At 44.3% G+C, this 72089-nt stretch overlaps 1 protein-coding gene across 1 annotated transcript in view; it reads right to left on the bottom strand.

The window, feature by feature from the left end:
• Window positions 1-71376: 71376 nt before the first annotated feature.
• The window catches only part of LOC123123482 (uncharacterized), a 1504-nt gene continuing 791 nt past the window's right edge, over window positions 71377-72089 (bottom strand). Inside the window, exons 2-3 of the mRNA XM_044544030.1 lie at window positions 71831-72070; window positions 71377-71703 (exon numbers count right to left, since the gene is read on the bottom strand). Of these exons, the coding sequence (XP_044399965.1) occupies window positions 71404-71703; window positions 71831-72064 (534 nt within the window). The 5' untranslated portion in view covers window positions 72065-72070 and the 3' untranslated portion in view covers window positions 71377-71403. The remainder of the gene's footprint in view (window positions 71704-71830; window positions 72071-72089) is intronic.

Consider the following 72089-nt stretch of genomic DNA (forward strand, 5'->3'; position numbering starts at 1 on the left):
ACAGCCGGACTATCTCCATTGGCCGGACTGTTAGACTATGAACATACAAGATTGAAGACTTCGTCTCGTGTCCGGATGGGACTCTACTTGGCGTGGAAGGCAAGCTAGGCAATATGGATATGGATATCTCCTCCTTTGTAACCGACCTTGTGTAACCCTAACCCTCTCCAGTGTCTATATAAACCGAAGGGTTTTAGTCCGTAGGACAACAACCATAACATACAATCATACCATAGGCTAGCTTCTAGGGTTTAGCCTCTCTGATCTCGTGGTAGATCTACTCTTGTACTACCCATATCATCAATATCAATCAAGCAGGACGTAGGGTTTTACCTCCATCAAGAGGGCCCGAACCTGGGTAAAACATCGTGTCCCCTGCCTCCTATTACCATCCGGCCTAGACGCACAGTTCGGGACCCCCTACCCGAGATCCGCCGGTTTCAACACCGACAGACACCTCGCCCTTGTCTTCTGGAGTTACAATAAGTGAAGAAGGTTGGCAGAGTCTCTTGATGGTGAAAGGAGGGAGGCCGGTCGACTAACCAGGAGTCAGGATGTCTTTGCAGTAGAACTAGGTTGACTGCCATCCTCTGACTGACTCGGGAAGGGTCATGGAAGGAAAAGTGCTTCTACCCCTAGTTTGAATCCCTAAACCCCCGCACATCTAGATCATGTGCATCTTTTCGTCAGTCGGATTTGCTTTCTTCATCGTTTGAGAACGGCAAGTGAAGATGTGTTTGAAAAGACCCCAGTGTGGTTGATAGCCCAGGAAGTTTTCGCACAATGAGATGTACGTAGCAAGATACATAATTGTGTTTGGGGGAAATGGTGAATCTGAGCACCGAAAAAGTTCAAGAAACCCCGAAAGAATGGATTCGGGGGAAGGGAAAAACCTCAGTCTACATGGGTGGTGAGGAGGACATGCTCACCCTCGCACGGCTGGGGCTCAGATTCCCCCTCCGGCAGCCTCCAAGATCCGTCAACAATCATGCCATCCGCGGCGAGCCTCTCGTCCTCCTGCTCGACGGTGGAGCGGATCTAGTCCCCCTGGATCCAACCAGGCGGCAGACCGGACCACGACAACGACCCCCGAGCTGTCTTCTTGCCTTTGGCCGCCGCTGTCACCTTCTTCATGTGCTCCAGGCCCGCCGTCTTGTCCTTCGCCATGGCGGCGGAGTGCATGTTGACTGGGGGGAAGCGTTGAGAGTAGAGGGGAGCACGAGGGAGAATGGAATGCACAGTGTCACGCATTGTCCTCGATGCCTTTTGTGGGACCCCTTTCGAGTGGCTGACCCATGGCCCCGAGAAATCCTACCACATCCCGCAACAGATGCTCGCTCAATACGTGGAGAAAAAGGCCGCATGGAAATTGAGGCGCCTCTGTCTATCTGTTCCGCTTACTACGCCACGCTCTGTCCCGCGCGCTTCTCCAAAATTACGAATCCCGTGAGATCCGGGAACCGCAAAGCAATCAATCGCGCCAAAGATTTCACACTCTAATTTGCTCAAAGATTTACGACGTAATTCACTCGACGACCTCAGAATCGATCAAGGCGATGGATGCAAGGTTGAAGTTCCAGTAGGATTTCCAGACTCCGATGAAATGCCTCCGAAGCATGGAATCAGGTTGGAACCAACTTCAACCCTTCTTTACTCGGATCTCAGTCCATTCGGGGGCTAATGATGATGACATGTGCCTAGGGTAGGATCATAGGCCTGACCTAGACGCCTTACCCAAGGACACTGCCCTAGAGTCAAAGATATTCAAAGTACAACAGAAGATACCGAGTGAAATCACCTTGGAGTGCAATCCACTCGACCAACTATTCCACTCGGATACCCTAATTCCACTCGACCAAGATAGAGTCACTCGACCATATGAAGAATCACTCGGAGTATAGAAGATCTAAAGCCACCCCAGGATGGCAACGGTCAAGCGTTCACTCCGTAGTCTTAAAGGTCATTAATAGTCATTTATAGCACGCGTTACCAGTAACGCCCCTGTCTTAACTTACATTGAACCCAGTGTAACTGAGGGCTGGAGGGGTCTGCCGCACTCTATATAAGCCACCCTCCTTCTCTGGCACAAGGGTTCACACCCACTGGTGCACGTCGGTCCTAAATAAACGGGTTTTTACCCCTTTCCGTGACAGCATTTGGAACCGTCGCCAAGTGAGTGTGTGCGATAGGGTATCCTTCCCACACGACCCAGAAATAGTCGGGGATAGGCCCTCCTGGGACCCAGGCTAGGGCCTTGTGCGATCGGGTGAGGCATCGAAACCCAATCATTTCCGTAGGTATGCACATCCCACATGGTGAATCCCAAAAATCATTTCCATAGGTATGTACATCCCACATGGTGAATCCCAGATATCATTTCCGTAGGTATGTACATCCCACACGGTGAATCCCATAAATCATTTCCGTATGTATGTACATCCCACACGGTAATCCGAGAAAATCATTTCCGTAGGTATGTACAACCCACACGGTGAATCTCAGAAAAACATTTCCGTTCGTATGTATATCACACACGATCAATCCAAGGAATATGTTTCCATTCTTATGTACATCCCACACAGTCAATCCAGGGAAAACGTTTCTGTTCGGACGTAAATCCCACATAGTTTTATGTGTAGGCTCGTGTGTGAAAGTTGTAACTAACATGGTCTTCCTTGGTTGATTGTTTGCTTTTATCAACTATATCACACACGATTTGATGAAGAAAAATGTGTGGCTTGGGCTATCCATCGCAACCGCTTTTACTGCTAGAACCATTTGCAAAGGTCCATGACACATTTTGCAGGTTTATTAGTTTACAATTAATAATTCCAGTATTACGCAAATTCACATTTCATATGGAATAGCTGTTTGCTAATTTCATATCAGGCACAGAAATATATTATAACATCACAGTATGGTAGCTAGATGAAAACAACACGGTACAACATATAGCTAGTTCAACTTCATAAGAACAATATATTCATTTCCCTAACCGAGATCATCCAAGCTCGTCTTATCCACCTCTGCTTTCAGTTCAGTAAGAACCCGTTTTGCACGGGCCAACTGGGAAAGTCCCTCTTCCTTTGCCAACACCATCTTAGCAAAGTCTTTTTAAAAAAAATCCGAGCTCATTCTCCACCTTCAACTTTTTATCCCGCATCTTGAAATATGCTTCAGCGTTGACAAGACTTTCTCTAAGCCTAGCTGTGTTCACTTCCTCATACATGCTCCAGAGCTTTGTTAGGCACATCTTCAAAGATTGTGGCCACTCTTGATCAACCCACTCCAAGTAAGAACACTTCCGTTCATCCTATAATATTTAAAACTAGACCAGTAACAATTGTAGGGGAAATGGGTTTATAGCAACATATAAAATCACCAATGCTTATTTTGAAAAACAGAAGAAACATGTTAATTATGACATATCTTCTCAAAAAGATCAATGTGCAAATGAAATAATTGGTACTGAGACAACAACCAAATTCTGGAACATCAGAAGCTATAATTAACTACAACGACGCTACAAGTTCTTACTCATGTACAATAAATAACAAATTGAACATTTTATGAGGAAGGTAAATATAACTGCAACAGCATAGTGGATGACAGCAAATTGATACTAACAGGTGTGTACATGCACAAATTTAGTAACATAGAACTAATACACTAAGGACGTCCACTATGTATGCCAAAACTGGTGTAAAGACAACTGTTGCTACATCTCGCACCGGTGCCCTGAACTGGCGAGCTGATGCAGCGGAAAAAATCAGGGACCCGGACTCCGGAGCACGTAGTTGCTCCGATGCCCAATTCCTTTGTGCCATAAAGATTTAGTATTTTACTACTTGGCTTCTCGGATGTGTGGACCAAAGTTGGCTGCACAAACTGCTGAAGCGGTGCCAAATAATTTTCTAATGGCACCGCTGATGAGAGGCAACAATTTAAGATACCAGGTACAAACTGTGACACTGTCTTAGGATGCGTTTGGTTGAAGGTGTGGTATGAATGGGTTGGGATCGTGACAGTGTCTGAATCACATCTAACAAATGATTTGTAAAAATGGAAGAGGTTCTAACCTTCTCTACACATGCCAGAAACTTCATCCCAGTGTCCACAGAATCAAACGCAAGTAGCTTCACGCATGGAGATTGATGGTGACAATGAGCAGATAGATCTTCAGCCACCCCGCTCCATTCGTTGCTACTGATGGTCTTAGGGAGCTACAAGAGAAATAAATGACTCAAATCGACCTCCGGGTAAAAATCCTTCATTCCAAGTCATAGCCCGAGAGAAAGAAGAGAGGCATACCCGGGTGGTGAAGGAGTAGTCGCCGGAGGAGGCACCGCTGGAGATGTCTTTGAAGAAGACCATGGCGACCCCGGCGGTAGGATGCGAGACAGCAAGAGCGAGGAAGCGGCTATAGCTTAGCAAGGAAGGTAGGAAGGAGGAAACGGGGGTAATGTGACTTGTGGTCGGGGAGAAAAGGGTGTGGGGAAGGGGGCAGGGGCGGGGGTAGATATTTTGGTGGTAGGCCAAAATTTTGGAAATGTGGAGGGAAACTTTGCGTGCGGTGCCACCGGACCATGCACTTTGAATGATTGTGTGCATCGCAAACGATTCTTCTGCTTTACGCACATGGGATGAGTTTGATAATTCAAATTTTGGTGGAAATTTCCCCGGGTATGTCATTGCATACTTTAACATCGCTTGTGAATTTGGGCACACAAAAGAGCGGACAGCAGAGAGACCACACTTACTGAATCGAGCAATTTTAGTAATTACACAGAGCCAGTTGACCTAAACATTGCTCTAACAAAATACTAGCATTAAAAACAAAGCCTAAGTACGCATAATTAAAAATCCGCCGCCGCGCCGGCCTATGCATCACCGGTGTGTGATGAGATGTCAAGGACTTGTCCTGGCGACATGCCACCGTTGTTGGACTCCGCGTCACCCTGCAGAAGTTGACCGCGTCCTCGTTCTTGTCATCAGTGCCGCCCTCAAGGTTGTAGTACTCATAGTAGTGGCTGCGCCAGAGCTCGCGTTGGGACTCCACCGCCGATTCCTCGACGGACAGACTCTTCTCTACCTTGACCTCGGCTACGCGCAACTCCTCCTCCCGGCGCTCCTCGATCTCCGCCGCCTCCTGCATCTCTAGCTCCCGCTCGGCGACCTCATGAGGAAGCAGGTGCTACATGGCCAGCACCGCCTTTTTAGACGTGGGTTGCATGCTGGAGTCCGAGGTGGCCTGGAATATCTTGGCGTGTGCATCCTCGATCTTGGCGTGGATGGCCTCGACCCGGGCCAGGGCGACATCAGTGGCATGGATGACAGCTCGAGCCCTCTCAGCGTTTGCAGCTGCCGTCGCAGCAGCAGCTGCAAGCGTCTCGGCTGATGCAGCTGCCCTATCGGCTACCACAGACGCCCTCTCGGCGGAAGCGGCCGCACTCAATGCGGATGCGACGGCGCTCTCGGTGTAGGCGGTCGCGCACTCTGCACAGGCAGCGGCGCTCGGGGGGTGTCGGTGTCAAAACCGGCGGATCTCGGGTAGGGGGTCCCGAACTGTGCGTCTAAGGCGGATGGTAACAAGAAGCAGGGGACACGATGTTTACCCAGGTTCGGTCCCTCTTGATGGAGGTAATACCCTACGTCCTGCTTGATTGTTCTTGATAATATGAGTAGTACAAGAGTTGATCTACCACGAGATCAAAGAGGCTAAACCTTAGAAGCTAGGCTACGGTATGATTGTATGTTATCCTACGGACTAAAACCCTCCGGTTTATATAGACACTGGAGGGGGCTAGGGTTACACAAGGTCGGTTACAAAGGAGGGGATATAGATATCTGTATTGCCTAGCTTGCCCTCCACGCCAAGTAGAGTCCCATCCGGACATGGGACGAAGTCTTCAATCTTGTATCTTCATAGTCAACAGTCCGGCCAAAGGATATAGTCCGGCTATCCGGAGACCCCCTAATCCAGGACTCCCTTAGTAGCCCCTGAACCAGGCTTCAATGACGATGAGTCCGGCGCGTAGTGTTGTGTTCGGCATTGCAAGGCGGGTTCCTCCTTCGCATACACCATGGAAGAGTTTTGAATACAAGGATAGTGTCCGGCCCCGCAAAATAAGTTCCACATACCACTATAGAGAGAATAATATTTCCACAAATCTAATCTGCTGACATGTTTTGGCAGCATGACATCATGCCATGGCCCGGTCATTATTCGAACCGTTTTTCTGAGCTAGCTCCGCACATAACGCGAGGCAGTTTTCTTGACACGTCTTGTCAAAGCAGAGATCGTGTCCCCCTTATCACGGGATTCTCATCAATACAGACGTGGGTAACCCAACTGTGCCTGTTGGTAGGACTCCTAGATCTTAGGCAAGTCCCGAACGGCCACGAGGAGGATGCTTGATATTCACCCTCTTTATAAAGGGGACAAGGATTTTTCTTTTTTCCCTCTTGTGCTTAATCGAATCCTTCCCCCGCCTCGAGTTCTAACACCCAAAGCTCAGGTCAGGTGCTTCATACCTTCAACTATGTCCGGATCCAACCTTCAAGGTCGGTGGATGCCTTCCTCCGTCACAGAGGAGGACATCAAGAAGTTGAGGGAGGCAAGATATCTGAACGCCGAAATTTCGCATCGGCTGCCTGCCCGAGGGCAGGTCGTCCCTACTCCCGAACCCAACGAGAGCGTCGTGTTTGTCTCCCACTTCCTCCGAGGACTAGGCCTCGCTCTGGATCCCTTTGTTAGGGGTCTTATGTTCTATTATGGGCTAGATTTTCATGATCTGGCCCCGGATTCCCTTCTTCACATCTCGTCATTTATTGTCATATGTGAGGCCTTCCTCCGCATTACCCCTCACTTCGGCCTGTGGCTCAAGACCTTCAATGTGAAGCCGAAGATGATCGAGGGGCGGCACGCAACGTGCGGAGGCGCTTTAATAAGCAAAATTGCTGATACTCCATGGCCTGAGGGTTCCTTCCGAGAGGTGTCCGGATTGTGGCAGCGGGAGTGGTTTTACATCACGGCTCCCCGAAGTGCCAAGTGGGTAGCTGCCCCCACCTTTCGCTCGGGGCCCCCACCACAACTGATGTCATGGATCAGCAGGGGGCTGAGCTGGGGTCCATCCAAGGATGTTCCAATACTGCAAAGCCGTATCCGAGATCTCTTTGAGAGAGATTTCAGTCTGGTTATGGTAATGCAAGTTATCCTAGTTCATCGAGTCCAGCCTTGCAAACGTCGGCCCCTCCACATGTGGGAATTCAACCCGGAAGGACCGCGAGCTATTCAACATTTCCTCGGCATGACGCACGAAGAGATGTACAAATCGTTCTTCGGACCCCAAATAGAGTGTCCGAACACCACTGAGGACGTGGGCCTGAGCTGCAACCGCCCCGCTGCCCAAGTAAGTAATCCCGTGCCGAACCTGCTGTCCTTTTACTTATTATGGCATCATTCTAAAGAGCCGCTCTTTGACCAGGACTGGATAACAAAGGCGATGATGATCAGGTGTTCGGCCCCCCTTCCTGATGGCTTGGGCAATCCAGTACTGGACAAGATGCTCGAGCCGGCACCTTATCCAGTGCCCTCAAAGGAAGATGATGGGGGGAGTATAGAGGGTGAAAGCGGGCCTAACTGGCTACTTTTTCCAACCACGGGGATGAGCGCCTCCGCGAGGGACGACAACTGAAGGGAAGAAGCTGACATTCTCACTCCCCGGGGAAGGAAGAGGACTACCTCCGAAGATCCAGAAACTAAGATTTCCAAACGGGAGAAGAAATCTTCATCAGAGGATCCTGCCTCGGAGGGTATTCTTGCCGCACAATGTCTGCGCGGGGATCAACGCTCTACCAAGGTGTAAGTAGTTGAAAAGTTCTTAATAGTGGAAATATCCTACCTTACTTCCGAAGACAATAACCAGTGCTTATAAATTGTAGTCCGGATCGTAGCCCGTCTCGGCAGAGTTTGTCTTCGGGGGATCTTCTTCCGGAGATGATGGAGAGCGAAACGCCTCCCCCCGACACCCCACCTCATGAAGCGGGCGACCTTGAAGTGTCGTCGCGAAGGGTATCTCCGGATCCACTAAGGCCAGAGGATAACCCTTTGGCTACCTGGGATCCCCAGTATCCGGCTCCTAAGGAGAGCGACAGCAAGGGTCCGAACATTATGCGGTCGGACGTGCTGAAGGATCTTCTGGGGCAAGCGGCCATCTCGGAAGCGCATGATACGCTAATGGGTACGGTAATTGAAAGGATTTAATCCGCTGAAAGCGGTTTGCATGAAGCCTTTATGAGTCTGTTGAAAGGCTTCGAGGTACGTGAAATAGTGTATGTTTTTGATAGTACCCATACGTTAGGTTTGCCATATGCAGATAGTAGCCCCTGAAACTCCGGTTGTCGTTGAAAACGGCGGCAAACAGAGGATCATAGTCCCAGGTAATAACCATACCGCATTGATGTGCAGGTGGCTGAAGCTCCGGTGGCTAGCCGGACTGATGGGTTTGCCGAGATAAAGCGGCAACTGGATGCGGCGGATGCCGACATCGTGCTTGTCAACAAGCGGCTTGACGAGGCACAGGGTAAGTGATTTTTCCGGTGATCAACACATAGTAAGAGGAGCGTCATGCCAGTATCTTTAATATGTTGTGATTGCAGATGGAGCTGCCATTGTGGAGACCCTTTGGGCGGAGCTTGCCCGAGCCAAGGAGCAAGCAAGGAGTAGCAATGCGGCCGCTCTAAAGGCGGCCGAAGAGTTAAGGGCCGAACAGGACGCACATTGCGAGAGCAAGGAAAAAATAGCCAAGATGGCTGTAGAGTTAAAAGATGCCGCTGACCATTACCGGCTTCTTGAAGAAGAAAACCAGGCAAAGGCGACGGACCTGGAGAAGGCCCTGGTGGCTGCCAAGGAAGCCCGCTCCAAAATTAGAGCGACGAAGGAGGAGCTGAATCGAGCTGCAGATATCGTTTCTGGGAAGCCCTTCTTGCTGCGGACTAAGTTGGGAGATCTGAAGTATGCACCTCTGGACCGGCTATGGAGTTCTACGGACGCCTACATGGATTTGGCTGCAAGTGTTGCTGATGCGGCAGAGTACTTCAAGGATCAGAAAGATCAAGAAGTGGAAAAACTGTTCTGGTCACAGTTTCATGCTCCAGTCCATCCGCTGCTGTTGAATGAGCAAATGGCCGAGTGGGCCGAGCTCCATAGGTTGTCCGGACTTGCCATGAGGTCCGTTGTGGACCACCTGTGGCCAAGAGGGCCAAGGCCGAATAGCTACTTTAGTTTAGTGCAACAATTCCTTGGCATTGTGCCACGCATCGATGCTATAAAGAGATCGGCGTGCATAGAGGGTTCGTGGATGGACTTTGCCCGTGTCAAGACATACTGGGCGGAGATGGAGGCCACCACCGTTGCGACACAGGGTTCGGCCGTTGGCCGAGTGGCTGCCGAGCACTACTTTGAAGAAGTCCTTGAAGGCGCTCGTTCGATAGAGGCTCAGTGCTCGAAGAATATTATGTTCTAGTGACATGTATTCCCATTGTAAAAACAATGTTTTATTGAATTATCAAGGCTGTATTTATACTTTTTCCTGATAGTACTATGATGCCTCCTGTGCGGCCGTTTATGTATATATGTATATTACCTGAAAGTTTGCAGTCGTCGGCTTCCGCCCCCACGCATATAATGCGGGGTGTTCGCAAAAAATGCATATCCATACTTGATCCAACGTCTTGGTCCGTTAAGGAGGTGATAGCACAGCGAACGAGGCAATCAGACTATATTGCTTTAACACTTTCACTTAGCTATAGGAGTTTGACAGTGGGGCTACTATATAGCCCCTGGTACTTCTGCACTCGTCCAAATACGGGGCACGTACGTACATGACCGGGAAACGGCCCTTCGTTAATGCGGAGGAATCCCAAAGATTCTGTTGAGTCATTGAGTGGTTGACCAGTCTCTCGCTATATCATGACAGTCAGTTTTCGGCTTTCTCTACTGAGGTGCTCGCCCGGATGAACCAGGGCACAATCGTAGTAGTTCTCCCAGTGCTACCTTGGCCGATATAACGGAACGTAAGGTACCAAAACATGGGAGCCGGGCAAACCCAACATTTGACAAAAGACATGACTCGGAGCTGATGCATATAGGTCCAAACTCGCGACGCCGAACACTCCCTAAGGTGTTCGGTCTTTATAACATGTACCGGGCTAAACAATGCCCTCAATAAGAAACCCCATGTGTCCAGGTACGTGCGAAATCCTGGCGTGGCCACATGCCAATAACGCCAGCATCCCTCTCGGTTGAGTGGAGTATCCGGAGGATGTGAGCAACAAGAGACATTAAAAAAGGTTTACACAGGGTCTTAATCTAAAAAGAAACCTTTGGGCGGGTCCCTGCTGCATGTCTGCGACTGTGTTGCCGTTTAGCCGTGTCCTGGACGGGTGTAGCACAATTGTCATTTGTAAAAGGAAAGAACTTGGGTGAAATTTGCCATGCAAAAAAAAGAATTGGTTGCTATAAATGAACTATCAAAATTCAAGAGAAACCAAGGTGAGCTGGGCTGGCCCTGATTACACGCGGGAAGCCCCTGGTATCTTTTATGAGGGTTTGATCATCAAACCCATCTCATGTATATGTGATGGAACGCCGGACTCGTCTAACCGTGTCCGTGGTCTTGACGACCTCCCATTTTTTCTGGTTGGTGAGGCCGTCTAGTTTGCGGCTGTTAGAGCCGATGCATCCTCTTCCGTACGTAAAAAAACGTTCGGTATTTCCGCTAACTGAGATGATGCCACGTGGACCGGGCATTTTGAGCTTGGGAAAAGCATAATGCGGTATTGCGTTAAAACGAGCGAAAGCCGCCCTTCCGAGTAGTGCTTGATAATCACTTCGGAATGGAGCGATGTGAAAAGTTAACCTTTCGCTTCGGAAGTTATCGGGAGAACCGAATACCCTCTCTAGTAGTAGAGAACCCGTACAGCGGGCCTCTTGGCCTAGTATTACTCCCTTGAAGATAGTATTACTGTGGCTTATTTGTGTCGGGTCTATCCCCATTTTGCAGACTGTGTCCTGATATATCAGATTTAGATCACTGCCGCCGTCCATGAGGACTCTGTGAAATGGTACCCATTTATGATTGGGTCTAACACCAAGGCCGTCAGTCCTTCGCGCCGGATATTTGTATCGTGATCCCTACGATCAAAAGTGATCGGGAAGGCCAACCAGGGGTTGAACCTAGGGGTGTCGGGCTCTATGGTTCGTGTGCATCAGAGTGCATGCTTGCTTCTCCCCTTTGTCACATGGATCACGTTTACTGTTTTAACCTCTGGTGGGAACTTTTTCTGTCCTCTAGCGCTTTGCTGGCGTGGTTCATCCTCGTCTTCGCTTGGTGTCTCTTCCCCTTTGTGTTTTGTGTTTAGCTTACCGGCCTGCTTGAAGACCCAACATTCTCTGTGGGTATGATTTGCAGGTTTGTCTGGGGTGCCATGAATCTGACAGAGTTTGTCAAGAATTTTGTTTAGGCCAGATTGGCCTTCTCAGCTGCCTTTGAAAGGCTTTTTCCGCTGACCTGGTCGGGAGCCCCTGAACCCGGCATTTACCACCGTGTTATCTGGGCTGCCTTCTTTATTTCGATGATTGTTTTTGTTGCGTCGTGGTTTACCGTTGCCATCCCTGACTTCGGATGTGCTTGGGTCGTTGGTGCTGCTATGGGCCAACCAGCTGTCCTCGCCTGCACAAAAGCGGGTCATGAGGCTTGTTAGGGCTGCCATTGTTCTCGATTTTTCTTGGCCAAGGTGTCTGGCGAGCCATTCGTCTCGGACACTGTGTTTGAAAGCTGCTAAGGCTTCGGCGTCCCGACAGTCGACGATTTGGTTCTTCTTGGTGAGGAACCTGTTCCAAAGCTTTCGGGCGGACTCTCCAGACTGTTGGATTATATGACTTAAATCGTGTGCATCCAGAGGTCGGACATAAGTCCCTTGAAAATTAGCCCGAGAAGCGTCCTCAAGCTCCTCCCAACTTCCAATTGAGTTTTCGGGGAGGCTTTTCAGCCAGTGCCGAGCTGGCGCTTAAAGCTTGACGGGCAAGTATTTAATGGCATGGAGATCGTCTCCATGAGCCATATGAATATGGAGGATAAAGTCCTCTATCCAGACTCCAGGGTCTGTGGTCCCGTCGTACGCTTCTATGTTCACCGGTTTGAATCCCTCTAGGAATTCGTGATCCAGCACCTCATCAGTGAAACATAAGGGGTGTGCGGCACCCCTGTATTGGGATGTGCCATAGTGTTCGGACGGTTGTAGTATTCGGTTTTGGTTTTGTACCGGAGCGCGCTTCCTAGATCCATAGATGGATCTGGTCGCGCCGGATTTTTGGTGCAAGTTCTCACGTAGATCGTGTGTTGAATTATGCGCGACCTTGTTAGTCGCTCTATCGTGCTCACAAGGTGGTGGATCCGGCCGGTTGGCCATATCGTTCTTCGGCTGTGTGGGCTCTAAGGCCTCATCATCGAATTCCGGTAATAGCTTGCGCTTTGGATAGCTATTTGTGTGGTAATTTCCACCATACTTTGTTACTTTGTTCCACCTGTTGTTGAGCGTGTCTTGTGCGGCCTTAAGCCTTTGCTTCTGTTTCTTTAGGCTCCTCGCTATGGCAATAAGCCTTCTGTGGAGGTTCTCTTGCTCCAGGTGCGTTTCCGGGATGATGTGTGCATCTTCGTCTGAACTGTTTTCCTCCCCCAATGGGGTTTGATGAGGTTTATCCTTGGCATCATCGTGTTCGGACGTCGGATCCGTACTATGTTTGCAGTTTACATCTTGATCGTGATCTGCCACTGGGGTGGTGCATTTGGCGTTTCTTCCAGAGTCGAGTGGGCTATTATTTCCTCTTGCGCTGTTATCGCTGTTTTTGCTATGGCGGGACTTAGAGCAGCGCCACTGACGTTGGCGCTTGGGTTGCTTGGAGGGTGCATCCTCCGCTGTCTCTTCGCCATTGACCTCTCTGGGTGTATCCACCATGTATACGTCATGCGATGAAGTGGTGGTCCGTCGCCCTATGGGCGGTGGTTCCTGTTCGTCTCCTGCATCGTCGTCCATACAGTCAATGTCCATGGAGTCGAAGTCGAGCATGTCGGTTAAGTCGTCGACAGTGGCTACTAAGTGGGTGGTGGGTGGGCAGCGAATTTCTTTGTCGTCCGCATCCCATTCTAGCCGGACATAGGTCGGCCAAGGTTCTCCTAACAGGGAGAGAGACCTTAATGAATTTAACACATCTCTGAAAGGTGAGTGCTGAAAGATATCTGCGGAGTGAACTCCATGATCGGCGCCCAGTCAGATTCGACGGGCACAGATGTGAGCGGCTCGGAGTCCGTGGCCGGAGATGAATCCAATGGTTCGGCGACACGGCTCTCATAAGGGGTGAAGTCAGTATCCGGCTCTATCGCCACTGAGAGTGTGGCCTCCATGGCAGGGTCCATCCCTCCGCTCTCGGATGGCGCGACTTGCTCCAGATTGATAGCCAGAGTAGTTGCGGATGCGATCTCCCAAACATTGTCCAACGGCAGAGTTACTTCATGCTCGTCACGACTGTGTGATAACCCACAAGTATAGGGGATCGCAACAGTTTTCGAGGGTAGAGTATTCAACCCAAATTTATTGATTCGACACAAGGGGAGCCAAAGAATACTCTCAAGTATTAGCAGCTGAGTTGTCAATTCAACCACACCTAGAAACTTAATATCTGCAGCAAAGTGTTTAGTAGCAAAGTAATATGATAGTAGTGATAACGGTAGCAAAAGGTAACAGTAATAAAAGTAATGTTTTTGGTATTTTGTAGTGATGATAGCAATAGCAACGAAAAAGTAAATAAGCGGAGAACAATTTATGGAAAGCTCGTAGGCAATGAATCAGTGATGGAGAATTATGCCGGATGCGGTTCATCATGTAACAGTCATAACCTTGGGTGACACAGAACTAGCTCCAGTTCATTGATATAATGTAGGCATGTATTCCAAACATAGTCATACGTGCTTATGGAAAAGAACTTGCATGACATCTTTTGTCCTACCCTCCTGTGGCAGCGGGGTCCTTACGAAAACTAAGGGATATTAAGGCCTCCTTTTAATAGAGAACCGGAACAAAGCATTAACACATAGTGAATACATGAACTCCTCAAACTATGGTCATCACCAGTAAGTATCCCGATTATTGTCACTTCGGGGTTAACGAATCATAACACATAATAGGTGACTATAGACTTGCAAGATAGGATCAAGAACACTCATATATTGATGAAAACATAATAGGTTCAGATCTGAAATCATGGCACTCGGGCCCTAGTGACAAGCATTGAGCATAGCAAAGTCATAGCAACATGAAAATCTCAGAACATACTGGACACTAGGGATCAAACCCTAACAAAACTAACTCGATTACATGATAGATCCCATCCAACCCATCACCGTCCAGCAAGCCTACGATGGAATTACTCACGCACGGCGGTGAGCATCATGAAATTGGTGATGGAGGATGGTTGATGATGACGATGGTGACAGATTCCCCTCTCCTGATCCCCGGACAGACTCCAGATCAGCCCTCCCGAGAGGTTTTAGGGCTTGGTGGCGGCTCCGTATCGTAAAACGCGATGAATTATTATCTCTGATTTTTTTCTCATCGAAACTCAATATATGGAGCTGGAGTTGGAGTCGGAGATGCAACAGGGGGCCCACGAGGTAGGGGGCACTCCCTAGGGGGGCAGGCGCGCCCCCCACCCTCGTGGCAAGGTGGTGGGCCCCCTGGCCTCCATCTTTTGCAGGTGTTTTTCTTATTTTCTGAAAATTCGCTCCGTGAAGTTTTAGGTCATTCCGAGAACATTTGCTCCTGCACATAAATAACACCATGGTAATTCTGCTGAAAACAGCGTCAGTCCGGGTTAGTTCCATTCAAATCATGCAAGTTATAGTCCAAAACAAGGGCAAAAGTGTTTGGAAAAGTAGATACGTTGGAGACGTATCAACTCCCCCAAGCTTAAACCTTTGATTGTCCTCAAGCAATTCAGTTGACAAACTGAAGTGATAAAGAAAAAACTTTTACAAACTCTATTTGCTCTTGTTATTGTAAATATGTAAAGCCAGCATTCAAGTTTTCAGCAAAGATTATAACTAATCACATTCACAATAACGCATAGGTCTCAAGTTTACTCATATCAATAGCATAATCAACTAGCGAGCCATAATAATAAATCTTGGATGACAACACTTTCTCAAAACAATCATAATATGATATAACAGGATGGTATCTCGCTAGCTCTTTCTGAGACCGCAAAACATAAATGCAGAGCACCTTTAAAGACCAAGGACTGACTAGACATTGTAATTCATGGTAAAAGAGATCCAGTCAAGTCATACTCAATGTAGATTAACAATAATGAATGCAAATGACAGTGTTGCTCTCCAACTGGTGCTTTTTAATAAGAGGATGATGACTCAGCATAAAAGTAAATAGATAGGCTCTTCACAGAGGGAAGCAGAAATTTGTAGAGGTGCTAGAGCTCGGTTTTGAAACAGAGGTGAATAATATTTTGAGCGGCATACTTTCACTGTCAACATAACAACCGAGAGATGGCGATATCTTCCATGCTACACACATTATAGGCGGTTCCCAAACAGAATGGTAAAGTTTATACTCCCCCTTCCACCAACAAGCATCAATCCATGGCTTGCTCGAAACAACGAGTGCCTCCAACTAACAAGAGTCCCAGGGGGAGTTTTGTTTCCAATTATTTTGATTTAGTTTTCATAAAGCATGGGACTGGGCATCCCGGTGACCAGCCATTTATCTCGTGAGTGAGGAGCGGAGTCCACTTCTCTTGAGAATAACCTGCCTAACATGGAAGATACAGACAACCCTAGTTGATACATGAGCTATTCGAGCATACAAAACATGATATTTATTTGAAGGTTTAGAGTTTGGCACATGCAAATTTACTTGGAACGGAAGGTAGATACCGTATATAGGTAGGTATAGTGGACTCATGTGGAATAACTTTGGGGTTTAAGGGATTGGATGCACAAGCAGTATTCCCGCTTAGTACAAGTGAAGGCTAGCAAAAGACTGGGAAGCGACCAGCTAGAGAGCGACAACAGTCATGAACATGCATTAAAATTAATCAACACCGAATGCAAGCATGAGTAGGATATAATCCACCATGAACATAAATATCGTGAAGGCTATGTTGATTTTGTTTCAACTACATGCGTGAACATGTGCCAAGTCAAGTCACTTAAATCATTCAGAGGAGGATACCACCCTATCATACCACATCATAACTATCTCAATAGCATGTTGGCACGCAAGGTAAACCATTATAACTCATTGCTAATCAAGCATGGCACAAGAAACTATGATCTCTAGTTGTCATTGCAAACATGTTTATTCATAATAGGCTGAATAAAGAACGATGAACTAATCATATTTACAAAAACAAAAGAGGTCGAGTTCATACCAGCTTTTCTTATCTCAGCCAGTCCGTCATAAATCATCATAATTGCCTTTCACTTGCACGACCAAATAGTGTGAATAATAATAATAGTGCACGTGCATTGGACTAAGCTGGAATCTGCAAGCATTCAATAAACAGGAGAAGAAAAGGCAATATGGGCTCTTTTGTCAGATAAACAATAATGCATATAAGAGCCACTTCAACAATTTAATTATGGTCTTCTCCTATCGACCCCCAAAGAAAAGAAAAGAAATAAAACTATTTACACGGGAAAGCTCCCAACAAGCAAAAGAAGAACATGAAATATTTTTGGGTTTTCTTTTAATTACTACTGCAAGCATGGAAATTAAAACTAGCTAAAAGATACAACTAATTTTTTTTGGTTTTTCTTAAGGTTTATTAAACACACAAGAAGAAAGCATAAAAAGGAAAATAAACTAGCATGGATGATACAATGAAAAAGTATGAGCACCGACATCTAGCAATGAGTGTGTGAACATAAATGTAATGTCGGTGGGAAATACGTACTCCCCCAAGCTTAGGCTTTTGGCCTAAGTTGGTCTATGGCCACGGTTGGCCTGGCGGATATCCATAATAGTAGCTGTGGTCGTACTGCGATGCAGCGGCTATCGCCTGCTGAGTTGCAGCGTGGCGACGAGCGGCCTCCTCCCTCCTCTCATACTCATCTGCCTCCTCTCTGGTAATAGAATATCTTCCTCTTGCCTGACAATCAAAGAAGGCAGGAGCAGGGAGAGTAATACGGACAGTGCGGCGTCTGTCATAGATTAGTCGATACTGGAGAGGTGATTCATTCCTCTCAACAAACTGGTGGTGAACCATAGCATTAAAATCTAGATAAGCAGGTGGTAATTCAATATCATCTTCGCGTATGTCTATACCAAGAAAATTAGCTATGCGGGTTGCATAAATTGCTCCAAAGAAATCTCCATTATATATATTAAGATGCAACCTACGTGCAACAATGGCTCCCAAATTATAAGATTGGTCTCCTAACACAGCACTCCTAAGAATACTGAGATCGGGGACACCCATGTGACATGCCTCATCTTTACCATTGATACATCTACCTATGAAGAGAGCAAAATAATGTATAGCAGGAAAGTGAATGCTCCCTATGGTAGCTTGTGTAATATCTCTAGATTCTCCCATAGTTATGCTAGCAAGAAAAATCTCTAAACTCAGATTTGCGAGGATCCCTTATACTACCCCATTGTGGAAGTTTGCATGCAGTGGTAAAATCCTCTACGTCCATAGTGTAAGATTTATCATAAAGATCAAACAGGACAGTTGGAGAATTACGTGAAGTTGAAAATTCAAACCTCCTCACAAAGGAACTAGTGAGATTGTGATACTGGCTGCACTTCTCTTCCTCGAAGCTCACAAGATCAGCGTTACGCAAATACACGTTAAATTCTTCTTTAATTCTTGCTCGATCCAGAAAGTTCTCAGAAGGCCATTCACAAGGATGCACTAGAGCGTTTCTTGGTGGCTCTTCGTCAGCATCATGCATTGCAAGCCTGTGTCCTTGCTTCCTTGAGGAACCTCCTTGGAACATTTTCCTAAGCATTTTTCTTCCTCTAAAAAAATTCTGAAAATTTTTAGTAACTTCAAAATAAAAGTAAACCAAACTCAATAATATTGATAGCAACTACTCCTACAAGTGCCTAGGGCCTATATCATGCATCAAAACTACTTTTGACCATATAAATTTGATGTGCAAGCTCAAGAACAGGGTCACCTAAGCAGCAAAAATTTGCAATGAATAAAGCACTAGAACAAAAACTAATTGGACCAATGGAGGAGTCACATACCAAGGAACAATCTCCCCAAGTAGTTTTGTGAGAGGTGCTTTGAGCAAGGAGGTCGAAAATGGCAGCAAGATCAGCTAGAACTCGTGCTTGAGCTAGATATTCGTGTTTGTGGGAGGAAGATGAAGTGTGTGGGTGCAGGAATAAGTGGAGGAGGGCCACCGTGGGCCCACGAGGCAGGGGCGTGCCCTAGAGGGGTGGGCACGCCCTCCACCCTCGTGGGCAGGTGGTGATGGGTTTCGTAGTAATTTCAAAAAATTTCCTACGCTCACGCAAGATCATAGTGATGCATAGCAACGAGAGGGGAGAGTATGATCTACGTACCCTTGTAGATCAACAAAGGAAGCGTTTGGTTGATGTAGTCATACGTCTCCACGGCCCGACCGATCAAGCACCGAAACTACGGCACCTCCGAGTTCTAGCACACGTTCAGCTCGATGATGATCCCCGGACTCCGATCCAGCAAAGTGTCGGGGAAGAGTTCCGTCAGCATGACGGCGTGGTGACGATCTTGATGTACTACTGCAGCAGGGCTTCGCCTAAGCACCGCTACAATATTATCGAGGACTATGGTGGAAGGGGGCACCGCACACGGCTAAGAATATGATCACGTGGATCAACTTGTGTTTCTCTGGGGTGCCCCTGCCTTTGTATATAAAGGCTCAAGGGGGGGGGTGCGGCCGGCCTAGGAGAGGCGTGCCAGGAGGAGTCCTACTCCCTCTGGGAGTAGGATCCCCCCCCAATCCTAGTTGGAATAGGATTCGCGGAGGGGGGAAAAGAGAGAGGGGGGCCGGCCCCCTCTCCTTGTCCTATTTGGACCAAGGGAGGGGAGGGGCGCGCGGCCCATCTTGGGCTGCCCCTTTCTCTTTTCCACTAAGGCCCACTTAGGCCCATATAGCTCCCGGGGGGTTTCGGTAACCTCCCGGTACTCCGGTGAAATCCCGATTTCACCCGGAACACTTCCGATATCCAAACATAGGCTTCCAATATATCAATCTTTATGTCTCGACCATTTCGAGACTCCTCTTCATGTCCGTGATCACATCCGGGACTCCGAACAACCTTCGGTACATCAAAATGTATAAACTCATAATATAACTGTCATCGTAACCTTAAGCGTGCGGACCCTACGGGTTTGAGAACAATGTAGACATGACCGAGACACGTCTCCGGTCAATAACCAATAGCGGAACCTGGATGCTCATATTGGCTCCTACATATTCTAAGAAGATCTTTTATCGGTCAGACCGCATAACAACATACGTTGTTCCCTTTGTCATCGGTATGTTACTTGCCCAAGATTCGATCGTCGGTATCCCATACCTAGTTCAATCTCGTTACCGGCAAGTCTCTTTACTACTTCTGTAATATGTCATCCTGCAACTAACTCATTAGTTGCAATGCTTGCAAGGCTTAAGTGATGTGCTTTACCGAGAAGGCCCAGAGATACCTCTCCGACAATCGGAGTGACAAATCCTAATCTCGAAATATGCCAACCCAACATGTACCTTTGGAGACACCTGTAGAGCTCCTTTATAATCACCCAGTTACGTTGTGACGTTTGGTAGCACACAAAGTGTTCCTCTGGCAAACAGGAGTTGCATAATCTCATAGTCATAGGAACATGTATAAGTCATGAAGAAAGCAATAGCAACATACTAAACGATCGGGCGCTAAGCTAATGGAATGGGTCATGTCAATCAGATCATTCAACTAATGATGTGATCCTGTTAATCAAATGACAACTCTTTGTCCATGGTTAGGAAACATAACCATCTTTGATTAACAAGCTAGTCTAGTAGAGGCATACTAGTGACACTCTGTTTGTCTATGTATTCACACATGTATTATGTTTCCGGTTAATACAATTCTAGCATGAATAATAAACTTTTATCATGATATAAGGAAATAAATAATAACTTTATTATTGCCTCTAGGGCATATTTCCTTCAGTCTCCCACTTGCACTAGAGTCAATAATCTAGATTACACAGTAATGATTCTAACACCCATGGAGCCTTGGTGTTGATCATGTTTTGCTCGTGGAAGAGGCTTAGTCAACGGGTCTGCAACATTCAGATCCGTATGTATCTTGCAAATCTCTATGTCTCCCACCTAGACTAGATCCCGGATGGAATTGAAGCATCTCTTGATGTGCTTGGTTCTCTTGTGAAATCTGGATTCCTTCGCCAAGGAAATTGCACCAGTATTGTCACAAAAGATTTTCATTGGACCCGATGCACTAGGTACGACACCTAGATCGGATATGAACTCCTTCATCCAGACTCCTTCATTTGCTGCTTCCGAAGCAGCTATGTATTCCGCTTCACACGTAGATCCCGCCACGACGCTTTGTTTTGAACTGCACCAACTGACAGCTCCACTGTTTAATGTAAACACGTATCCGGTTTGCGATTTAGAATCATCCGGATCAGTGTCAAAGCTTGCATCAATGTAACCGTTTACGATGAGCTCTTTGTCACCTCCATATACGAGAAACATATCCTTAGTCCTTTTTAGGTACTTTAGGATGTTCTTGACCGCTGTCCAGTGATCCACTCTTGGATTACTTTGGTACCTCCCTGCTAGACTTATAGCAAGGCACACATCAGGTCTGGTACACAGCATTGCATACATGATAGGCCTATGGCTGAAGCATAGGGAACATCTTTCATCTTCTCTCTATCTTCTGCAGTGGTCGGGCATTGAGTCCGACTCAACTTCACACCTTGTAACACAGGCAAGAACCCTTTCTTTGCTTGATCCATTTTGAACTTCTTCAAAATCTTGTCAAGGTATGTGCTTTGTGAAAGTCCAATTAAACGTCTTGATCTATCTCTATAGATCTTTATGCCTAATATGTAAGCAGCTTCACCGAGGTCTTTCATTGAAAAACTCTTATTCAAGTATCCCTTTATGCTATCCAGAAATTCTATATCATTTCCAATTAGTAATATGTCATCCACATATAATATCAGAAATGCTACAGAGCTCCCACTCACTTTCTTGTAAATACAGGCTTCTCCAAAAGTCTGTATAAAACCAAATGCTTTGATCACACTATCAAAGCGTTTATTCCAACTCCGAGAGGCTTGCACCAGTCCATAAATGGATCGATGGAGCTTGCACACTTTGTTAGCTCCCTTTGGATCGACAAAACCCTCCGGTTGCATCATATACAACTCTTCTTCCAGAAATCCATTCAGGAATGCAGTTTTGACATCCATCTCCCAAATTTCATAATCATAAAATGCGGCAATTGCTAACATGATTCGGACAGACTTAAGCATCGCTACGGGTGAGAAGGTCTCATCGTAGTCAATCCCTTGAACTTGCCGAAACCCTTTTGCGACAAGTCGAGCTTTGTAGACAGTAATATTACCGTCGGCGTCAGTCTTCTTCTTGAAGATCCATTTATTCTCAATTGCTTGCCGATCATTGGGCAAGTCAACCAAAGTCCACACTTTGTTCTCATACATGGATCCCATCTCAGACTTCATGGCTTCAAGCCATTTTGCGGAATCTGGGCTCACCATCGCTTCTTCATAGTTCGTAGGTTCATCATGATCTAGTAGCATGACTTCCAGAACAGGATTACCATACCACTCTGGTGTGGATCTTACTCTGGTTGATCTACGAGGTTCAGTAGTATCTTGTTCTGAAGTTTCATGATCATTATCATTAGCTTCCTCACTAATTGGTGTAGGTGTCACAGAAACAGTTTTCTGTGATGCACTACTTTCCAATAAGGGAGCAGGTACAGTTACCTCGTCAAGTTCTACTTTCCTCCCACTCACTTCTTTCGAGAGAAACTCCTTCTCTAGAAAGTTTCCGAACTTAGCAACAAAAGTCTTGCCTTCGGATCTGTGATAGAAGGTGTATCCAATAGTCTCCTTTGGATATCCTATGAAGACACATTTCTCCGATTTGGGTTCGAGCTTATCAGGTTGAAGCTTTTTCACATAAGCATCGCAGACCCAAACTTTCAGAAACGACAACTTTGGTTTCTTGCCAAACCATAGTTCATAAGGTGTCGTCTCAATGGATTTTGATGGTGCCCTATTTAACGTGAATGCGGCCGTCTCCAAAGCATAACCCCAAAACGATAGCGGTAAATCAGTAAGAGACATCATAGAGCGTACCATATCTAGTAAAGTAAGATTATGACGTTTGGACACACCATTACGTTGTGGTGTTCCGGGTGGCGTGAGTTGCGAAACTATTCCGCATTGTTTCAAATGTACACCAAACTCGTAACTCATATATTCTCCTCCACGATCAGATCGTAGAAACTTTATTTTCTTGTTACGATGATTTTCAACTTCACTCTGAAATTCTTTGAACTTTTCAAATGTCTCAGACTTATGTTTCATTAAGTAGATATACCCATATCTGCTTAAGTCATCTGTGAAGGTGAGAAAAGAACGATATCCACCACGAGCCTCAATATTCATCGGACCACATACATCTGTATGTATGATTTCCAACAAATCTGTTGCTCTCTCCATAGTACCGGAGAACGGTGTTTTAGTCATCTTGCCCATGAGGCACGGTTCGCAAGTACCAAGTGATTCATAATCAAGTGGTTCCAAAAGTCCATCAGTATGGAGTTTCTTCATGTGCTTTACACTGATATGACCTAAACGGCAGTGCCACAAATAAGTTGCACTATCATTATCAACTCTGCATCTTTTGGTTTCAACATTATGAATATGTGTGTTACTACTATCGAGATTCAATAAGAATAGACCACTCTTCAAGGGTGCATGACCATAAAAGATATTACTCATATGAATAGAACAACCATTATTCTCTGATTTAAATGAATAACCGTCTCACATCAAACAAGATCCAGATATAATGTTCATGCTTAATGCTGGCACCAAATAACAATTATTTAGGTCTAATATTAATCCCGAAGGTAGATGTATAGGTAGCGTGCCGACTGCAATCACATCGACTTTGGAACCGTTTCCCACGCGCATCGTCACCTTGTCCTTGGCCAATCTTCGCTTAATCCGTAGTCCCTGTTTCGAGTTGCAAATATTAGCAATAGAACTAGTATCAAATACCCAGGTACTACTGCGAGCATTAGTTAGGTACACATCGATAACATGTATATCACATATACCTTTGTTCACCTTGCCATCCTTCTTATCCGCCAAATACTTGGGGCAGTTCCGCTTCCAGTGACCAGTCTGCTTGCAGTAGAAGCACTCAGTTTCAGGCTTAGGTCCAGACTTGGGTTTCTTCTCTTGAGCAGCAACTTGCTTGCTGTTCTTCTCGAAGTTCCCCGTCTTCTTCCCTTTGCCCTTTTTCTTGAAACTAGTGGTCTTGTTGACCATCAACACTTGATGCTCCTTTTTGATTTCTACCTCCGCAGCTTTCAGCATTGCGAAGAGCTCGTGAATAGTCTTATTCATCCCTTGCATATTATAGTTCATCACGAAGCTCTTGTAGTTTGGTGGCAGTGATTGGAGAATTCTGTCAATGACGCAATCATCTGGAAGATTAACTCCCATTTGAATCAAGTGATAATTATACCCAGACATTTTGAGTATATGCTCACTGACAGAACTATTCTCCTCCATCTTGTAGCTATAGAACTTATTGGAGACTTCATATCTATCAATCCGGGCATTTGCTTGAAATATTAACTTCAACTCCTGGAACATCTCATATGCTCCATGACGTTCAAAACGTCGTTGAAGTCCCAGTTCTAAGCCATAAAGCATGGCACACTGAACTATTGAGTAGTCATCAGCTTTGCTCTGCCAGACGTTCATAACATCTGATGTTGCTCCAGCAGCAGGCCTGGCACCCAGCGGTGCTTCTAGGACGTAATTCTTCTGTGCAGCAATGAGGATAATCCTCAAGTTACGGACCTAGTCCGTGTAATTGCTACCATCATCTTTCAACTTTGCTTTCTCAAGGAACACATTAAAATTCAACGAAACAACAGCACGGGCCATTTATCTACAATCATACATAAACAAGCAAGATACTATTAGGTACTAAGTTCATGATAAATTTAGGTTCAATTAATCATATTACTTAAAGAACTCCCACTTAGATAGATATCCCTCTAATCCTCTAAGTGATTACGTGATCCAAATCAACTAAACCATGTCCGATCATCACGTGAGATGGAGTAGTTTCATTGGTGAACATCACTATGTTGATCATATCTACTATATGATTCACGCTCGACCTTTCGGTCTCCGTGTTCCGAGGCCATATCTGTATATGCTTGGCTCGTCAAGTATAACCTGAGTATTCCGCGTGTGCAACTGTTTTGCACCCGTTGTATTTGAACGTAGAGCCTATCACACCCGATCATCACGTGGTGTCTTAGCACGAAGAACTTTCGCAACGGTGCATACTCAGGGAGAACACTTCTTGATAATTTAGTGAGAGATCATCTTATAATGCTACCGTCAATCAAAGCAAGATAACATGCATAAAAGATAAACATCACATGCAATCAATATAAGTGATATGATATGGCCATCATCATCTTGTGCTTGTGATCTCCATCTCCGAAGCACCGTCATGATCACCATCATCATCGGCGCGACACCTTGATCTCCATCGTAGCATCATTGTCGTCTCGCCAATCTTATGCTTCCACGACTATCGCTACCGCTTAGTGATAAAGTAAAGCATTACAGTGAGATTGCATTGCATACAATAAAGCAACAACCATATGGCTCCTGCCAGTTGCCGATAACTCGGTTACAAAACATGATCATCGCATACAATAAAAATTTAGCATCATGTCTTGACCATATCACATCACAACATGCCCTGCAAAAACAAGTTAGACGTCCTCTACTTTGTTGTTGCATCTTTATGTGGCTGCTACGGGCTTAAGCAAGAACCAATCTTACCTACGCATCAAAACCACAACGATAGTTTGTCAAGTTGGTGTTGTTTTAACCTTCGCAAGGACCGGGCGTAGCCACACTTGGTTCAACTAAAGTTGGAGAAACTGTCACCCGCAAGCCACCTATGTGCAAAGCACGTCGGGAGAACCGGTCTTGCGTAAGCGTACGCGTAATGTCGGTCCAGGCCGCTTCGTCCAACAATACCGCCGAAACAAAGTATGACATGCTGGTAAGCAGTATGACTTATATTGCCCACAACTCACTTGTGTTCTACTCGTGCATATAACATCAACATGTAAAACCTAGGCTCGGATGCCTCTGATGAGTTTCGTAGTAATTTCAAAAAATTTCCTATGCTCACGCAAGATCATAGTGATACATAGCAACGAGAGGGGAGAGTATGATCTACGTACCCTTGTAGATCGACAACGGAAGCGTTTGGTTCATGTAGTCGTACGTCTCCACGGCCCGACCGATCAAGCACCGAAACTACGGCACCTCCAAGTTCTAGCACACGTTCAGCTCGATGACGATCCCCGGACTCCGATCTAGCAAAGTGTCGGGGAAGAGTTCCGTCAGCACGACGGCGTGGTGACGATCTTGATGTACTACTGCAGCAGGGCTTCGCCTAAGCACCGCTACAATATTATCAAGGACTATGGTGGAAGGGGGCACCGCACACGGCTAAGAATATGATCACGTGGATCAACTTGTGTTTCTCTGGGGTGCCCCTGCCTCTGTATATAAAGGCTCAAGGGGGGGTGCGGCCGGCCTAGGAGAGGCGCGCCAGGAGGAGTCCTACTCCCTCTGGGAGTAGGATACCCCCCCCCCCAATCCTAGTTGGAATAGGATTCACGGAGGGGGGGAAAGAGAGAGGGGGGCCGGTCCCCTCTCCTTGTCCTATTCGGACCAAGGGAGGGGAGGGGCGCACGGCCCATCTTGGGCTGCCCCTTTCTATTTTCCACTAAGGCCCACTTAGGCCCATATAGCTCCCGGGGGGTTCCGGTAACCTCCCGGTACTCCGGTGAAATCCCGATTTCACCCGGAACACTTCCGATATCCAAACATAGGCTTCCAATATATCAATCTTTATGTCTCGACCATTTCGAGACTCCTCGTCATGTCCGTGATCACATCCGGGACTCCGAACAACCTTCAGTACATCAAAATGTATAAACTCATAATATAACTGTCATCGTAACCTTAAGCGTGCGGACCCTACGGGTTCGAGAACAATGTAGACATGACCAAGACACGTCTCCGGTCAATAACCAATAGCGGAACCTGGATGCTCATATTGGCTCCTACATATTCTACGAAGATCTTTTATCGGTCAGACCGCATAACAACATACATTGTTCCCTTTGTCATCGGTATGTTACTTGCTCGAGATTCGATCGTCGGTATCCCATACCTAGTTCAATCTCGTTACCGGCAAGTCTCTTTACTTGTTCTGTAATACATCATCCCGCAACTAACTCATTAGTTGCAATGCTTGCAAGGCTTAAGTGATGTGCATTACCGAGAAGGCCCAGAGATACCTCTCCGACAATCGGAGTGACAAATCCTAATCTCGAAATATGCCAACCCAACATGTACCTTTGGAGACACCTGTAGAGCTCCTTTATAATCACCCAGTTACGTTGTGACGTTTGGTAGCACACAAAGTGTTCCTCTGGCAAACGGGAGTTGCATAATCTCATAGTCATAGGAACATGTATAAGTCATGAAGAAAGCAATAGCAACATACTAAACAATCGGGTGCTAAGCTAATGGAATGGGTCATGTCAATCAGATCATTCAACTAATGATGTGATCTTGTTAATCAAATGACAACTCTTTGTCCATGGTTAGGAAACATAACCATCTTTGATTAACAAGCTAGTCTAGTAGAGGCATACTAGTGACACTCTGTTTGTCTATGTATTCACACATGTATTATGTTTCCGGTTAATACAATTCTAGCATGAATAATAAACTTTTATCATGATATAAGGAAATAAATAATAACTTTATTATTGCCTCTAGGGCATATTTCCTTCAGGTGGTTGACCCCCTGGTGTGTTCTCAGTTCCATAAATCCTCAAATATTCTAAAAAAATCATATTTAAATTTCAGGGCATTTGGAGAACTTTTATTTTCGAGGTATTTTTATATTGCACGGATAATCAGATAACAGACAGAAACATATTTATTTTATTTTATTTTATATAAATAACAGAAAGTAAAAGTGGGGTATAGAAGGTTGTGCCTTCTAGTTTCATCCATCTCATGATCATCAAAAGGAATCCTCTAACAAGGTTGATCAAGTCTTGTTAACGAACTCACTCCGAATAACATGGAACCGGAGAAATTTCGAATAACACTATGTTACCTCAACGGGGATATGCACATCCCCAATAATAAGAATATCATATTTCTTCTTGACAGTAGAAAGAGGAAATTCAAAACGTCCAATTATAATCGATGGAATTTTTCCAATAAAGTTGATACAATGAACTTGAGGTTGTTTCCTCGGAAAGTGTACTATATGCTCATTACCATTAACATGAAAAGTGACATTGCCTTTAGTGCAATCAATAACAGCCCCTACAGTATTCAAAAAGGGTCTTCCAAGCATAATATACATACTATCGTCCTCGGGAATATCAAGAATAACAAAGTCCGTTAAAATAGTAACGTTCGCAACTACAACAGGTACATCCTCATAAATACCAACAGGTATAGCAGTTGATTTATCAGCCATTTGCAAAGATATTTTAGTAGGTGTCAACTTGTTCAAATCAAGTCTACGATATAAAGAGAGAGGCATAACACTAACACCGGCTCCAAGATCACATAAAGCAGTTTTAACATAGTTTCTTTTAATGGAGCATGGTATAGTGGGTACACCTGGATCTCCAAGTTTCTTTGGTATTCCACCCTTAAAAGTATAATTAGCAAGCATGGTGGAAATTTCAGCTTCCTGTATCTTTCTTTTATTTGTAATGATATCTTTCATGTACTTAGCATAAGGATTGGTTTTGAGCATATCAGTTAATCGCATACGCAAAAAGATAGGTCTAATCATTTCAGCAAAGCGCTCAAAATCCAAATCATCCTTTTCTTGGATGGTTTGGGAGGAAAAGGCATGGGTTTCTGAACCCAAGGCTCTCTTTCTTTACCATGTTTCCTAGCAACAAAGTCTTTCTTATCATAACGTTGATTCTTTGATTGTGGGTTATCAAGATCAACCGCAGGTTCAATTTCTATATCATTATCATTACTAGGTTGAGCATCATTCTAAACATTATTATTAACATTATCACTAGTTTCAGGTTCATTACCAGGTTGAGTTTCAGCATCAGAAATAGAAATATCATTTGGATTCTCAGGTGTTTCAACAATAGGATCACTAGAAGCATGCAAAGTCCTATCATTTTTCTTTTTCTACATTTTAGAAGAACTAGGTGCATCTATATTATTTCTCTGAGAATCTTGCTCAATTCTCTTAGGGTGGCCTTCAGGATACAAAGGTTCCTGAGTCATTCTACCAGTTCTAGTAGCCACTCTAACAACATAATCATTATTTTTACTATTCAACTCATTGAGAAAATCATTTTGAGCTTTAAGTACTTGTTCTACTTGAGTGATAACCATAGAAGCATGTTTACTAATAAGTTTAAGTTCACCTTTAACATTAGCCATATAATCACCCAAGTGTTCAAGCATATTTGAATTATTTTTCAAACCAAAATAAGCATTAAAATCTTCTTGCTTAGCCAAAAATTTATCAAACTCATCTAAGCATGGGCTAGCAAATTTAGTAAATGGGATTTCAGCTTTATCATATCTATAGAGAGAACTTACCTTTACTACCTGTGTCGGGTTATCAACACCATGAGTTTCTTCAATAGGTAAAGGATTTGGATTATATGTTTCTTCAACAGGCGGTAAATTAAGACCATGTATTTCTTCAATAGGAGGTAAATTCTCAACATCTTCAGCTTTAATACCTTTTTCTTTCATTGATTTCTTTGCCTCTTGCATATCTTCAGGACTGAGAAATAGAATACCCCTCTTCTTCGGGGTTGGTTTAGGAATAGACTCAGGAATTGGCTCCGGAGGTGTCCAATTATTTTCATTTGTCAACATATTGTTCAATAAAATTTCAGCTTCATCCGGTGTTCTTTCCCTGAAAACAGAACTAGCACAACTATCCACGTAATCTCTGGAGGCTTCAGTTAGTCCATTATAAAAGATATCAAGTATTTCATTTTTCTTAAGAGGATGATCAGGAAAAGCATTAAGTAATTGGAGAAGCCTCCCCCAAGCTTGTGGGAGACTCTCTTTTTCAATTTGCACAAAATTATATATATCCTTTAAAGCAGCTTGTTTCTTATGAGCAGGGAAATATTTAGCGGAGAAGTAATAAATCATATCCTGGGGACTACGCACACAACCAGGTTCAAGAGAATTAAACCATATCTTAGCATCACCCTTTAATGAGAACGGAAATATTTTAAGGATATAAAAGTAACGGGTTCTCTCATCTTTAGTGAACATGGTGGCTATATCATTTAATTTAGTAAGATGTGCCACAACAGTTTCAGATTCATAACCATGAAAGGGATCAGATTCAACCAAAGTAATTATATCAGGATCAACAGAGAATTCATAATCCTTATCAGTAACACAGATAGGTGAAGTAGCAAAAGCAGGGTCAGGTTTCATTCTAGCACTTAGAGATTGCTTCCTCCATTTAGCTAATAACCTTTTGAGTTCATTTCTATTTTCTCAAGCTAGAATAGCAAAAGAAGCTTCTTGATCAAAAACGTAACCCTTAGGAATAACAAGTGGTTCTTCATCATCACTTTCATCAGTATCATCAGATTCAATATTTTCAAAATCTCTAGCCCTATGTCAGGACCCCGATTCCAAGTCACATCGATCTAGCCGGTAACACCTCATATCACTTTGCAGCCTCACGCACGGTATCCCACGGGTGTCGCCTTACCATGGCCCGGGACCGTTTGCGCCTTTTGGCTCACATATATGATAGTGTCGCTAGCATCCATATGACAGAGAACCCGGGCCGACATGGCTAGTCATGAACCCAAAGCGGCACAGACCTATGGAAACAGGCATACATGTATCACATCGAGCATGTTGGTCATCAGCGAGTGATTCCGGGCTGTAGCACTGGGCTAACAGGACTTCGGGGGACCCGGGCTGTAGCAGGCTAGGCAGGACTCCAAAAATCACCGCGTGACATTTCCCCGAAGGGACAGACATAGGAACGAAGTGAAACACATGTCGGCCAGTCAAGTGTCCTGAACAGTAGTGCTGGGCTAGCAGGACTCCGGTGAACCGGGCTGTAGCGGACTACTATGGCTCGAGGAACACTAGACTACATTTCCCCATAAGAAAGGCTGCCAAGGATAAACAACTAGATTGTCGGATCCCACTCATACCAAGCATTTCAATCATACACACAATATGCCCGATATGAGTACATACAACATGGCATCACAACAAAACTCTACAACTCAAGTACTTTATTTAAAGGCTCCAGAGAGCCATACATAACATGTACATATAGATAGGGGTCACATGACCCGGCACTCAAGTCATACACTCATACAAGCACATGCGGAAGCAACTAGTCTGAGTACCGACTCTAGAAAGAAAGAAGGCTTCTCGAAGCCTGTCTATCTACATAGGGCCCTCCATGGCCAGGATCACCACCTGGGTGGCTAGTCACTCGTCGGCGTCAAGGTCTACGTAGAACCCATCGGAGGGGGCGGTGTTGTCGTCTGAAAACAGTAATTAAGCAAACATGAGTTGAAAGGTACTCAACAAGTCTTACATCAGAACCTACTATACATGCTTATACTCAAGAAGGTGGCGGGGTTAATGCAGCAAGCCAGCTTTGACTCTTGGCTAAGCTATCCTACGGAACTTCACCAGTAAAATAGTTTTCGCACACGAGTCCACTACTCACCAACACAATACTCCACCGTGGATCCTCCCTCGTCATCCTACGAGAGGGCCATTGTCAGGACCCCGACTCAATGCCACATCGATCTAGCATGTAACACCTCATATCACTTTGCGGCCTCACGCACGGTATTCCCACGGGTGTCGCCTTACCTTTGCCCAGGACCATTTGCGTCTTTTGGCACATGTATATGATAGTGTCGCTAGCATCCATATGATAAGGAGCCCGGGCTGACATGGCTAGTCGTAAACCCAAAGTGGCAAAAACTTACAGGGACAGGCATCCATGACCCAACATTGAACATGTCGGTCATCAGCGAGTGAATCCAGGCTGTAGCACTAGGCTAGCAGGACTCCGGTGAACCGGGCTGTAGCGGGCTAACAGGACTCCGGTATTCATCGCGTGACATTTCCCCGAAGGGACAGACACAGGAACGAAGAAGGACACATGCCGGCCAGCCTAAGTGTTCCGGAGCAGTAGCAAGATATCATGGCTCAGTGGAAACACTAGGAGACATTTCCCGGTAAGAGAGGCTACTAAGGATAAACAACTAGATAGTCAGATCCCACACATACCAAGCATTTCAATAACATACACACAATATGCTCGATATGTGCAAATACAACATGGCATCACAACATGACTCTACGACTCAAGTAATTTATTCAATAGGCTCCGAGGAGCGAGATATTACAAACATGGGTCTCATGACCCAACAATCAGAGCATACAAGTCAAAGCACATGCGGAAGCTTAACATGTCTGAGTACAGACAACTATAAATGAAAAAGGCCGAGAAGCCTGACTATCTACCAGATCCTGCCGAGGGCACAAGATCGTAGCTGAGGTAACAAGCTAAACGTCGAAGTCCACGCGGTACTACTAGCGAGACTGAAGTCTCTCTGCAAAAACATAAATTAAGCAACGTGAGTACAAATGTACCCAGCAAGACTTACATCAGATCTAACTACATATGCATCATTATCAACAAAGGGGGGTGGTGGAGTTTAACTGCAGCAAGCCAGCTTTGACTCGGTGGCTATCCTGAACTACGACTGCAAGTAACTCTTTTGAGGTGGCGCACACGAGTCCACATATTCACCATATCAATACACCACTATGGATCCGCTCCCGTCTCCCTACGAGAACGCCATCCATAGCACTCACGCTTATCTTGCGTATTTTAGGATATCCACTTTCACTTGTCTATGAACTGTACAGGCAACCCAGAAGTCCTTTACCGCAGACACGGCTATTCGAATAGATCATATTAACCATGCAGGGGTGTACTTCTTCACACACGCTCTCGCCACTTACCGCCATGTACACCTCGTGTATCTCGGCAACCTTCAAGCGGAAGCCTGGCGAGGGAGTCGGCCACGACCTGACTAACCACACAAGTCTCTCGTCCAGGTTTATCGCCTATTTGGGTTCCATCCGCAAGGAGATCCGGCCGGGGTGTCGCTCACGGCCCCAAACGATGTGTGGAGGGTTCCCAAGCCCACCATCCGGGTGCTACTTGGTACACCGGGCCACTGTGCCTAGTCTGTCCCAAGCCCACCTATACCGGGTGCCACTTGGTAGACTACTAACACTACCTACAAACACCAGAAACTAGTTGCAACTCCTGGACAGAGATCATGTTGATTAATAAGTCGAGAGGGGTCGAGTTACCGGAACCCAATGTGTGGTAGTAACTGGTCATGGATCACAAACACAGAACTCAGTTCCTGAAGACTGCTACAATGAGACAACCACCATGTACTCCTACATGGCCTCTCACCGCTACCTTTACCAAATCGTGTTCACACACTTAGCTCTCAACGGTAGGACATGTTCACACGCCTCTGATTCATCCCCGATGAATCAGACCTGACTCAACTCTAAGCAGTAGCAGGCATGACAAACAAGCATGAATGAGTAGGCACATCAGGGCTCAAACAACTCCTACTCATGCTAGTGGGTTTCATCTATTTACTGTGGCAATGACAGGTCATGCAGAGGATAAAAGGGTTCAGCTACCGCAGCAAGTAACAGATGAACCATTGTTGACCTAATGCAATAAAAGAGAGCAGGAGCGAGAGAGTGGGATTTTATCGGAATGAACAAGGGGGTTTTGCTTGCCTGGCACTTCTGAAGATAATATAGTTTCTTCATTGGTGTCATCGATCTCATCGTCGAACCACGTCTATCGAGAGGGGACAAACACCGGCAAACAAGGAAGAACATAATCAATGCAATGCACAATATGATGCATGATCATGACATGGCAATATGCTGTTGATTGAGCTAATGCAACTAACAACAAGTTAAATGGAGTTGGTTTGAACACTAGATTCAAATTCAAACTCCACATGTGGTTATTTAAATGCCATGTAATTGAATTGTCCTAAACAGTAGTAATAAGTTGTTATAACATGCATGAAAATGGTACAGATCGATAGATTGGATTTTTCTGATAATTTTTCATATATAAATTATTTCATTTGGAGTTACGGTTGATTTTCTATGATTTTTAGAAGTTTAGGACATTTTCTGAAAATAATAAATCATTTAAGATTTATTTAAATTCCAGAAAGGAATTATTGCGTCAGCATGACCTCATAGTGACGGCAGCAGGTCAATGGCCTGGTCCAGGTCAAACTGACCTGTGGGCCCTGCGTGTCAGTAGTTAGTTCAACTAACTAATATTAGTTAGTGCTAATCTGAGTTAATTAGCAGAGTGGGCCCCACGTGTCATAGACCCAGGGGGAGTCAACCTGGGCCCACTCGGTCAAGGTCAATGGTCAAACCCGCCGGCGTCATGACGCCGGCGAGGCCAGACGCGGCGGTGCACGTCGGGAACCACCTACAGGGGCTCTTTTGGCGCGCAGGGAGCAGCTACGGGGAGAGGGTGGAGTGGCGCATCCAACGGTGGCGGTGGCAGAGGCTGGGGTGGCCGGAGTTGAGCACGGCATCGAGTGATGCGGTGGCCGGAGTTCGGGCATGGGCGGCCGCGTGGTTCCAGTGCATGGGGGAGCTAGTTAGGGGTTCCGTTGGACTCGCCGTTGCTCTAGGAGCACGACGAAGGCTCAAGCTCGAGCGGAGACGCACAGTGGCTGCGAGAGCAATGACCATGGCGGACGGCGGCGCTTGGGTACGGCGGCTGGCATAGCTAGAGGACAGGAACGAGCTCGGGGAGGAGGGGGAAAGACGGAGGATCTCATAGCACATCGGGTGGGGTCATCGACGAGCTCGGGAACACACGGGTGACGGCGAATCGGCGACGACCATCGGCAACGGTCGAGGACGAAGACGATGGCGTGGAGGCGATGCAGAGCTTCCCGAGGGGCTTGGCTCGGTGGGGAGGAAGAGGGGGTCGAGGCGGAGCTCCTGAGCTCAGCGGAAGGGCGAGGGGTGGCCGGTGGCTATGGATGCGACGGCAGCGCCCTCCGGTGGCTCTCGGTGGTGCTCCAAATCGAGAGAGGGAGAGAGCTAGAGCGAGCAGAGAGAAGGGATAGCGGTCAAGGGGGTCGAGGGCGTTCGAACGGTGCACTGGAGAGGTCGGGGGCGGCTGGGACACGTCGAAGCAGGAGGTGGCGACCGGCGACGCGCGCTCTGCCACGACTTGTCCTCCTGGCGAGGGGTTGAAGACAAACCTGCCCCTTGCTAGGTTGGGCTGGGCCGGCTCTGGTGGACTGGTTTGCTGGTGGGCTACCAGGTAAGGCCAAGTAAGTGGCCAGGTATGTGCTTTGTTTTATTTTCTGTTTGTTTTATTTTTAAATTTATTTTGCCACTGTTTTGAATTTAAAATAATTCAAACAATGCCAAAAACTCCTCTGAATATTTTTATTTTGCTAGATGGACTTTTCCAAAAGCTCATAAAATATTTCAGGGGTATTTGAAATTATATTCTAATTATATGAATATAATTCAAATTCAAATAGCTAATGATTTAAATTCAAAGTCCCAAGATTAAGTCCTTAAAAATGTTCAATATTTTGGTTGGGACCAGAACCCTTTGCCAAAATTATCAAACATTTAAGAAGAGCATTTTGGAACAATGAATGAGATTTTAGGGTTTTTGCCCTTCTTTTATTTAAGTTTTGAGGCTTCCAAATTTCCTCAGTTCAAGTTTCAAAAATTTAAACATGATGCAAACACTAGGCAGCACCAGAAGCTAGGGATGTGACAGCCATCCTCGATACTCACACTTATCTTGAGTCTTTTAGTAGTGTCCATTAACTTGTCTATGAACTATATAGGCAACCAAGTAGTCCTTTACCGCGAACGCGGCTATTCGAATAGTTTTATACCCTGCAGGGGTGTACATCTTCATACACGCTTTCACCACTTACTGCCGCTTACACGACATGTACTCGGCAACCTTCAAGCGGAAGCCCAGCGAGGGTGTTGGCCACGGCCTACCTAAACACTTAAGTCTCTAGTCCAGGTTTATCGCCTATCCAGGTTCCATCCGCAGGGAGTCCGGCCGAGGTTTCCACATACGGCCCCGAACGATGTGAACAGGGTCCCGAGACGCCAAACGGGTGCCCGGCATACCCGGCCACGGTGTATCTACCGCAACATAGCCCACCCCTAGGGTCAGCGCTACGCACGACCGCCAACACATATCCTACAAACACAAGAAACTATTTGCAACTCCTGGACAGAGTACTAAGGTGATTAAGAAGCCGAGAGGGTCCATTGGTTTCAGGCCCAATGTACGGTAGTAACTGCATCTTAAATCACACATACAGATCTCAGTTCTTAGGGACGGCCTCAATGAAACAACCCACCATGTACTCCTACATGGCCTCTCATCGATACCTTTACCAAAACATGTTCAACACATCCCTCACATTACCGACATAAGCATTTCACTCTAGCCCATCACCCAGATGAACCAGACCTGACACAACTCTAAGCATAGCAGGCATAGCAAGGTAGGAATCACATACATGGCTCAATCAACTCCTACACATGCTAGTGGGTTTCATCTAGTTACTGTGGCAACGACAGGTCATGCAGAGGATAAGGGTTCAACTACCATAGCACACAGCAGTTTGAATTGCGTTGTCTTAATGCAGTAAACAGGAGCAGAAGCGAGAACATGGGTTTGTATCGGAATGATCAATGGTTGATTGCCTGATGAAGTGGTAGTGGGATACTGCCCTTCAGTTGGATACTCGTGAATATCCTCGGAGGTAGAACCTACCACGAAGAACACATCGGAACACAATCAACACATGACGATATGCAGCAATATGATGCATGCTATGACATGGCAATGTGAATGTGTCTTGGCCTAATGCAAATTATAATAGAAAGGAATGAACTCATTTGAATCAAAGATTCAAATATTAGCTCATTAAACATGGCCTTAATAGTGCATTTCCTTATTCTGCTTAAACAACAAGGTAAACTTGTTTTGTCATGCATGAAACCATTACAGATGGATAGATTGAATTTTTCTGATCATTTTTCATATATAAATCTTTGCATTTGGAGCTATGGTTGATTTTCTATGATTTTTAGAAGTTTTGACTATTTTCTGGAATTTCCTGAATAAAAATAAATCCAGAAAATGCATTACTGCATCAGCATTGCGTCATGCTGACCTCAGCAGGTCAAAGGCGCCAGCCCAGGTCAAACCTGACTGGTGGGCCCCTTCTGTCAGCCTCTCAGCTAATTAACAGGATTAGATTAACACTAATTAGCTGTCAGTGGGGCCTGGGCCCACATGTCAGTGACTGATTTAATTAAAATTAGTTAAAACTAATCCTAATTTAGTTAGCAGACCGGCCCCACCTGTCATAGACTCAGGGGGGTCTCCCTGGGCCCACCCAGGGGTCAAACTGGGTCAAACTCGTCGGTGTTGAGCCGCCGGCGAGGCCGAGACGGCGGAGGGCTTCGGATTTGGTCCTCCGGTGACCAAATCGACGGCGGAGACGTGCTACGCATAGCTGGGGCTCGCGCGCATCTAGTGGGGCAAGTGGGAGGAGCTGGGGTGAAGCGAGCTCGCCGGAATCGAGCTCGTGGCGGCGGCAGAGTTCGGGCGGAGAGGGAAAGAGGGCTACGGTGCACGGCTGGGCGAGGAAGTGCGTGCATTAGGCTCCTGGGGACGCACTAAATGCGGTGGTGCGCTCGGACGCGTGCTTGCACGGCCGTAGCCACGACGGCGACATGGCCGGCGGCGAGGAGCTCTCGGGTGCGGTGGAAACGGCGGCTACAAAGGCCAAACGAGCACGGGAGCTAGGGGGAAGGAAGAGGAGCTCACAGCGGAGTCGGAGAGGGGGTCAGCGAGCTCGGGGAGGTCCTGGCGACGGTGAATTGGCCGGAGATGGCTCGGGTGCCCGGGGTTGAAGACGAGGGCATAGACAGCGTTCGACGGCGTTTGGGGTCGCGTGGGTCGGCGAAGAGGTCCAGGGCGACGAGGCGGAGCTATTGGGCTCGTCGGAGGGGCGAGGGAGTGGCTGTGGTGGCAACTATGGCGATCGGCGGTGAGGTTCGCGCTCGGCCATCACGGGGGAGAGTGAGAGAGACGAGGGGGAGAGTGCGAGAGGATGAGAGGGGGACGTGGGGGTCGCGTGGCACCTCTAGGCGTCTCCGGGCATCGGCGGAAGCAGGAGGTGGCCAGCGCGTGGCCGGCGCGCGGCGAGCACGCGCCCCTGCCTCCTGGCGCGAGGAGGAGGACGACTGGCGAAGCCAGTAGGCTGGGCCGAGCCAGGTGGGCTGGCTAGCTCAGGTAAGGCCCAGGTGGCTCCCTCTCTCTTTTTTTTGATTTGTTTCTGTTTTTCTAATTAACTACAACTGTTGGGCTTTAAATAAAATACTAAAACGTTTCCAAAAATCCTGAAAATAATTGTGGGTTGTGTTTAGATTATTTCCAACAGCAAACATTTATTTCCAGAATTATATGGGCATTCAAATTATTTTATAGCATTTAAATGCCCAAATTCAAATACTTATGATTTAATTCAATGACCTTCTGTTGACCTAGAAAAATGTGCACCAATTTTGCCAGAGGTTTTAACCCAAGACAAAGAGGGTGAACTTTTTAGAAGGGCATTTCAGGTTCATTGAAAATAATTTTAGTAAACCCTAGTTGTTTCCAGGGGGGTGTTGGGGGTTTCTGCCTTCCCCATTTCAAATTAAAAGAAATTTAAACATGATGCACACTCTAATGCCTGAGCTAGCTAGGGTCTGACAACTCACCCCCACTCAAAAGAATCTCGTCCCGAGATTTAGGATCCTCTGGAAAGAAGGTGGGGTACTCGAGTCGAAAACGATCCTCCCTTTCCCAAGTGGCTTCTTTCTTGGAATGGTGTGACCATTGAACCTTGAGAAACTTGATATTCTGACGTCGAGTGGTACGCTCGGCCTGATCAAGGATACGAACGGGATATTCCCGATAGGAGAGGTTATCTTGTAGATCAAGCGTTTCGTGGTCCACTCCACGGATAGGATCCGTGAAGCAACGCCTGAGTTGTGAAACGTGGAAGACATCGTGAACTCTGGAAAGATGCGGAGGTAGTTCCAATTGGTAGGCAACTTCTCCTCGTTTGGCAAGAATGCAAAAGGGTCCAATGTAACGAGGAGCCAATTTGCCTTTGATACCGAAACGATGGGTTCCTTTTAACGGGGTAACCCGAAGGTAAGCCTTCTCGTCGACTTCATAAGTCATAGGCTTATGTTTACGATCATATTGACTCTTTTGACGAGATTGGGCTGTTTTCAATTTCTCACGAATAACGCGAACCTGCTCTTCTGCTTCCTGAATCATATCCGGGACAAAGAGTTGTCTTTCCCCGATTTCTGACCAGTTAAGAGGTGTTCGACATTTTCGTCCATAGAGAACTTCGAAAGGAGCCCTGCCTAAGCTGGCTTGATAACTATTGTTATAAGCAAACTCCACGAATGGAAGGCATTTCTCCCAACTCATTCCGAACGAGATGACAGAGGCTCGGAGCATATCTTCCAGAATTTGATTGACTCGTTCCACTTGACCACTTGATTGAGGATGGAAGGCGGTGCTAAAGGAGAGACGAGTTCCCATAGCATTTTGGAAACTTTCCCAAAATCGAGAGGTGAAGAGACTCCCACAGTCTGAGTTAATTTCCAATGGAACACCATGAAGAGACACTATTCAGGAGATGTATAAATCAGCTAGCTGGCTAGCGGTGATACTCTCACGAACAGGTAGGAAATGGGCTACTTTGGAAAGACGGTCGATCACGACGAAGATGGCATTATTCCCTCCCTTGGTCCTGGGAAACCCAGTGATGAAATCCATACTGATTTTGTCCCATTTCCACTCGGAAATAGCCAAAGGTTGAAGGGTGCCAGTAGGCCGTTGATGCTCTGCTTTAACACGACGACAAATGTCGCAATTAGCAATGTATTGAGCGATTTCTCTCTTCATCCTAGTCCACCAAAACCTCTGGCATAGGTCTTGATACATTTTGGTACTACCGGGATGAATGGTGAGAGGGGATTCATGAGCTTCCTTAAGGATCAACCGCCTCAGGTTTCGTGCCTTTGGAACCACTAGGCGATTCCCAAAGTATACGACACCTTGATCATCAATGGAGAAACAATTCGCGACTCCTTTCTTAATGTTTCTCTTAATACAGGAGATTCCCGGATCTACCTTCTGTGCCTTGATGATCTGATCCGTAAGGGTAGGTTTCGCCACCAGGGTGGATAGGAATCCTTGAGGAACAAAGTGAAGATTTAGCTTACGAAATTCCTCATGGAGAAATGGTTGACTTTGTTGGAACATCAGGTTGTTACAATAGGACTTACGGCTTAGCGCATCAGCCATGACATTGGCTTTGCCCGGGGTGTAAGTTATTCCTAAGTCGTAATCCGAGATCAACTCAACCCAACGTCTTTGCCTGAGATTCAAATCTGGTTGGGTGAAGATATATTTCAAACTTTGGTGATCGGTGAAGATCTCGCAACGATTACCGAGAAGGTAATGTCGCCAAGTTTTAAGTGCATGGACTACAGCTGCAAGCTCTAGATCATGTGTGGGATAATTTTCCTCATGTGGGTGTAATTGCCGTGAAGCATAGGCAATTAACTGACGATCTTGCATGAGTATGCAACCTAGTCCTTGTCGCGAGGCGTCGCAATAGATAATAAAGTCCTTGGAGAAATCTGGTGGTACCAGTACGGGAGCAGATGTCAGGCGTCTTTTCAGTTCCTGAAAACTGAACTCGCACTATGGAGTCCACTCGAACTTTTTATCTTTCTTGAGGAGTTCAGTTAGAGGTTTAGCAACCTTGGAGAAATTCTCGATGAAGCGGCGGCAATAGCTCGCTAAGCCAAGGAAGCTCCGAACTTGCTTAACCGTCTCAGGTGGAGTCCAATCAAGGACGGCTTGAACTCGCTCGGTATTGACAGCAATACCCTTGCCAGAGATTACATGGCCTAGATAGGTCACTTCTGGCAACCAAAATTCACACTTGGAGAATTTGGCATAAAGGCGATGCTCTCAAAGTTTCATCAATACCAGCCTTAGATGTTCGGCTTGTTCCTCTTCATTCTTGGAGTAGATGAGTATGTCATCGAGGTATACTACGACAAATTTGTCCAAGTACTCCATGAAAACCGAGTTCATTAACCGGGAGAAGGTGGCTGGGGCATTGGTTAAACCGAAGGACATCACGGTGTACTCGTATTGGCCATAACGAGTAACAAAGGCCGTTTTGGGAATGTCCCCGTTTCTGATTTTGATTTGATGGTAGCCCAACCTCAAATCTATCTTGGAGAAGACTTAGAATCCAGCGAGCTGATCATACAGATCGTTAATCCTGGGAAGCGGGTATTTGTTCTTGATGGTGACCATGTTGACAGGGCAATAGTCCACAACCATTCGATCCGTTCCATCCTTCTTCTTAACGAAGAGGACGGGGCAAGCCCAAGGAGAGGAACTAGGACGGATGAAACCCTTTTTCAAGGACTCATCGAGTTGGTTCTTAAGCTCGGCTAGTTCTAAGGGTGCCATCTTGTAGGGTCTTCTAGAAATTAGAACGGTTCCTGGAACAAGGTCTATCACAAACTCTACATCCCTGTCAGGTGGAACACCTGGCAGTTCTTCTGGAAAGACATCCGGAAAGTCTCGGACTATCGGAACATCCTCAAGGTCTGGAAGGGGGTTGGCATTTAAGGAGTAAAGCTGGCGTTTGGCCACTCGAGTTAAGACATTGACTGTATTGCCCGATGGGTGAGTAAGTTGAACGGTTCTAGTGGCACAATCGATCTTAGCATAATGAGCTGACATCCAGTCCATACCCTAGATGATGTTTATGTCCGAGGACTTGAGAGCTATTAAGGATGCAAGGAAGACAAGTCTATCGACAAGAATTTCGTTCCCATGGCTTACTCTAGAAGTTTGCCATCTAGAGCCAGGAGCTTGAATTTCCATGGTAGAGGGCATGTCACAGAATGTCGTGTTGTGCAATCGAGCATAGTTCTCGGATATGAATGAATGAGATGCTCCAGTATCGAAAAGAACAGATGCCGGATGGCAGTTAACAAGGAGCGTACCAAGGACGACGTTGGGATCCTCATGAGCCTCCTCGGCTGAAACATAGTTGACATGGCCACGTGCAATGGTGGCCGGCTTGGCGTAGAATGTTTTTCCCGCGGGCTTACCACGACCAACGGACTTTCTAGTTTGATTGTGGTTGTTGTTCTGGGGACACTATCGGCTATAGTGACCCGGCTCTCCACACTTAAAGCATGTCACCAGATTGGGGCGTGGAGCACCATTAGCAGCGGGGCCACCATAGGCCTTGGGCGGTGCAAATTGCTGGTTGGGACGAGGCGCCTCAAAGGATGGCCTCGGGATGAACCTGGGTGGCAGTGCCGTGCTTGGAATCCACACCCGGCGCTTCTGAGTTCCAGAGCCGTATGAAGAGCCAAAATCACGGGAGTGCTTGCGTGAAGCGTCATAATCAGTCTGACCCGTCTCAGCACTGATGGCTTTATTGACTAACTTCTGGAAGGAGGTGCACTCGTGCAGACGAAGATCGCGGCGAAGCTCAGGGCTAAGTCCCTTGCGGAACCTTGCTTGCTTCTTAGCGTCAGTAGATACCTCTTCGGGAGCATAGCGTGCCAGATTTCCAAATTCACGACTATAAGCATCCACAGTCAGTCTTCCTTGGGTGAAGTTGCAGAACTCCTCCCTCTTGCGATCCATGAGACCTTCCGAAATGTGATGCTCGCGGAAAGCCTCACTGAATTCAGCCCAAGTAGTGATTTGGCCGACCGGGCGCATAGCTTCGAAGTTTTCCCACCAAAGACTAGCAGGGCCTTCGAGGTGATAGGCAGCATAGGTAACCTTGTCGGCTTCGGCTACATTGGCAGAACATAGCTTGTGAGTGATGCTGCGAAGCCAGTCATCCGCGTCGAGGGGTTCGACGAAATGGTTAAACTTTGGTGGGTACAGCTTGATAAAGTCATTGATTGACACCAAGTCATTTCGTGGGTGGCGTGCAGTGTTCTTCTCAATCTGCTCTAGCAGGCGGTTAGTCTCACGCTTGTTTCTTTCCGCCTCCAGCATTACTTCGGCCAGAGAAGGCGGGTGAGGCAGATTTTCACCCCTAGCTGCACTGGCTTCCCCCTGCTCCGAGGCAGCAGGGTTGCTGCGGGTGTTGACCATCCTAGGAGAAAACAAGACAATGGTTTAGATAAGGATGGCTCAAACTTAGCAAGGAAGTGCAGAATGTAATGGATAACACGGAATGCAGAGATGTTCATCTGTATGTCATGGTAATATAAAACTGCCATATATATACCAACGGTCATACACATCATACATAGTTTTGTACAAGCCCAGGCTATAGTACAACTATGATGAAAGACATTACATCTCATCGGAGGCATTCCAAGCTGCTATACATTATTTGTCTACACCTCCGGAATTGACTACACACTAAGTCATATTCCACAAGTCACGCAGGACAGTGGAGATACAACTACTACAATACTAGTGGTACTACTACTAACTCAGACAGCTCCGTAGTAGTTCTCATAGAAGTCACCTCCGTAGCCTGGAAGTTCAACATGACCATCCGGAAACAGACGGTCCTGAGAAGCCTGTGGACCAAAGGGGCTAGGATGAGGTCTTGGACCAACAAACGGTGGCCTGCAGGGACCATGGGGTGGGGTGATGCCTCCCACATCACGCTAATCCACCATGTCTGGCAGAGCTGATCTCACAGGATATAGATCCCTTGTATCCATACATCCAGCTTGCACCACAGGTGCAAACCGAGTCAATGTGGCCCAATGATCAGCACGGGTATTGAAAAGCTCCAGCATCAAGGCCCGATTCTCTCGGTCCTTATCTTCGAGCATCTCGGCAGTGGTACGAGTTAATGAGTCCTCCTGAGTGGAGTCAGCATAGATAGCCTGAAGATACCCTTGCGCTCCCGGAAGTGAAGCTGGCATGTAACGGAAGTCGGTGTTCCGAAGCAGGCCAGTCCGGACTCGCAAGATGGTCATCATGGAATAGGCAGCATCCTGCACAGCCATCTCAACAGTAACCCCGAGTCCATAGGAACAGTGAAGGGGCTCGGTAGATCCAGGATAAGAAGGAAATATCCTGACGGTGCAGAGATATTGGCTTTGATTAAAGTCGCGGAACTGCTCTTCGACGGTGTATTCGGGATACCAACGGTAGCCCGTCTCGATCATTACCCGGACTAGCATAGCAGTATGACCGGGCACGTCGAGGCACTGGGTCAGGCGAACCACTTGGTTTTGAACACGGTTGGCCATCTGAAAGCACAACCACAATGTAAAGACATCAGAATTTCTAGGGAAAATCGGACATCATAACAGCTGTAAATGCTCAGAAAAAGATTTGAGACATCCACAACAGTTTGCAATACCACTCAACAACATCATATCAAGGTTCTGATCCAATTAGCAACATACTAAGAATAGTAGAAACTGAACTGGGACTGGTAACAACAATCCTATAAGCTACTACGGATTAGTAACACGTGAACCTGATAGAAGAAGAGAGCCTAGTCCTCAACCCACGTTGAATGAGAAGAGAATGATTCAGATCAGAGGCATAGGGTAAAGAAGTAAAAGAGCCTTACGTTCCCCCCCACAATCAATTCCCCTACATATAACTAAAGCATTTCTAGACTCGACATCGACCAATTTGGCTCGACGAACCTACAGGCAGTCCGGCTCTGATACCAGCACTGTCAGGACCCCGATTCCAAGTCACATCGATCTAGCCGGTAACACCTCATATCACTTTGCGGCCTCACGCACGGTATCCCACGGGTGTCGCCTTACCATGGCCCGGGACCGTTTGCGCCTTTTGGCTCACGTATATGATAGTGTCGCTAGCATCCATATGAAAGAGAACCCGGGCCGACATGGCTAGTCATGAACCCAAAGTGGCACAAACCTATGGAGACAGGCATACATGTATCACATCGAGCATGTCGGTCATCGGCGAGTGATTCCGGGCTATAGCATTGGGCTAACAGGACTCCGAGGGACCCGGGCTGTAGCAGGCTAGGCAGGACTCCGGAAATCACTACGTGACATTTCCCCGAAGGGACAGACATAGGAATGAAGTGAAACACATGCCGGCCAGTCAAGTGTCCTGAACAGTAGTGCTGGGCTAGCAGGACTCCGGTGAACCGGGCTGTAGCAGACTACTATGGCTCGATGAACACTAGACTACATTTCCCCATAAGAAAGGCTGCCAAGGATAAACAACTAGATTGTCGGATCCCACTCATACCAAGCATTTCAATCATACACACAATATGCCCGATATGAGTACATACAACATGGCATCACAACAAAACTCTACAACTCAAGTACTTTATTTAAAGGCTCCAGAGAGCCATACATAACATGTTCATACAGATAGGGGTCACATGACCCGGCACTCAAGTCATACACTCATACAAGCACATGCGGAAGCAACTAGTCTGAGTACAGACTCTAGAAAGAAAGAAGGCTTCTCGAAGCCTGTCTATCTACATAGGGCCCTCCATGGCCAGGATCACCACCTGGGTGGCTAGTCACTCGTCGGCGTCAAGGTCTACATAGAACCCATCGGAGGGGGCGGTGTTGTCATCTGAAAACAGTAATTAAGCAAACATGAGTACAAAGGTACTCAGCAAGTCTTACATCAGAACCTACTATACATGCTTATACTCAAGAAGGTGGTGGGGTTAATGCAGCAAGCCAGCTTTGACTCTTGGCTAAGCTATCCTACGGAACTTCACCAGTAAAATAGTTTTCGCACATGAGTCCACTACTCACCAACACAATACTCCACTGTGGATCCTCCCTCGTCATCCTACAAGAGGGCCATCCTCGATACTCACACTTATCTTGAGTCTTTTAGTAGTGTCCATTAACTTGTCTATGAACTGTATAGGCAACCAAGTAGTCATGTACCGCGGACGCGGCTATTCGAATAGTTTTATACCCTGCAGGGGTGTACTTCTTCATACACGCTTTCACCACTTAGCGCCGCTTACACGACATGTACTCGGCAACCTTCAAGCGGAAGCCCACCAAGGGTGTTGGCCACGGCCTACCTAAACACTTAAGTCTCTAGTCCAGGTTTATCGCCTATCCAGGTTCCATCCGCAGGGAGTCCGGCCGAGGTTTCCACATACGGCCCCGAACGATGTGAACAGGGTCCCGAGACGCCAAACGGGCGCCCGACATACCCGACCACGGTGTATCTACCGCAACATAGCCCACCCCTAGGGCCAGCGCTACGCACGGCCGCCAACACATATGCTACAAACACCAGAAACTATTTGCAACTCCTGGACAGAGTACTAAGGTGATTAAGAAGCCGAGAGGGTCCATTGGTTTCGGGCCCAATGTACGGTAGTAACTGCATCTTAAATCACACATACAGATCTCAGTTCTTAGGGACGGCCTCAATGAAACAACCCACCATGTACTCCTACATGGCCTCTCATCGATACCTTTACCAAAACATGTTCAACACATCCCTCACATTACCGACATAAGCATTTCACTCTAGCCCATCACCCAGATGAACCAGACCTGACACAACTCTAAGTATAGCAGGCATAGCAAGGTAGAAATCACATACATGGCTCAATCAACTCCTACACATGCTAGTGGGTTTCATCTAGTTACTGTGGCAACGACAGGTCATGCAGAGGATAAGGGTTCAACTACCGTAGCACACAGCAATTTGAATTGCGTTGTCTTAATGCAGTAAACAGGAGCAGAAGTGAGAACATGGGTTTGTATCGGAATGATCAATGGTTGCTTGCCTGATGGAGTGGTAGTGGGATACTGCCCTTCAGTTGGATACTCGTGAATATCCTCGGAGGCAGAACCTACCACGAAGAACACATCGGAACACAATCAACACATGACGATATGCAGCAATATGATGCATGCTATGACATGGCAATATGAATGTGTCTTGGCCTAATGCAAATTATAATAGAAAGGAATGAACTCATTTGAATCAAAGATTCAAATATTAGCTCATTAAACATGGCCTTAATAGTGCATTTCCTTATTCTGCTTAAACAGAAAGGTAAACTTGTTTTGTCATCCATGAAACCATTACAGATGGATAGATTGAATTTTTCTAATCATTTTTCATATATAAATCTTTGCATTTGGAGCTATGGTTGATTTTCTATGATTTTTAGAAGTTTTGACTATTTTCTGGAATTCCTGAATAAACATAAATCCAGAAAATTCATTACTGCGTTAGCATTGCATCATGCTGACCTCAGCAGGTCAAAGGCGCCAGCCCAGGTCAAACCTGACTGGTGGGCCCCTTCTGTCAGCTTCTCAGCTAATTAACAGGATTAGATTAACACTAATTAGTTGTCAGTGGGGCCTGGGCCCACATGTCAGTGACTGATTTAATTAAAATTAGTTAAAACTAATCCTAATTTAGTTAGCAGACCGACCCCACTTGTCATAGACTCAGGGGGGTCTACCTGGGCCCACCCAGGGGTCAAACTGGGTCAAACTCGCCGGCGTTGAGCCGCCGACGAGGCCTAGACGGCGGAGGACTTCGGATTTGGTCCTCCGGTGACCAAATCGACGGCGGAGACGTGCTACGCGTAGCTGGGGCTCGCGCGCATCTAGTGGGGCAAGTGGGAGGAGCTTGGGTGGAGCGAGCTCGCCGGAATCGAGCTCATGGCGGCGGCCGGAGTTCGGGCGGAGAGGGAAAGAGGGCTACGGTGCACGACAGGGCGAGGAAGTGCGTGCGTTAGGCTCCTGGGGACGCACTGAATTCGGTGGTGCGCTCGGACGCGTGCTTGCACGGCTGTAGCCACGACGGCGACATGGCCGGCGGCGAGGAGCTCTCGGGTGCGGTGGAAACGGCGGCTACAGAGGCCAAATGAGCACGGGAGCTAGGGGAAAGGAAGAGGAGCTCACAGCAGAGTCGGAGAGGGGAGGTCCTGGTGACGGCGAATCGGACGGAGACGGCTCGGGTGCCCGGGGTTGAAGATGAGGGCGTAGACGGTGTTCGGCGGCGTTTGGGGTCGTGTGGGTCGGCGAAGAGGTCCAGGGCGACGAGGCGGAGCTATTGGGCTCGTCGGAGGGGCGAAGGAGTGGCTGTGGTGGCAACTATGGCGATCGGCGGCGAGGTTCGCGCTCGGCCATCACGGGGGAGAGTAAGAGAGACGAGGGGGAGAGTGCGAGAGGATGAGAGGGGGACGTGGGGGTCGCATGGCACCTCTAGGCGTCTCCGGGTGTCGGCGGAAGCAGGAGGTGGCCAGCGCGCGGCGAGCACGCGCCCCTGCCTCCTGGCACGAGGAGGACGTTGACTGGCGAAGCCAGTAGGCTGGGCCGAGCCAGGTGGGCTGGCCAGCTCAGGTAAGGCCCAGGTGGCTCCCTCTCTTTTTTTTGATTTGTTTCTGTTTTTCTAATTAACTGCAACTGTTGGGCTTTAAATAAAATACTAAAACGTTTCCAAAAATCCTGAAAATAATTATGGGCTCTGTTTAGATTATTTCCAACAGCAAACATTTATTTCCAGAATTATTTGGGCATTCAAATTATTTTATAGCATTTAAATGCCCAAATTTAAATACTTATGATTTAATTCAATGACCTTCTGTTGACCTAGAAAAATGTGCACCAATTTTGCCAGAGGTTTTAACCCAAGACAAAGAGGGTGAACTTTTTAGAAGGGCATTTCAGGTTCATTGAAAATAATTTTAGTAAACCCTAGTTGTTTCCAGGGGGTGTTGGGGGTTTCTGCCTTCCCCATTTCAAATTAAAAGAAATTTAAACATGATGCACACTCTAATGCCTGAGCTAGCTAGGGTGTGACACCCTAGCAATTTGTTCATCAAGGAAATCACTAAGTGGCACAGTAGTATCAGGCATAGAGGTAGTTTCATCATAAGTATCATGCATAGCAGAAGTGGCATCATCAATAACATGCGACATATCAGAACGAATAGCAGAAGCAGGTGTAGGTGTCGCAAACTTACTCATAACAGAAGGTGAATCAAGTGCAGAGCTAGATGGCAGTTCCTTACCCCCCTCGTAGTTGAGGGATAGATATTGGTTTTTGGATCTCTTAAGTTCTTCATAATGATAAGCAGACATATATCCCAAGTGACTCAAAGAATAGAGATATGCTCCCCGGCAACGGCGCCAGAAAATAGTCTTGATAACCCACAAGTATAGGGGATCGCAACAGTTTTCGAGGGTAGAGTATTCAACCCGAATTTATTGATTCGACATAAGGGGAGCCAAAGAATACTCTCAAGTATTAGCAGCTGAGTTGTCAATTCAACCACACCTGGAAACTTAATATCTGCAGCAAAGTGTTTAGTAGCAAAGTAATATGATAGTAGTGATAACGGTAGCAAAAGGTAACAGTAATAAAAGTAATATTTTTGGTATTTTGTAGTGATGATAGCAATAGCAACGGAAAAGTAAATAAGCGGAGAACAATTTATGGAAAGCTCGTAGGCAATGAATCAGTGATGGAGAATTATGTCGGATGCGATTCATCATGTAACAGTCATAACCTAGGGTGACACAGAACTAGCTCCAGTTCATTGATATAATGTAGGCATGTATTCCAAACATAGTCATACGTGCTTATGGAAAAGAACTTGCATGACATGTTTTGTCCTACCCTCCTGTGGCAGCGGGGTCCTTACGAAAACTAAGGGATATTAAGGCCTCCTTTTAATAGAGAACCAGAACAAAGCATTAACACATAGTGAATACATGAACTCCTCAAACTATGGTCATCACCGGTAAGTATCCCGATTATTGTCACTTCGGAGTTAACGGATCATAACACATAATAGGTGACTATAGACTTGCAAGATAGGATCAAGAACACTCATATATTGATGAAAACATAATAGGTTCAGATCTTAAATCATGGCACTCGGGCCCTAGTGACAAACATTAAGCATAGCAAAGTCATAGCAACATCTATCTCAGAACATAGTGGACACTAGGGATCAAACCCTAACAAAACTAACTCGATTAGATGATAGATCCCATCCAACCCATCACCGTCCAGCAAGCCTACGATGGAATTACTCACGCACTGCGGTGGGCATCATGAAATTGGTGATGGAGGATGGTTGATGATGACGATGGTGACGGATTCCCCTCTCCGGAGCCCCGGACGGACTCTAGATCAGCCCTCCCGAGAGGTTTTAGGGCTTGGCGGCGGCTCCGTATCGTAAAACGCGATGAATTATTCTCTCTGATTTTTTTCTCATCGAAACTCAATATATGGAGGTGAAGTTGGAGTCGGAGACGCAACAGGGGCCCACGAGGTAGGGGGCACGCCCTAGGGGGCAGGCGCGCCCCCACCCTCGTGGCAAGGTGGTGGGCCCCCTGGCCTCCATCTTTTGCAGGTATTTTTCTTATTTTCTGAAAAGTCGCTCCGTGAAGTTTCAGGTCATTCCGAGAACGTTTGCTCTTGCACATAAATAACACCATGGTAATTCTGCTAAAAACAGCGTCAGTCCGGGTTAGTTCCATTCAAATCATGCAAGTTAGAGTCCAAAACAAGGGCAAAAGTGTTTGGAAAAGTAGATACATTGGAGACGTATCACTGTGCGGCGCGGCCGACATGGGCTCGAATCTGTCAAAGATCAAGTCTCCGCGGATGTCGGGCGTGTAGTTCAAGTTTCCGAATCTGGCCTGATGGCCAGGGGCATAGCTCTCGATCTACTCCAGATGGCCAAGCGAATTGGCTCGCAGTGTGAAGCCGCCGAATACAAAGATCTGTCCGGGGAGGAAGACCTCACCCTGTACCGCATCGTTACCGATGATCGAAGGAGCCATCGAGCCTTACGGTGACGACACATAGTGGAACTCTGAATGAAAGCACCAATGTCGGTGTCAAAACCGGCGGATCTCGGGTAGGGAGTCCCGAACTGTGCGTCTAAGGCAGATGGAAACGGGAAGCAGGGGACACGATGTTTACCCATGTTCGGGCCCTCTTGATGGAGGTAATACCCTACGTCCTGCTTGATTGTTCTTGATAATATGAGTAGTACAAGAGTTGATCTACCACGAGATAAAAGAGGCTAAACCCTAGAAGCTAGCCTACGGTATGATTGTATGTTGTCCTACGGACTAAAACCCTCCGGTTTATATAGACACCGGAGGGGGCTGGGGTTACACAAGGTTGGTTACAAAGGAGGAGATATACATATCCGTATTGCCTAGCTTGCCTTCCACGCCAAGTAGAGTCCCATCCGGACATGGGACGAAGTCTTCAATCTTGTATCTTCATAGTCCAACAGTCCGGCCAAAGGATATAGTCCGGCTGTCCAGAGACCCCCTAATCCAGGACTCCCTCAGGGGGGACGCGGCCATCGTACGGGCCTTCACGAAGCGTTTCCATGGTGTCATCTTTGCAAGAAGGGGGTGCAGGAATGGGGATCGGGATTCGTGGATTCGGGGGTTGCCGACACTAGAGCAGACGAGCCGACGAAGCTTAAGGAGGGAGACTTAAATAAACCCAGATATTTTCATCGCAAACGATTCCTAGAAAACAACTGTGTGTGATGTTGTAGATATTTTTTATTAGTTGTGAAAGACGAATTTGGAATAAAGTGCTAACGGATGGTCTTTTAAATGAATGAGAAATTTTGTAGTACTGATACAACTGTCATGTCAAATTTTGGAAAATTTCAGGGGTCATTTGACCTTCTAAGACATTTAAGTGATTTTCTAGCCATTTAATAACCGTAATTGAAATTTGAACTACATGTACATGCAACAGCTAACCATAACGGTTTGAAAACTCATATTTCGTGTATTGTGTGCGATTTAATTCCATGTGCATTAAATTGGAAGGAATTTTCAAACATATTGGTCTAACGACTATGACCCAATTAAGCATGGAGTGACATGACATTTTAATTCCAAAAAATTAAAAAAATCAGAAACACATGAAACATTGGTTGATGTGATGTCATGCCACCAAGAGGATCTAATGTCAACACCCCTCACAAACCAGAAAAAAACACTAAAAGACTCGTGGCTCCGAGAGGGAACAATGCTTGTTTGATAATGAACCGGAGATAGCTTCCTCTTGCGGCCTTCAAATTTTTTTCTACGTCTAACATGCACTACTACAACTGTATTGTGAAATTTTTGAAAATTATAGGGGTCATTTGACCTTTTAGAGACATTTAAGTGATTTTCTAGCCATTTAATGACCGTAATTCAAATTTGAACTACATCTACATGCAACGCGTAACCGAAACGGATTGAAAAATCATATTTGTGTACTTGTGTGCGAGTTAATTCCATGTGCAGTAAACTAGAAGGAATTTTCAAACATATTTGTATCACGACATGGACACATATGCATGAATATGTATGCATGGAGTGGCATGTCATTTTAATTAAAAAAAAACAGAAACACATGAAACCTTGGTTGATATAATGTCATGCCACCAAGATGATGTGGTAAAGAAATTGGCATGTTTGACGAAAGTTTGGACACACACCCCTCACAAACCAGAGCAACTCGCTAGAAGGTTCGTGGTTCCGAGAGGAACAATGCATGTTTGATGACGAACAGGAGATAGCTTCCTCTTACGGCATTCAATTTTTTTCGACATCTAACGTGCACTACTACAACTAAAATGTGAAATTTTGGAAAAATTTAGGGGTCATCTGACATTTTAAAGACATTTAAGTGATTTTCTAACCATTTAATGACCGTAATTCAAATTTGAACTACATCTACATGCAACGCCTCACCAAAACATTTTGAAAAATCATATATGTGTACTTGTGTGTGAGTTAATTTCATGTGCAGTAAATTGGAAGGAATTTTCAAACATATTGGTCTCACGACATGGACACATGTATACGTATGCATGGAGTGACATGGAATTTTAATTCAAAAAATAGAAAAATGATGAGAAACACATGAAACCTTGGTTGATGTAATGTCATGCCACCAAGATGATGTGGTAAAGAAATTGGCATGTTTGACGACGTTTGGACACGCACCCCTCACAAACCGGAGCAACTTGCCAGAAGGTTCGTGGTCCGGAGAGGGAACAATGCATGGTTGATGACGAACGGGAGATAGCTTCCTCTTACGGCCTTCAATTTTTTTCCTATCTTTAACGTGCACTGATACAACTGTCATGTGAAAATTTGGTAAATTTCAGGGGTCATTTGACCTTTTAAAGACATTTAAGTGATTTTCTAACCATTTAATGACCATAATTCAAATTTGAACTACATCTACATGCAACGCCTAACCATAACGGTTTGAAAAATCACATTTTTGTGAACTTGTGTGCGAGTTAATTCCATGTCCACTAAATTCGAAGGAATTTTCAAACATATTGGTGTCAAGGCATGGGCACATGCATGGAGTACATGCCATGGCATTTTAATTCCAAAAGAGTAAAAAATGATCAGAAAAACATGAAATCTTGCTTGATTTAATGTCATGCCACCCAAATGATGTTGTATATAAATTGGCATGTTTGACGTAAGTTTGGACACACAATCCTTACAAACTGGAGCAAATTGCTAGAAGGTTCGTGGTTCCGATAGGGAACAATGCATGTTTGATGACGAACGAGAGATAGCTTCCTCTTACGGTCTTGAATTTTTTTCAACGTCTAACGTGCACTACTACAACTCTAATGTGAAATTTTGGAAAATTCTAGGGGTCATTTGACCTTTCAAAGACATTGAAGTGATTTTCTAACCATTTAATGATCATAATTCAAATTTGAACTACATCTACATGCAATGCCTAACCAAAACGGTTTGAAAAATCATATATGTGTACTTGTGTGCGAGTTAATTCCATGTGTAGTAAATTAGAAGGAATTTTCAAACATATTGGTCTCACGACACGGACACATGCATACGTATGCATGGAGTGACATGGCATTTTAATTCAAAAAATAGAAAAATGATGAGAAACACATGAAACCTCGGTTGATGTAATGTCATGCCACCAAGATGATGTGGTAAAGAAATTGGCATGTTTGACGACGTTTGGACACGCACCCCTCACAAACCGGAGCAACTTGCCAGAAGGTTCGTGGTCTGGAGAGGGAACAATGCATGGTTGATGACGAACGGGAGATAGCTTCCTCTTACGGCCTTCAATTTTTTTCCTATGTTTAACGTGCACTGATACAACTGTCATGTGAAAATTTGGTAAATTTCAGGGGTCATTTGACCTTTTAAAGACATTTAAGTGATTTTCTAACCATTTAATGACCGTAATTCAAATTTGAACTACATCTACATGCAACGCCTAACCATAACGGTTTGAAAAATCATATTTTTGTGTACTTGTGTGTGAGTTAATTCCATGTCCACTAAATTCGAAGGAATTTTCACACATATTGGTGTCAATGCATGGGCACATGCATGGAGTAGATGCCATGGCATTTTAATTCCAAAAAAGTAAAAAATGATCAGAAAAACATGAAATCTTGCTTGATTTAATGTCATGCCACCCAAATGATGTTGTAAAGAAATTGACATGTTTGACGTAAGTTTGGACACACAATCCTTACAAACTATTGCAAATTGCTAGAAGGTTCGTGGTTCCGAGAGGGAACAATGCACGTTTGATGGCGAACAAGAGATAGCTTCCTCTTACGGCCTTGAATTTTTTTCAACGTCTAACGTGCACTACTACAACTCTAATGTGAAATTTTGGAATATTCTAGGGGTCATTTGACCTTTCAAAGACATTTAAGTGATTTTCTAACATTTAATGACCGTAATTCAAATTTGAACTACATCTACATGCAATGCCTAACCAAAACGGTTTGAAAAATCATATATGTGTACTTGTGTGCGAGTTAATTCCATGTGTAGTAAATTAGAAGGAATTTTCAAACATATTGGTCTCATGACACGGACACATGCATACGTATGCATGGAGTGACATGGCATTTTAATTCAAAAAACAGAAAAATGATGAGAAAGACATGAAACCTCGGTTGATGTAATGTTATGCCACCAAGATGATGTGGTAAAGAAATTGGCATGTTTGCCGACATTTGGACACGCACCCCTCACAAACCGGAGCAACTTGCCAGAAGGTTCGTGGTCCAAAGAGGGAACAATGCATGGTTGATGACGAACGGGAGATAGCTTCCTCTTACGGCCTTTAATTTTTTTCCTATGTTTAACGTGCACTGATACAACTGTCATGTGAAAATTTGGTAAATTTCAGGGGTCATTTGACCTTTTAAAGACATTTAAGTGATTTTCTAACCATTTAATGACCATAATTCAAATTTGAACTACATCTACATGCAACGCCTAACCATAACGGTTTGAAAAATCATATTTTTGTGTACTTGTGTGCGAGTTAATTCCATGTCCACTAAATTCGAAGGAATTTTCAAACATATTGGTGTCAAGGCATGGGCACATGCATGGAGTACATGCCATGGCATTTTAATTCCAAAAAAGTAAAAAATGATCAGAAAAACATGAAATCTTGCTTGATTTAATGTCGTGCCACCCAAATGATGTTGTAAAGAAATTGGCATGTTTGACGTAAGTTTGGACAAACAATCCTTACAAACTGGAGCAAATTGCTAGAAGGTTCGTGGTTCCGAGAGGGAACAATGCATGTTTGATAACGAACGAGAGATAGCTTCCTCTTACGGCCTTGAATTTTTTTCAACGTCTAACGTGCACTACTACAACTCTAATGTCAAATTTTGGAAAATTCTAGGGGTCATTTGACCTTTCAAAGACATTTAAGTGATTTTCTAACCATTTAATGACCGTAATTCAAATTTGAACTACATCTACATGCAATGCCTAACCAAAACGGTTTGAAAAATCATATATGTGTACTTGTGTGCGAGTTAATTCCATGTGTAGTAAATTAGAAGGAATTTTCAAACATATTGGTCTCACGACACGGACACATGCATACGTATGCATGGAGTGACATGGCATTTTAATTCAAAAAATAGAAAAATGATGAGAAACACATGAAACCTCGGTTGATGTAATGTCATGCCACCAAGATGATGTGGTAAAGAAATTGGCATGTTTGACGACGTTTGGACACGCACCCCTCACAAACCGGAGCAACTTGCTAGAAGGTTCATGGTCCGGAGAGGGAACAATGCATGGTTGATGACGAATGGGAGATAGCTTCCTCTTACGGCCTTCAATTTTTTTTCCTATGTTTAACGTGCACTGATACAACTGTCATGTGAAAATTTGGTAAATTTCAGGGGTCATTTGACCTTTTAAAGACATTTAAGTGATTTTCTAACCATTTAATGACCGTAATTCAAATTTGAACTACATCTACATGCAACGCCTAACCATAACGGTTTGAAAAATCATATTTTTGTGTACATGTGTGCGAGTTAATTCCATGTCCACTAAATTCGAAGGAATTTTCAAACATATTGGTGTCAAGGCATGGGCACATGCATGGAGTACATGCCATGGCATTTTAATTCCAAAAAAGTAAAAAATGATCAGAAAAACAAGAAATCTTGCTTGATTTAATGTCATGCCACCCAAATGATGTTGTAAAGAAATTGGCATGTTTGACGTAAGTTTGGACACACAATCTTTACAAACTGGAGCAAATTGCTAGAAGGTTCGTGGTTCCGAGAGGGAACAATGCATGTTTGATGACGAACGAGAGATAGCTTCCTCTTACGGCCTTGAATTTTTTTCAACGTCTAACGTGCACTACTACAACTCTAATGTGAAATTTTGGAAAATTCTAGGGGTCATTTGACCTTTCAAAGACATTTAAGTGATTTTCTAACCATTTAATGACCGTAATTCAAATTTGAACTACATCTACATGCAATGCCTAACCAAAACGGTTTGAAAGATCATATATGTGTACTTGTGTGTGAGTTAATTCCATGTGTAGTAAATTAGAAGTAATTTTCAAACATATTGGTCTCACGACACAGTAACATGCATACGTATGCATGGAGTGACATGGCATTTTAATTCAAAAAATAGAAAAATGATGAGAAACACATGAAACCTCGGTTGATGTAATGTCATGCCACCAAGATGATGTGGTAAAGAAATTGGCATGTTTGACGACGTTTGGACACGCACCCCTCACAAACCGGAGCAACTTGCCAGAAGGTTCGTGGTCCGGAGAGGGAACAATGCATGGTTGATGACGAACGGGAGATAGCTTCCTCTTATGGCCTTCAATTTTTTTCCTATGTTTAACATGCACTGATACAACTGTCATGTGAAAATTTGGTGAATTTCAGGGGTCATTTGACCTTTTAAAGATATTTAAGTGATTTTCTAACCATTTAATGACCGTAATTCAAATTTGAACTACATCTACATGCAATGCCTAACCATAACGGTTTGAAAAATCATATTTTTGTGTACTTGTGTGTGAGTTAATTCCATGTCCACTAAATTCGAAGGAATTTTCAAACATATTGGTGTCAAGGCATGGGCACATGCATGGAGTACATGCCATGGCATTTTAATTCCAAAAAAGCAAAAAATGATAAGAAAAACATGAAATCTTGCTTGATTTAATGTCATGCCACCCAAATGATGTTGTAAAGAAATTGGCATGTTTGACGTAAGTTTGGACACACAATCCTTACAAACTGGAGCAAATTGCTAGAAAGTTCGTGGTTCCGAGAGGGAACAATGCATGTTTGATGACGAACGAGAGATAGCTTCCTCTTACGGCCTTGAATCTTTTTCAACGTCTAACGTGCACTACTACAACTCTAATGTGAAATTTTGGAAAATTCTAGGGGTCATTTGACCTTTCAAAGACATTTAAGTGATTTTTTAACCATTTAATGACCGTAATTCAAATTTAAACTACATCTACATGCAATGCCTAACCAAAACGGTTAGAAAAATCATATATGTGTACTTGTGTGCAGGTTAATTCCATGTGTAGTAAATTAGAAGGAATTTTCAAACATATTGGTCTCACGACACGGACACATGCATACGTATGCATGGAGTGACATGGCATTTTCATTCAAAAAATAGAAAAATGATGAGAAACACATGAAACCTCGGTTGATGTAATGTCATGCCACCAAGATGATGTGGTAAATAAATTGGCATGTTTGACGACGTTTGGACACGCACCCCTCACAAACAGGAGCAACTTGCCAGAAGGTTCGTGGTTCGGAGAGGGAACAATGCATGGTTGATGACGAACGGGAGATAGCTTCCTCTTACGGCCTTCAATTTTTTTCCTATGTTTAACGTGCACTGATAGAACTGTCATGTGAAAATGTGGTAAATTTCAGGGGTCATTTGACCTTTTAAAGACATTTAAGTGATTTTCTAACCATTTAATGACCGTAATTCAAATTTGAACTACATCTACATGCAACGCCTAACCATAACGGTTTGAAAAATCATATTTTTGTGTACTTGTGTGCGAGTTAATTCCATGTCCACTAAATTCGAAGGAATTTTCAAACATATTGGTGTCAAGGCATGGGCACATGCATGGAGTAGATGCCATGGCATTTTAATTCCAAAAAAGTAAAAAATGATCAGAAAAACATGAAATCTTGCTTGATTTAATGTCATGCCACCCAAATGATGTTGTAAAGAAATTGGCATGTTTGACGTAAGTTTGGACACACAATCCTTACAAACTGTTGCAAATTGCTAGAAGGTTTGTGGTTCCGAGAGGGAACAATGCATGTTTGATGACGAACGAGAGATAGCTTCCTCTTATGGCCTTGAATTTTTTTTCAACGTCTAACGTGCACTACTACAACTCTAATGTGAAATTTTGGAAAATTCTAGGGGTCATTTGACCTTTCAAAGACATTTAAGTGATTTTCTAACCATTTAATGATCGTAATTCAAATTTGAACTACATCTACATGCAACGCCTAACCAAAACGGTTTGAAAAATCATATATGTGTACTTGTGTGCGAGTTAATTCCATGTGCAGTAAATTAGAAGGAATTTTCAAACATATTGGTCTCACGACACGGACACATGCATACGTATGCATGGAGTGACATGGCATTTTAATTCAAAAAATAGAAAAATGATGAGAAACACATGAAACCTTGGTTGATGTAATGTCATGCCACCAAGATGATGTGGTAAAGAAATTGGCATGTTTGACGACGTTTGGACACGCACCCCTCACAAACCGGAGCAACTCGCTAGAAGGTTCGTGGTTCCGAGAGGGAACAATGCATGTTTGATGACGAACGGGAGATAGCTTCCTCTTACGGCCTTCAATTTTTTTCCTATGTTTAACGTGCACTGATACAACTGTCATGTGAAAATTTGGTAAATTTCAGGGGTCATTTGACCTTTTAAAGACATTTAAGTGATTTTCTAACCATTTAATGACAGTAATTCAAATTTGAACTACATCTACATGCAACGCCTAACCATAACGGTTTGAAAAATCATATTTTTGTGTACTTGTGTGCGAGTTAATTCCATGTCCACTAAATTCGAAGGAATTTTCAAACATATTGGTGTCAAGGCATGGGCACATGCATGGAGTACATGCCATGGCATTTTAATTCCAAAAAAGTAAAAAATGATCAGAAAAACATGAAATCTTTCTTGATTTAATGTCATGCCACCCAAATGATGTTGTAAATAAATTGGCATGTTTGACGTAAGTTTGGACACACAATCTTTACAAACTGGAGCAAAATGCTAGAAGGTTCGTGGTTCCGAGAGGGAACAATGCATGTTTGATGACGAACGAGAGATAGCTTCCTCTTACGGCATTGAATTTTTTTGAACGTCTAACGTGCACTACTACAACTCTAATGTGAAATTTTGGGAAATTCTAGGGGTCATTTGACCTTTCAAAGACATTTAAGTGATTTTCTAACCCTTTAATGACCGTAATTCAAATTTGAACTACATCTACATGCAATGCCTAACCAAAACGGTTTGAAAGATCATATATGTGTACTTGTGTGCGAGTTAATTCCATGTGTAGTAAATTAGAAGGAATTTTCAAACATATTGGTCTCACGACACGGACACATACATACGTATGCATGGAGTGACATGGCATTTTAATTCAAAAAATAGAAAAATGATGAGAAACACATGAAACCTCGGTTGATGTAATGTCATGCCACCAAGATGATGTGGTAAACAAATTGGCATGTTTGACGACGTTTGGACACGCACCCCTCACAAACCGGAGCAACTTGCCAGAAGGTTCGTGGTCCGGAGAGGGAACAATGCATGGTTGATGACGAATGGGAGATAGCTTCCTCTTACGGCCTTCAATTTTTTTCCTATGTTTAACGTGCACTGATACAACTGTCATGTGAAAATTTGGTAAATTTCAGGGGTCATTTGACCTTTTAAAGACATTTAAGTGCTTTTCTAACCATTTAATGACAGTAATTCAAATTTGAACTACATCTACATGCAACGCCTAACCATAACGGTTTGAAAAATCATATTTTTGTGTACTTGTGTGCGAGTTAATTCCATGTCCACTAAATTCGAAGGAATTTTCAAACATATTGGTGTCAAGGCATGGGCACATGCATGGAGTACATGCCATGGCATTTTAATTCCAAAAAAGTAAAAAATGATCAGAAAAACATGAAATCTTTCTTGATTTAATGTCATGCCACCCAAATGATGTTGTAAAGAAATTGGCATGTTTGACGTAAGTTTGGACACACAATCTTTACAAACTGGAGCAAATTGCTAGAAGGTTCGTGGTTCCGAGAGGGAACAATGCATGTTTGATGACGAACGAGAGATAGCTTCCTCTTACGGCATTGAATTTTTTTGAACGTCTAACGTGCACTACTACAACTCTAATGTGAAATTTTGGGAAATTCTAGGGGTCATTTGACCTTTCAAAGACATTTAAGTGATTTTCTAACCCTTTAATGTCCATAATTCAAATTTGAACTACATCTACATGCAATGCCTAACCAAAACGGTTTGAAAGATCATATATGTGTACTTGTGTGCGAGTTAATTCCATGTGTAGTAAATTAGAAGGAATTTTCAAACATATTGGTCTCACGACACGGACACATACATACGTATGCATGGAGTGACATGGCATTTTAATTCAAAAAATAGAAAAATGATGAGAAACACATGAAACCTCGGTTGATGTAATGTCATGCCACCAAGATGATGTGGTAAAGAAATTGGCATGTTTGACGACGTTTGGACACGCACCCCTCACAAACCGGAGCAACTTGCCAGAAGGTTCGTGGTCCGGAGAGGGAACAATGCATGGTTGATGACGAACGGGAGATAGCTTCCTCTTACGGCCTTCAATTTTTTTCCTATGTTTAACGTGCACTGATACAACTGTCATGTGAAAATTTGGTAAATTTCAGGGGTCATTTGACCTTTTAAAGACATTTAAGTGATTTTCTAACCATTTAATGACCGTAATTCAAATTTGAACTACATCTACATGCAACGCCTAACCATAACGGTTTGAAAAATCATATTTTTCTGTACTTGTGTGCGAGTTAATTCCATGTCCACTAAATTCGAAGGAATTTTCAAACATATTGGTGTCAAGGCATGGGCACATGCATGGAGTACATGCCATGGCATTTTAATTCCAAAAAAGAAAAAATGATCAGAAAAACATGAAATCTTGCTTGATTTAATGTCATGCCACCCGAATGATGTTGTAAAGAAATTGGCATGTTTGACGTAAGTTTGGACACACAATCTTTACAAACTGGAGCAAATTGCTAGAAGGTTCGTGGTTCCGAGAGGGAACAATGCATGTTTGATGACGAACGAGAGATAGCTTCCTCTTACGGCCTTGGATTTTTTTCAACGTCTAATGTGCACTACTACAACTCTAATGTGAAATTTTGGAAAATTCTAGGGGTCATTTGACCTTTCAAAGACATTTAAGTGATTTTCTAACCATTTAATGACCGTAATTCAAATTTGAACTACATCTACATGCAATGCCTAACCAAAACGGTTTGAAAGATCATATATGTGTACTTGTGTGCGAGTTAATTCCATGTGTAGTAAATTAGAAGGAATTTTCAAACAAATTGGTCTCACGACACGGACACATGCATACGTATGCATGGAGTGACATGTCATTTTAATTCAAAAAATAGAAAAATGATGAGAAACACATGAAACCTCGGTTGATGTAATGTCATGCCACCAAGATGATGTGGTAAAGAAATTGGCATGTTTGACGACGTTTGGACACGCACCCCTCACAAACCGGAGCAACTTGCCAGAAGGTTCGTGGTCCGGAGAGGGAACAATGCATGGTTGATGACGAATGGGAGATAGCTTCCTCTTACGGCCTTCAATTTTTTTCCTATGTTTAACGTGCACTGATACAACTGTCATGTGAAAATTTGGTAAATTTCAGGGGTCATTTGACCTTTTAAAGACATTTAAGTGATTTTCTAACCATTAATGACCGTAATTCAAATTTGAACTACATCTACATGCAACGCCTAACCATAACGGTTTGAAAAATCATATTTTTGTGTACTTGTGTGCGAGTTAATTCCATGTCCACTAAATTCGAAGGAATTTTCAAACATATTGGTGTCAAGGCATGGGCACATGCATGGAGTACATGCCATGGCATTTTAATTCCAAAAAAGTAAAAAATGATCAGAAAAACATGAAATCTTGCTTGATTTAATGTCATGCCACCCAAATGATGTTGGTAAAGAAATTGGCATGTTTGACGTAAGTTTGGACACACAATCCTTACAAACTGGAGCAAATTGCTAGAAGGTTCGTGGTTCCGAGAGGGAACAATGCATGTTTGATGACGAACGAGAGATAGCTTCCTCTTACGGCATTGAATTTTTTCAACGTCTAACATGCACTACTACAACTCTAATGTGAAATTTTGGAAAATTCTAGGGGTCATTTGACCTTTCAAAGACATTTAAGTGATTTTCTAACCATTTAATGACCGTAATTCAAATTTGAACTACATCTACATGCAATGCCTAACCAAAACGTTTTGAAAAATCATATATGTGTACTTGTGTGCGAGTTAATTCCATGTGCAGTAAATTAGAAGGAATTTTCAAACATATTGGTCTCACGACACGGACACATGCATACGTATGCATGGAGTGACATGGCATTTTAATTCAAAAAATAGAAAAAATGATGAGAAACACATGAAACCTTGGTTGATGTAATGTCATGCCACCAAGATGATGTGGTAAAGAAATTGGCATGTTTGACGAACGTTTGGACACGCACCCCTCACAAACCGGAGCAACTCGCTAGAAGGTTCGTGGTTCCGAGAGGGAACAATGCATGTTTGATGACAAACGGGAGATAGCCTCCTCTTACGGCCTTCAATTTTTTCCTATGTTTAACGTGCACTAATACAACTGTCATGTGAAAATTTGGTAAATTTTAGCGGTCATTTGACCTTTTAAAGACATTTAAGTGATTTTCTAACCATTTAATGACCGTAATTCAAATTTGAACTACATCTACATGCAACGCCTAACCATAACGGTTTGAAAAATCATATTTTTGTGTACTTGTGTGCGAGTTAATTCCATGTCCAGTAAATTCGAAGGAATTTTCAAACATATTGGTGTCAAGGCATGGGCACATGCATGGAGTACATGCCATGGCATTTTAATTCCAAAAAAGTAAAAAATGATCAGAAAAACATGAAACCTTGCTTGATTTAATGTCATGCCACCAAGATGATGTTGGTAAAGAAATTGGCATGTTTGACGTAAGTTTGGACACACAACCCTTCACAAACTGGAGCAAATTGCTAGAAGGTTCGTGGTTCCGAGAGGGAACAATGCATGTTTGATGACGAACGAGAGATAGCTTCCTCTTACGGCCTTGAATTTTTTCAACGTCTAACGTGCACTACTACAACTCTAATGTGAAATTTTGGAAAATTCTAGGGGTCATTTGACCTTTCAAAGACATTTAAGTGATTTTCTAACCATTTAATGACCGTAATTCAAATTTGAACTACATCTACATGCAACGCCTAACCAAAACGGTTTGAAAAATCATATATGTGTACTTGTGTGCGAGTTAATTCCATGTGCAGTAAATTAGAAGGAATTTTCAAACATATTGGTCTCACGACACGGACACATGCATACGTATGCATGGAGTGACATGGCATTTTAATTCAAAAAATAGAAAAATGATGAGAAACACATGAAACCATGGATGATGTAATGTCATGCCACCAAGATGATGTGGTAAAGAAATTGGCATGTTTGACGAACGTTTGGACACGCACCCCTCACAAACCGGAGCAACTCGCTAGAAGGTTCGTGGTTCCGAGAGGGAACAATGCATGTTTGATGACGAACGGGAGATAGCTTCCTCTTACGGCCTTCAATTTTTTTCCTATGTTTAACGTGCACTAATACAACTGTCATGTGAAAATTTGGTAAATTTCAGGGGTCATTTGACCTTTTAAAGACATTTTAGTGATTTTCTATCCATTTAACGACCGTAATTCAAATTTGATCTACATCTACATGCAACGCCTAACCATAACGGTTTGAAAAATCATATTTTTGTGTACTTGTGTGCGAGTTAATTCCATGTGCAGTAAATTCGAATGGAATTTTCAAACATATTGGTGTCAAGGCATGGGCACATGCATGGAGTACATGCCATGGCATTTTAATTCCAAAAAATAAAAAATGATCAGAAAAACATGAAACCTTGCTTGATTTAATGTCATGCCACCCAAGATGATGTGGTAAAGAAATTGGCATGTTTGACGAAAGTTTGGACACACACCCTCACAAACCGGAGCAACTTGCTAGAAGGTTCGTGGTTCCGAGAGGGAACAATGCATGTTTGATGACGAACGGGAGATAGCTTCCTCTTACGGCCTTGAATTTTTTCAACGTCTAACGTGCACTACTACAACTGTAATGTGAAATTTTGGAAAATTCTAGGGGTCATTTGACCTTTCAAAGACATTTAAGTGATTTTCTAACCATTTAATGACCGTAATTCAAATTTGAACTACATCTACATGCAACGCCTAACCAAAACGGTTTGAAAAATCATATATGTGTACTTGTGTGCGAGTTAATTCCATGTGCAATAAATTAGAAGGAATTTTCAAACATATTGGTCTCACGACATGGACACATGCATATGTATGCATGGAGTGACATGGCATTTTAATTCAAAAAATAGAAAAATGATGAGAAACACATGAAACCTTGGTTGATGTAATGTCATGCCACCAAGATGATGTGGTAAAGAAATTGGCATGTTTGACGAACGTTTGGACACGCACCCCTCACAAACCGGAGCAACTCGCTAGAAGGTTCGTGGTTCCGAGAGGGAACAATGCATGTTTGATGACGAACGGGAGATAGCTTCCTCTTACGGCCTTCAATTTTTTCCTACGTTTAACGTGCACTAATACAACTGTCATGTGAAAATTTGGTAAATTTCAGGGGTCATTTGACCTTTTAAAGACATTTAAGTGATTTTCTAACCATTTAATGACCGTAATTCAAATTTGAACTACATCTACATGCAACGCCTAACCATAACGGTTTGAAATATCATATTCTTGTGTACTTGTGTGCGAGTTAATTCCATGTGCAGTAAATTCGAAGGAATTTTCAAATATATTGGTGTCAAGGCATGGGCACATGCATGGAGTACATGCCATGGCATTTTAATTCCAAAAAATTAAAAAATGATCAGAAAAACATGAAACCTTGCTTGATTTAATGTCATGCCACCAAGATGATGTGGTAAAGAAATTGGCATGTTTGACGAAAGTTTGGACACACACCCTCACAAACCGGAGCAACTCGCTAGAAGGTTCGTGGTTCCGAGAGGGAACAATGCATGTTTGATGACGAACGGGAGATAGCTTCCTCTTACGGCCTTCAATTTTTTTCAACGTCTAACGTGCACTACTACAACTGTAATGTGAAATTTTGGAAAATTCTAGGGGTCATTTGACCTTTTAAAGACATTTAAGTGATTTTCTAACCATTTAATGACCGTAATTCAAATTTGAACTACATCTACATGCAACGCCTAACCAAAACGTTTTGAAAAAAAATCATATATGTGTACTTGTGTGTGAGTTAATTCCATGTGCAGTAAATTAGAAGGAATTTTCAAACATATTGGTCTCACGACATGGACACATGCATACGTATGCATGGAGTGACATGGCATTTTAATTCAAAAAATAGAAAAATGATGAGAAACACATGAAACCTTGGTTGATGTAATGTCATGCCACCAAGATGATGTGGTAAAGAAATTGGCATGTTTGACGAACGTTTGGACACGCACCCCTCACAAACCGGAGCAACTCGCTAGAAGGTTCGTGGTTCCGAGAGGGAACAATGCATGTTTGATGACGAACGGGAGATAGCTTCCTCTTACGGCCTTCAAATTTTTTTCCTACGTTTAACGTCCACTAATACAACTGTCATGTGAAAATTTGGTAAATTTCAGGGGTCATTTGACCTTTTAAAGACATTTAAGTGATTTTCTAACCATTTAATGACCGTAATTCAAATTTGAACTACATCTACATGCAACGCCTAACCATAACGGTTTGAAAAATCATATTTTTGTGTACTTGTGTGCGAGTTAATTCCATGTGCAATAAATTCGACGGAATTTTCAAACATATTGGTGTCAAGGCATGGGCACATGCATGGAGTACATGCCATGGCATTTTAATTCCAAAAAATAAAAAATGATCAGAAAAACATGAAACCTTGCTTGATTTAATGTCATGCCACCAAGATGATGTGGTAAAGAAATTGGCAGGTTTCACGAAAGTTTGGACACACACCCCTCACAAACCGGAGCAACTCGCTAGAAGGTTCGTGGTTCCGAGAGGGAACAATGCATGTTTGATGACGAACGGAGATAGCTTCCTCTTACGGCCTTGAAATTTTTTTCAACGTCTAACGTGCACTACTACAACTGTAATGTGAAATTTTGGAAAATTCTAGGGGTCATTTGACCTTTTAAAGACATTTAAGTGATTTTCTAACCATTTAATGACCGTAATTCAAATTTGAACTACATCTACATGCAACGCCTAACCAAAACGGTTTGAAAAATCATATATGTGTACTTGTGTGCGAGTTAATTCCATGTGCAGTAAATTAGAAGGAATTTTCAAACATATTGGTCTCACGACATGGACACATGCATACGTATGCATGGAGTGACATGGCATTTTAATTCAAAAAATAGAAAAATGATCAGAAAAACATGAAACCTTGGTTGATGTAATGTCATGCCACCAAGATGATGTGGTAAAGAAATTGGCATGTTTGACGAACGTTTGGACACACACCCCTCACAAACCGGAGCAACTCGCTAGAAGGTTCGTGGTTCCGAGAGGGAACAATGCATGTTTGATGACGAACGGGAGATAGCTTCCTCTTACGGCCTTCAAATTTTTTCCTACGTTTAACGTGCACTAATACAACTGTCATGTGAAAATTTGGTAAATTTCAGGGGTCATTTGACCTTTTAAAGACATTTAAGTGATTTTCTAACCATTTAATGACCGTAATTCAAATTTGAACTACATCTACATGCAACGCCTAACCATAACGGTTTGAAAAATCATATTTTTGTGTACTTGTGTGCGAGTTAATTCCATGTGCAGTAAATTAGAAGGAATTTTCAAACATATTGGTCTCAAGGCATGGGCACATGCATGGAGTACATGCCATGGCATTTTAATTCCAAAAAATAAAAAATGATCAGAAAAACATGAAACCTTGCTTGATTTAGTGTCATGCCACCAAGATGATGTGGTAAAGAAATTGGCATGTTTGACGAAAGTTTGGACACACACCCCTCACAAACCGGAGCAACTCGCTAGAAGGTTCGTGGTTCCGAGAGGGAACAATGCATGTTTGATGACGAACGGGAGATAGCTTCCTCTTACGGCCTTCAAATTTTTTCAACGTCTAACATGCACTACTACAACTGTAATGTGAAAATTTGGAAAATTTTAGGGGTCATTTGACCTTTTCAAAGACATTTAAGTGATTTTCTAACCATTTAATGACCGTAATTCAAATTTGAACTACATCTACATGCAACGCCTAACCAAAACGGTTTGAAAAATCATATTGTGTACTTGTGTGCGAGTTAATTCCATGTGCAGTAAATTAGAAGGAATTTTCAAACATATTGGTCTCACGACATGGACACATGCATACGTATGCATGGAGTGACATGGCATTTTAATTCAAAAAATAGGAAAATGATCAGAAACACATGAAACCTTGGTTGATGTAATGTCATGCCACCAAGATGATGTGGTAAAAAAATTGGCATGTTTGACGAACGTTTGGACACACACCCCTCACAAATCGGAGCAACTCGCTAGAAGGTTCGTGGTTCCGAGAGGGAACAATGCATGTTTGATGACGAACGGGAGATAGCTTCCTCTTACGGCCTTCAATTTTTTTCCTACGTTTAACGTGCACTAATACAACTGTCATGTGAAAATTTGGAAAATTTCAGGGGTCATTTGACCTTTTAAAGACATTTAAGTGATTTTCTAACCATTTAATGACCGTAATTCAAATTTGAACTACATCTACATGCAACGCCTAACCATAACGGTTTGAAAAATCATATTTTTGTGTACTTGTGTGCGAGTTAAAAAATCATCAGACGATGTAAATATCTGGTGTTCAAAAAAGAAAATGTAAAGATCTGGCAAGACAACCGGCCCCCACACGATTGGCACTCTATCTCGCGGCTCGAGGTTTGGTAGGTGAGTGGCGGGGATCATTAATCAGACACGGTTCTGTATTGGAAACCGTCAGCTATTATGTTCACACACGGATTTTGCTGCGGGAATTGTGTGTAATTCAAAGTACAGTACTCGTAAATTCCGGCGACCGGCATGTGTAATGTCCCCGTCGATCTAGATTCCGGCCGCCAATAAATACTACCTTGCTCACGTTGTCCCGCCTGCATTCTCATCTACATCCTCCCCTCGCTCGCCCTCTCTCTCTCTCTCAAATCTCTGCCATGGCGCCGCCGGTCTGCCCACACGCCGACGAGGAGTCGCCGCCCCCCGAGGATGCTCACTCGATTAGCAGTGACGAGAACCCCTACGCGCCACCTGACGAGGTTGCGTCGGACCCCCCAACTTTGGATTGGTTTTGGAGTCAGTACAATCTTTGTTTGTGGAAGTCGCTCCCGCAGGCTGAGAAAGCCAGGCAAATGGCGTTCAAGAAGGAGATGAAGGAGGAGGAAGCCAAGTACCAGGCGGCCTGTGAAACCCGTGATGTCGCCTGGAAAAAGGAGGCAGCGGAGCTTTGGGGGCGGGAGCGTCGTCGTGCTGACGAGGTGTACGAAGACGGGTACTTCGCGAGGACGGTCATAGGCGTTGGGCGCCTCGTCGCTGTGTGGAGATGGGCCGATAAGCTCCAGCGTGCCACCGATGAGGAGCTCCGGTGGGCACCCAATGAAATGGTAAGATCGGCCGCGCGCGTCCACCAGCAATAGGCAGATCGGTACGTCAAGCGCTGCGAGGTGAAGGAGTCGGAGTACTGCCTCCGCACTAGGAAGATGCCGTGCACCAGGGAGCTGCTGGCGAGGGGCTGCCGAAATACTGGCCCCAGGAGGGATATTTGTTTTAGTATTGTTCGTTTTCAATTTTAGGCATTGTACCTACTATTAAGTATCATCACGTATATGTGATGATTATATATATATATATATATATATATATATATATATATATATATATATATATATATGACAACTATTCTGCAACCCATTCCTGAATAAGCTATCCAGGAACCGTTCCTAACTGCACGAGAACATAGCTAACTTTGCGAACTATACTAGTTAACTATCGGGCAGACTTTTTCTGGCATCGTTTTCTCGCACTATTTTGGGTCGTATTTATTTAACCGCTAATCGGATTGATGCAATTGTTATACCGTTCGATAACTATTGAGAAGGAGCAAAAAACTCATTTTGATCATTTTCTGAAAATCGATCCGGTTTTTAAACAAAATTCAAAAAACTGAAAATCCATCAAATGAGTTTTCAATATGTTTGTGAAAGGAATTTTCAAATCTTTTGTCGGAATGATGCGTATCATATACCGTTAGAAAGGTACCGATTTGCGCGAACTTTGGCATATATACCACGTTTTCGGATTTGCTACGGTTTAAGAGCAGTTTTCAAAAAACAACACCATTTTCGACATTTTTTGCCTGAACTGCTACAGTACACGCTAACTGCTCGCGTGGAATAGCTAACTGACATATGCTGACAAGCTAACTCCTGAGACTGAAGAAAATTGTTTTTATCTTCTATACTTTTATCGCCAGGTCAAGTTAACTTCTGGGAGTGAAATAGCTAACTGCCAGGAATCGCAACAGTTAGCACTAAGTTAACCGCGGGACTGAAAATGTTTTTTTGTTTTTTGATTGGGTCACAGTAACTGCGGGTATGAAATACCTAACTGCACACAATGAGCAAGCTAATTGCAATGGTTGATAATACTTTTTTGCTTCTTTTGTTTTTAATTCTTTTTTTCTATTTTTTCCATGGTCAAGTTAACCACCGGGACTGGAATAGCAAACTGCCGGGATTTAAATAGCTAACTGCCAAGGATTGCGGCAGTTAACACCGAGTTAACTGCCAGGATTAAAAATATTTTTTACCTCATGCAAGCAGGGGCTTGGCAAACAAACTGAACCCTCTAATTAGATTGCTATTTTTTGTACCTCACACAAGCAGGGGCTTGGCAAAATCATAGTTGTGTGCATCGCTTAACTGCTCCATGAAACTGAGCATTGGCAAACTGCGCACCATGGATCGCACCGCTGGCAGCATGGGAGCAAGAGCTAATTGAGCAGTGATCTCTATTTCTTTTTTACATAACTATCAGTAAAGCAAACTGCTCCTTGAAACTAAGCTAACTTATCCATGAAACTGAGCTAGCTGTAGAGAGGTCGCTCCACCAGTAAATCCCCATCAGGGGTCCTGCACCTCGTCGATCCCCGGTGCAATGGAGCAGAAGTTAACTGCTAACAGGAACAATAATATTCACTGGATCCCCAAAATAATAAACCAGATAGGGATGTCTTGACTCTGGACACAACATTATTTTGCAAGTAAGAACTGAACATGCTAGCTATAGATAACCCCCAAATAATTGCCAACTACAGAGGATGGGTCGGAGGAGTAGAAGAAACCCAAAAGCTAACCGCCGGAGATCCACACCATGAACCGCTCGAGGATGAGACCCATCTAGGACATGAAGAGCAAGTTAACTGAAGGAGGCAAAGAGTTTTAGCGCTACTGAAGTTAACTGAAAAGCAGGAAGTCGCCACTGTAACAAGCTTCTGCGCCTCCACTAGAACGATGACATGGGGAAAGTGTCACCGGAGCTGGAGTCCGGGATGGGCAGGGCTATGTCACCGGAGTGGGAGTAGGCCACCCACCATGGGCCTAAAGAAGGGTGCGCTCCACCCACCTCCCCACGGCGTCTAGTTAACTGCCTTTTTCGTTATTGAGTAAAATTTTAGTTGTTGTGTACTCTAACTTCCATGTGTATTTAAACCTAGTTGCTTTATCACATAACTGCATTATTTAAGCTAACTGCCCCATAGTTTCTAACTCCCTTATGCACTCAACCCTAACTGCATGATGGTGGAACACCTAACTGCTGATGTTAGCAGAACATCATTTTTGTTATCTTTTTTTGGGCGACAGAACAACGTGCAGTTCTAGCTTTCTCACAGTTGTCTGTACAAGTATCTGCACATGCCTTATCATTGCTCTGACTAGACTGGTCTTCTTGAGCTTGTGGATATTGCGGACATCGTGTTTTAGGCCTTAGAACAAAGACTTGCTCGAGTTCTCGCTCGCAGTCATCTTGAGGAACAATCTTAGTCCAGCATTCAATGTGATCATCACTTTCATTGGCAGCATCCATGTGTTCATCATCATCTTGTGCAGGTCCATCATGCACCTAATTTATTCACAAACACAATTGCTTTTATGAAGTTTTAAAGTAAAAATATAACTGCGGAAATTTGAAAACTCTCCCCTTACGCAAAAACAAGTAAATTGTTACACAGTTAATTGTCACACTCTACCTCATTGATTGTCTCCAGGACGCTTGATTGGTGTTGACGGTTCTTCAGGCGCGGCATAGGTTCGCAATTGCATCCAGTAACTCTTTCATTCATTGGCGCCTGTGGTGGATACCTCGCAGTTTGCACCACCACTGGTTTTAAAACGTAAACTGGGTCATTCTGCACGGGAGAGTTTTGCATGTCGACACATACAATCCTGCTAGTTAGGTCATCATCGTCTTCATCAGGTGCCATTTTTTACTACAAGCAGTGAAGAAAA

The sequence above is a fragment of the Triticum aestivum genome, chromosome 1A (genome assembly GCF_018294505.1).
Source record: "Triticum aestivum cultivar Chinese Spring chromosome 1A, IWGSC CS RefSeq v2.1, whole genome shotgun sequence".
NCBI lineage: Eukaryota > Viridiplantae > Streptophyta > Magnoliopsida > Poales > Poaceae > Triticum > Triticum aestivum.